Source organism: Nyctereutes procyonoides, unplaced genomic scaffold (assembly GCF_905146905.1).
Source record: "Nyctereutes procyonoides isolate TBG_1078 unplaced genomic scaffold, NYPRO_anot_genome, whole genome shotgun sequence".
NCBI lineage: Eukaryota > Metazoa > Chordata > Mammalia > Carnivora > Canidae > Nyctereutes > Nyctereutes procyonoides.
In genome coordinates, this window is record NW_026575132.1 from 33,819,481 (window position 1) to 33,890,732 (window position 71,252).

Sequence of the window (71,252 nt, forward strand, 5' to 3'; positions counted from 1 at the left end):
AGAGATTCATATTTTCTATAAAGGGACAGATAGTAAATATTTTGGCCTAGTGGGCTAAATGGTCTGTTTTGCAACTACTTAGCCCAGCTGTTGTATTTTGAAAGCATCCATAGACCACATATAAACCAAAGGGCGTGGCTGTGGCTCCAATAAAACTATGTACAAAAACAGGTGTCAGGTTACATGTGACCCTGGGCTATAGTTCGATAACTTTTTTCCTAGACAGTCTTACCACCTTTATTGCCTCTCTGATCTCATCTCCTCTTACTTCCCCTCCTTCTCTCTGCTCTAGTGATACTCTTTTTCCTGCATAGGCCTGCTTGTACCACAGGGCCTTTGCACTTACTGTTGCCTCAGCTGGGAAGGCTCTTCCCCCACATGTCCTCAGGACTCATTCCTTCATCTTCTTCACATCTTTATTCACAACTCACCTTCTCTTTGAAGTATTTACTGGTCTCCTAACTAAAATGCTCCTCACTGGTTCACACATACTACTCTCTGGCAAGCTATATGTTTTACTTCTTTAGCATGAGCTACTTGAGGGAGGAAGACTATTTCTGTTCCCTTAGAGATTGACTCTGTCTGGAATGTGGTAGTGTTTGAGCAATATCTGGTATGCGATTTTTTTTTTTCCCTTTCAGCCAGATTCAGGTAAGAAAACAAACTCAGGGAGGCTCAATACCCCCTCTGAGGGGACCTGATGAGTCAAGTAGTAGAATCTGGGTTTGTACTCCCGTGGCCCTGGGAAGTCATGTTTGTGCCACCAAGGAATGGGGGTAAAACCACATCTACCTCTATTGGAAGATTGGGCTCCTGCAGAGCTGAGGCCATCCAGAAGTTTCTGCAAGACTTCTTGGCATAGCGCACCGCCCCAGTAAAGGGGGCCTCTGGGAGTCCTTTAAGGAGCAGGGCACAATCCTGCTCATCTTGGGCAGTTTCACTCTTTATAGCATTCCCACATCAGAAAGTCTTTAGAAAAGTCATTATTTTGTGAACAATACAGACTGACTTGTAAGATCTATGAAAAGCCAAATGGAAACACTCATGATCCAACCTTTTTAGTCAAGACCCACAAGAATGAATTCGTGTTTGATTTGCAAGGGGCTAAACTTAAAGGAGCCTGAGTCTGATAAAACACAAGTGACTTCTTGCATCAGATAAGGCTATCACTGGGGCAGGGTGCTGGGCTCAGCTTTTGCTTGAGGCTTCTTGGCACCAGTGCACTGTTCCAAGGAGGCTGAGAAATTACCGTCTTTCCTCTGGTGCTTCAAGAGGCAAGTTGTGAAAATGCCTGAGTATAATCACATGTTGTTGAGGTGCAATTTAGATTTTTCTGAGTCTTGAAAAATAGGTTTATATAATTGAACATAAAGGTTATTAATAATGAGAATCATTTTCAAGGCCATTCCCTGAAAACAGTAAAGAGAAGCTTGAATTAAAAATGCTGGGAGACTGGAGGGTATTATGCTGAGTGAAATAAGTCAAACAGAGAAGGACAAACATTATATGGTCTCATTCATTTGGGGAATATAAAAATAGTGAAAGGGCATAAAAGGGAAAGGAGAAAAAATGAGTGGTAAATATCAGAAAGGGAGACAGAACATGAAGACTCCTAACTCTGGGAAACGAACTAGGGGTGGTGGAAGGGGAGGTGGGCGGGGGGTGGGGGTGACTGGGTGACAGGCACTGAGGGGGCACTTGATGGGATGAGCACTGGGTGTTATTCTATATGTTGGCAAATTGAACACCAATAAAAAAATAAATAAATAAAATAAAATAAAATAAAATAAAATAAAATAAAATAAAATAAAATAAAATTCCTGGGAGGGGGTGGGCAACTGGGTGGCTCAATTGGTTAAGCCTCTGCCCTCAGCTGGGGTCATGATCCCAGGGTCCTGGGATGGAGCACAGGGTCAGTCTCCCTTCTCAGTGGGAAGCCTGCTTCTCTCTCTGCTGCTCCCCCTGCTTGTGCTCTCTCACTTTCTCTGTGTCAAATAAATAAAATCTTTAAAATAAAATAAATAAAATTGCTAGTTAACTGCCTGGATGACTTTGCATTATTTTATTCCCTTTGCTGTCTCTGACAGAAGATTCAGAACAAGTGGTTTCTAAAGCAGGTTTTCAAAGTCTTCATGATTTCAAACGTATATTTTTTAGAAAACAATTGGAGGATTGCACTGGATTGAGGTCTGTAAGATCCAGTTTAAACCAAGAAGCTTCTCTTTGCCTTTAATAGGCTCTGTTTTATTATTATTATTATTATTATTGTTGTTGTTGTTGGATCTGTTTTATTAAACCCACCAGCAGGAAGAGACCACTTAGAGAATGCCACTTGTTTTGATGGAATCCTTCGGTGGTGAGGTCATCCCATTGGATGATCTTAACACAAGAAGGATTTGCCATCAATTTTCAGATGATTTCTCAAATAATCTGCCTACCATCTACCCTTCTTTCCTATGTGAAATGGTTTTCATTAACTCCATTTGTTAGCATATAAATAATTACTTCAGGTTAATATATAGAACTCTACAATCCACGCTAGATGCAGGCTAAAAATGAAAATTCTCTAAATGGACATAAATTTGCATAATGTATGCCACATAACCACCTTCTTGTTAAACAGACACATACATACACACACATATACATATCCACACTGTGTGCATGTACACATGAACACGCCCTTTCCATATTACATATTTTTTGTTCTTTATGTTTATACTTTGGAAAGTGTTTGTATTCCACATCGCAGAGCCCGGTGTTTCCTAGGAGGGAGAGAGCTTGCTTTAAAAGGTGAGATAGCTAAAAATTGCTGATGAAACTTCCTTTTGTGGAAAAATATTTGCTTAGCTCAAGCCCTTTCTCTACTTGGTCTTGAGAAAAGGACGTCACTGTCCCTAAGTCTGCTCCAAAGACATGTGAGGGCAAGGATAGGCAGAAACCTATAGGCAGGAACCATAAAGAGGTCTGGTTTGTAATGAGTCAAAGGTCTTTCCCCTCACCTTCTCTTCCCTAGTTTCCTGACATTGGATACATATAGATACAAAAAATGTGTTTAGTTCATCCAATAATACAAATCAGAAAGCTAAAGAAGGGACATATATCCACTTCCTTATACTTTCCCTGCCTTCTCAAGCCTCTGCGATCTCACAATCTATGTCACCTCTCCACCCACCCACCCTTCATACGTCTTGCCACCTTCTACTTGGGCTCTGCTTCTGGAGGATGAAGACAATGTGGGGCTGCCAGAAACTTGATTAGTATGAATGGAGGTCATAATGACCATGAGTTGCTAACATATCAGAAATAAGGTGAAAATAACTATGGCAATGCAAGATGTCTGAATAAATTGCATTTTCAATGTAACTATAATTTTAATAATAGAAAATGACTATGTACTTTGATATTTTGATTCATTTAACAAATGGCAAGGCTGTCGGCTGGACATGGCATGAAATAGTACAAGGGCAGAAAGATTTAGGGAAGGACAGTTTCTCAAAGTTTAACGCTTTAAGAAAGGATTTCCCTCTACAGAGTCTGGTGTTGCTTGGGAGCTAGAATTCCTAAGAATAGCCAGATACTGACTGCGATTCAAAGCCGCAAAATAATAAACGATTAGGACCTTCCCTCCAGCCAGATATTAAACAGCCAAAGGAAATGGAGACTTTGCAGCTGGAAAAGAAAGAAACCTTGAGAGAGAATGAGCACAGAGCGTTTGCACAAACAAGGGCCATTTGTCCAGTTCCTGGGCTTTGTATTTCAAGGCAGATCACTCTCGGGGCACTCTGAGGCGACTCGCCAGCTAGAGAATATGGCTGCTGCTGTGTCCTGGAGGGAGGAACAGCCCCTCTACCTCTTCTTCAAAGCATGCAGTTTCCCAAGGAATGTAAAACATCCTCAGCAGGGAGGTGGCAGGCTGGCCAGACTTGACCCGTTAACCTTGTGTTTAAAAGATGTTTCAGCTGGGTTGACCTCACCTCTGAACCTGCCTTCAGAGCCACCTCTGTTTCATTCTTGGTGTGCTAGGGGCTGGCTTTCCCGAGTTTCCTTCCCAAACCTTTGTGACTATGAACTCTAGATCTGTCTTTAAGGCAGGATTGTGCCCTATAATAATAAATGTCTTCAAATTTGTGTCCATTTGAGAATCATCTCTGGCTTTTCACTTTGGAAACTCCATCTCAGCATAATAAATAAGATGGTGACCTTACAGTGGGGATAGAATATGAATGATCTGTGTATTAGTCACAGTTCTCCAGAGAAATAGACAGATGATAGATATGAGAGATAGAGATAGCGAGATAGAGAAATATATATATATATATATATATATATATATATATATATATATATATAGAGAGAGAGAGAGAGAGAGAGAGAGAGAGGCTGAGATTTATTTTAGGGAAGTGGCTCATTTGATTATGAGAGTTGATAGGTCCAAAATCTTATGGGCAGGCCAGTAAGATGGAGACTCAGGTAAGAGTTGATATTGCAGTCCTAAGTCTAAAATGTGCAGACCAGCACACTGGAACCACTAGGCAGGGGTTCTCTGTCACAGTCTTGAAGCAGAATTGCTTCTTCTTTGGAAAACCTCTGACTTTTCTGTAAGCCCGCCAACTGACTGGGTGAGCTTTCATTATGGAGGAAGATTATGTGTTTTATGCTGATTTACTACTGATTTAAATGTTAATCACATCTAAAAAACATTTAGACTGGTATTTGACCATGTAATGGATGACCATGGCTTAGCCAAATGGACACATAAAAATAACCATCACAACCAGTGAGTTTGGGCAACAGCTATACCTCGTCTTGTCCTTCTCAGAACAGACTCTGTGACCTAGTATCTGTGGCAGATACTCAGCATTCCAAGACTCTTCAGGATGTAACAGTGCTTTCTTCCCCAGGGGTTTCATGCTTTAACATACCTATATAATCTGTGGGAAGTTTTTGAGGAGCTTTTGCTTCTCAATTGGAACATTTTCGGTAAAGGGTCAGATAGTAACTATTTTCATATTTGTAGACGTACCATTTCTCTTGCCACAACTCAAGCCATAGGTAACCTGAAATGAATGGTGTGGCTGTGTTCCAATAAAACTTCATTTACAAAAGCAGGCAGAGGGTCCCCTGATTTGGCCCCTGGGTAAAGATAGAGTCTGGGGTGATATCACACCATTTCCCCCTGCCAAACCTGCCAAACCCAGAAACTATATTCTGGGTTGGGATGCTTTTAGCTGTGAGGAATGAAAGACTCAAAATCAGTTTTATCATCTCATGGAATAAAAAAAGTCCCAGGAATAGGTAGTTTCAGGGTTAAGTCAAGGTCTCAAAGGCATCTTCAAGGACCAAGGTTCTTTCCACTTCTGTACTCTGTCATCTAGTTTCCCCTGGTATTTGCAGGGTGTTCCCGTATTTCCTGGGAGACATGACCACATTCAGTGGAAGAAGAGAAAGGGTGTGCTTTAGTGCAGCTCATTTTAGGAGCAAGGAAGTCTTTCCCAGAAGGTACTGGGCCATCTCCCTTGGTTCTCATTAGCCAGAATGAGGCTGTGAGCATGCTGCAGAGGGTGGACGCTCTGTAACTGGCTGGGAGAAACACATGGCTGGCCAAGGGGATGAAGGTAGATTGATCAACCATGAAAATTCAGGCTCTACCAGCAAGCAAGCAAGCAATCAATGGCTTCCCTGGGAAGAAGCCCAGCAATGCTTGCTCTAACTGCTAAGTCTCAGAAGAAGCCAGCAATGCCTGCTCTAAATCCTAGGCCTATCATAAGAAGAGAGCTGGAGGTGGGCAAAGTGGCTGCCTTGTAATAGTGAGCAGGGTTTGAAAGCAGAGAAGAAGGAAAACAGTCTGGAGAGAAGTTCAGGAGGGTGGTTTCCTCTGTGAAGTGCAATGTAATGGGAGGGTGGGAGATGGGGGACAGTGGAGGTTCTGGTTAACTATGAGGGTACCCTGGCTAGAGAAAGGGAGCCACCCAAGCCCAAAGATGGGGACTGAAAATGTCCCAGGAGAAATGAAGAGTGCCCAGGGTACCTGCAGCCAGAAAGGTCCCCCTCTCCCTCACCCAGTTGCTAGGAGAGCCTTGGCCGGCAACCTCCTGGCTCAGGGGAGCAAGAGGCCTGGGGAGGCTGTGCTGGCTGGTCTCTATCTGTTAATCTCCTTTACAGCCCCCAGGGCCTGGGGTGCAGCAAGCAGGAGCAGCAGGAGACCTGGGCCCCAAGAAAGAAACTGGATGACTAACCTGAGTGTTTAAGCTGTATTCCTAAGGGGCAAAGTGACATTTACTTAGCTATTCCTTCTTGCATGGGGTGGAGGAGATGCTGCTGAGGCTGGGATTTTTGTCCTAGACCGTGAGCAGGCCATGCAGGAGGGCTGGACACAGCTCCCAGGCTCTGCTGGCCCTAGCTCTGCTCTGGCCCATCAGCTACCCAGAGAAATCCAGAAGCATCCTCCCCTCCCCTCTGTGAGCAATCCAAGGCAGATCAGGTTGAGGTGTGTGGGGGGGTGGGAGGCAGAAGAGCCCATCTAGCACTTTCCCTTCCTTTCCTTTCCTTTCCTTTCTTTTTTTTTTTTTTTCAAGAATATGAAATTGATTTTTAGTGACACATGACAATGGATAATACATGATTCATTCTTAACTATAGTCATATTTGGTACCATAATTCGACTTAGATAGATTGTATAGGATGTACCAACAATCATCTTAATAACCAAATTAGCTCCATGACTTTGCTTGGGTGACACTTTTAACAGTGAACTCGAGGTCATAACACAGTAACCGTCACCAAAGTTCTGCAGGTAATGGCTTCTCTGCCCAAGCAGGTTGTAAATAAATTCTGAATAAAACCTGGCATCCCCTGAAGGGATTCTAACTGTCAGAATAGTTTATCAAGACAGCTTCAGAGCAGACTAACTCCAGAAACCCATGCTGTACACAATATCACACACTGAGGGTGCTTAGTGCTCACGAGGGAAACCACACCTGGACATGTGAGAAAGTGTGAAAAACAAGATAAACCCAGCACAACCAAAGCAGGGAGCTGGTTTTCTGCCTTGTTCCACCTGAGCCAGTTCTCCCCATTCTCTGACTTTCTTGATCCCTCCCTGTCCCTTGCCTCCTCTCCTTCAACTCCAGAGAAAAATTGGTTTCAGATGACTTAGTTGGAAGAGATCTTAGCTTAGGGTCATCTGGTTAATACTCTTCTCATTCAGAAGATAAGTGGGGAGAGACCCAGAAGAAGGGATATGATCAAGGCCACAGGCCGTGAGGTCTATGTCCAGTCTCAGACTTTGGTTTCCTGATGTCACTGAGAATTCAGACTCCAGAGTGGATTGGATGCTGACTCTATTGTGTTTTAGCTGTATGGTAGTGTGCGAGATACTAAATTCTTCATGCTGTGGTTTCTAGTCTATAATATATGATCATAACATAAAGGCTGTGAAGGTCAGAGGACATGGAAACCACAAAGCACTGAATGCCTGGCACACACTTGGGTCTCAGTTCATTGTTGTTGATACTATTCTTTACCTTATACTCTTTCTGCTGCACAGAAATCCTCTTTGTTGTGTATGGAAAATACATCTGCAGGCTTCAGATTCTGATGGACTTAGCCACGCTTCTCTTGTCTCAGGATGGATGATTTAAGTCTGATAATATTCTAGCTCTACTTTGGAAGCTCACCACAAATCTACCTTCATAGATTGCCTTCTGAATTCACCTCTCATGGCACATTGTTTGCAATTTCCTTGTTATGCTTATATTTGCCTCATGGCAGCCACACTTACGGTCCATCTATGGGATGGGACAGCATGTCTGACGTACTTTGGCCCTGCACTTTGCATGGTGCTTGGTTCACTAGTAAGTAGGTGTTTAATGAGCATTTGTTGAGTTAAACAGACCTTTGTCTCTAATGACCTATTTCTTAAGTTTCTACTGGTGCTACTGGTTTCAAAGTAAGGAGCTATGTTGCACTCTGGAAAGAGGAACCCAAGACTTCAGGGCTATGAATATCTCAGTTTTCTGGAAACTGGAAACTGAAGTGATAATAAGCTGTTGCACCCTCACCCCACTCAGAGCCATGTGCAACCTCACACAGAAGCAGCTGTTTGGGGACAAATGAATCATCACAGCCATTGCCCACCCACTTTGCTTGTTATCTTCTCTTTAAAGGAAAATTTGATATGAGGCTTGCAGAGGCTTTCAGTATCCATTAAGTGCTAAACATTCCATTGGAGGGGCTCTTGCATCTGCCCCAGTATATTCCCAGGATACTTCTCCAGTTCTAATGCTCTCCTCTTTCCCAGATCACTGTTCTAAGAGATTATGCAAATTTCCAGAAACCCACAGTGTATACAACATCACACAGCCTATCTTTAGACTCAGAATTGGATTTCCCTTGGGCATGCTCTGAAGTCTGGGCAAATGCTCCTTACTAATGTGCACAGCTGGGCGTCTCTCCTTTATGGAGCTGGCTTTGGAGATGACCTAATTCCCTCAGGCCCCAAATCTCAGCAGAGCCCCATGGGAATATACTCTTGGTCTCATGGAAGCTTCTTTCTATGAAGCTCTTTTCACCCATGTCATAATATGAAATTGAAAGTGTAATCTTTCACTTAAATGAAACTTGGCTTCTCCAAATTCCCCTTCTCTTCTGTGCAAAGGTCTTGACTTATCAGTTCTTCCTCAATCTCAGAACAGTGGTAAGATAACCAGCCAGGCAGATCCCATGGGACAATAAGACAGTCCCTCTGTGTCTCCCAAGAGCATTACATTTCCTTCCCTCTCCGGATGGTCAAACAACTGACTCTGTCAGATGGCCCACAGCTGTCTAGACTCTGGCTGAGCCCAGAGCTTTGAGGAGAAGATACAGGAGGCTGGAAGACTGAGCAGTCTACAGAGAAAGCTTGACATTTTGTTCAGACAGGGGATGGGGCAAGAGGTTTTCCCATTTCCCATTTGGATTGACTAACAACTGTTTCCTTTGAGAGATTAATGAGGAGTGGGATTGCATAGAACCCCAGGAAGAGGCTCAAGTTTGTTCCTAGGATAAACATCATTGGCAAGGGATGGCTCCAGGCTGAGCTGAAAGGAGTAGATGGGGCTAGGGAGCCCACAGAGAGAGCTACCTCCTAGCAGAGTTGACTAAGGAGGGAACAGAGGATACCAGAGCCCCTGTAGACAACCCATGTTCCAGGAAAGGAGCATTCAAGGGGGACCAGGGGGGTGATGTTTACTGAGTCATTGCCAGCTGCCAGTCCATTCTTGGAAGTAGGTATTATTATTATCCCCTCTTTACAAATAGGGAAGTGGAGGCTCAGAGGGGTTATATAAACTCTGGCCACATAGCTGGGAAAAGTAGATCTAGGGTTCAAACCTAGGTCCTGTGAACTTGATGGACAATGTTCTCATCAATGCACTCTATTTCTTCAAGATCATGGCAAAGAAAAAAATTAGGAGCTAGGCTTCTGGACTGGCAGTTTGAGGAACTCAGGGGACCCTCTCCCCTATGAAACAGCTATTTAACTGGAGAATATTATAAATATCAATTATTTAAAATCTCTGGGAATTGTCTTAAAGGCATACAGCAAATGGAGAAACATTAATTTAAGAAGATCTACTAAGTCTTGGTGAGAACTGGGAGGGCCTGTGGCATTTAAACCATGACCCTTTCTCTTACCCCACCTCAGCTCTATCTCGTGGAAGCTCTATGCTGGTGCTCTATTCTGGGCAAGTATGGCCAGTAGCACAGGGCCTCCCTCTCACTACAGGTCCCAGTCTACATTATAGCCTCCAAAGGGGCAAGATGCTGGCATTTCTCATCCTCACAGCCCTGTGTTGCAGTTCTATTCTGAGGAGCCGCGGCCAAGATGACTAAGGCCCCTTTCTCCCATAGAGCCCTCACTCCCACAGCAGAAGCAGTCTGGTCCAGGTAGAGTGGTCTGAAAATGCCAAACCTCACCCACCCCAGGATGGGGGCTCTGTGCTGGGAGAGGCAAGTTGAGTATTGGGGCTGTTTCCATCTCAGTACCTACTTATAGAATGGAATGTCACTCTGGGGAAGCAAAAATGTGCCCCCATCTCTGTCTCTTGTGTAGTGCTACAGATGTTCTACCTGGGGAGAAAGCAGACAGTGAGGCTGAAGTACTCACAGCTCTGCCTCAGGTGACTGACTTTATGTAGAACAGAATGTGGAGAAGTCCATGCATGGCGGGTGGGACAGCTATTGAAAACGATGGTGATCTTGGTAGAGAGCAATTAAAACGATGCTCATAACTCCATGGCATTAGCAGCAACAAGCAAAAGAGAGGAATAGCTAGGAGTTCACTAGAGAATTGGGTAAAGAGACAGCCAAGAAGAGCCGTCTTGAGATCTCAGTCAATTCTGGGAATCGGGAAGGCCGGGTGAAATTGTTAGGCTGTACCTGCTCAGACATGATTAGCAGGAGGTAGGGCAGACTTGAAATCATTCCTCAGTTCACAGCACAGATCCATCAATGAATGGTAGATGTCTCACTGGCACAAGAGACTTAAGCACCAAATACTGGGCTAGAAGGAACTCCTAGAAAGCCAGTCTCAAAAATATAGTCACTCATATGCCTGATAGCCTGGCACAGCTAGGCACACAGCTCTGTGTGTCCAAATTTGTTCTCTCTCAGGAGTGATTAGGAAGGAAACATCCAAGCTACTAGTCCCTGGCTAAATGTAGGGAAAAAATGTAAATTTCTGGAACTATGATAGAAGTCTCCAAGTCTCACACACACGCTGGTGAAGGGTAAGTATCTAATTGGTAAAAGGCACATAATCACAGCTTTTGACCAATTAATGGCTTATGCTGGCCTGGGAAGAATCCTGCGGAACAGGCTAAAAAATTAAACACAATGAAAAAAATCTGAACAGGGACATAAAGAGGGGAAAACTGATTGACTTCACAGAATTAGTCCAGCTAAGTTAGTAGCCAAACAATGGCAAGAGGATAAACAAATGAATAAACAACTAGAGACCTAGGCAGGGAAGGGGGAGGATGAGTATCTGAGGTAGTTACTATATATTATCTGAAATGTTTAGCTAACAAAAATTTTGAGATATGCAATGAAAGAACATGTGAAAAAGCAGACAATTGACACAGTGTTTGAGGGGGTCCAGAAGCGGGACTTGGTGACAAAGACTTGCAGGCAACTATCATAAATATGTTCAAAGGAATAAATGGAAAAAATTGAAATCATACCAAATGTGTTTTCCAACCACAATGGAGTTTAACTAGAATAAATAACATATTCCTAAATGGGCCAAAGAGGAAACAAAAGAAAACTAGAAAATACTTTCAGATGAATAAAAACAAAAACTCCATGTATTAAATCATATGGGATGCAGCTTGAGCTGCACTCAGAAAGAAATGGATAGCTGTAAATGTATATATTAAAAAATGAGAAATACCTATCAACAACCTAACTTCTACCTGAACAAAAAGAAGAGCAAACTAAAAGCAAAATAAGTATAAGAGAAAGGTGAAAGATTAGAAGAGAAATACATGAAAGAGAAAATATAAACACCATAAAAAAAAATCAATGAAACCAAACATTGGATTTTTTTTTTTTTTTTAAAAGTTCAACAAAAGGGCAGCCCGGGCGGCTCAGCGGTTTAGCGCCGCCTTCAGTCCAGGGTGTGGTCTGGAGACCCAGGATCGAGTCCCACATCCGGTTCCCTGTATGGAGCCTGCTTTTCCCTCTTCTGTGTCTCTGCCTCTTTCTCTGTGTATATCATAAATAAATAAAATCCTTAAAAAAATAAAGTTCAACAAAATTGACAATCTTTTAGCTAGGATGACCAGGCAGAACAGGGAAAAGACTCAAATTACAGAAATGAAAGGGACTGTAGCATAGTATTATGAACAATATGACACCAACAAATTAGATAACTTGGATGAAATGGACAAATTCCTAAAAAGGTGATAGATGTGCTAATTAACTTGGTTGTGGAAATCATTTTACAATGAATGTGTAAATTAAATTTCACATTGTACACTTAAATATATATAATTTTATTTGTCAATTATACCTCAATAAAGCTGAGAAAAAAGGAAAATGATTCCATTCACAGAAGCATGAAAAAAGAACAAAATACTTAGGAATAATTTTACAAAGAAGGGTAAAGCTTGCACATAACATTGAAAGAGTTTGAAGACAATCTAAATAAATAGAAAGGCACCATACATTGATGGGATGGGAGAATTTACGTTGTGAAGATGGCAATGCTCTCAAAACTGATCTGCAGAGTCCATGAAATAAATCCCTATCAAAATTCCAGCTGGCTTTTTTTTTTTTTTTTGCAAAGATTGACAAGCTGATCCTTTATCATATGGAAATACGAAGGACCTTGAAAACCAAACCATCTTGAAAAAGAATAAAGTTGGGGGCTTATACTTCCTAATTTCAAAATATACTTACTACAAAGGTACAGTTATCTGTGCTAATGCCATAAAGACAGATACACAGATCAATGGAATAGAGCTGCAAGTGCAGAAATTTATGGTCTATACATTTTCAACAAAGGAGGCAAAACAATTTAATTCAATAAATGGTGCTGGGCCAACTGGATATCCACAAGTAAAATAATTAATTTAGACTCCACATTACACCATGCACAAAAATTACCTCCAACTGTTATTTCTAAATTTAAGAACCCAAACTATAAAACTCTTAGAAGAAAATATAGGAATAAACATTCATGACCTTTGGTTAGGCAATGGCCTCTTAGATTTGGCAACAAAACAATAAGCAACAAAAGAAAAGAAATAGATAAGTTGGACTTCACCAAAATGTAATCTTTTGTATTTCAAAGGACAGTACCAAGAAAGTGAAAAGGCAACCCATGGGATGGAAGAAAATATTTGTAAATCAAGTATCTGATAAGGGCCTAGTATATGAATATATAAGAAACTTTAACAACTCAAAAGACAACCCAATTTCAAAAAGGCAAATAATTTGAATAGACATTTCTCAAAGAAGATACACAAATGGTCAACAATGACATGAAAAGATGCTCTACCCTGTGAGTCATTAGAGAAATGAATGTAAAAACCACAATGAATGGATGACAATAATCAAAAGGACATTAACAAATGTTGGTGAGGATGTGGAGAAATCATTGTTAGTGGCAACGTAAAATGATGTAGCACCTTTGGAAAACATTTGGCAGTTTTATAAGAAGTTAGACCTTGAGTTACTATTTGATCCAATGATTCCACCCCTATGCAGATGTCAAAGAGAAATGAAAATATATATCCACCTCAAAATATGAATATTCATAGCAACATTGTTCATCATAGGCACAAAGTCTAAACAACCCAAATGTCCATCAGCAAATGAAGAGATAAACACAATGTGGCATATACCTATAATGGAATATTGTTCAGCCACAAAAAGGAGTAACATAAGGATACATGTTACAACATGGATGAACCTTGAAAATATTATGTTAAGTGAACAAAGCAAATAACAAAAGGCCACATATTATATGATTCCATTTATATGAAATGCAAGAATAGGAGTATCTATAAAGAGAGAAAGTAGATAAATGGTTCTTTTGGATGGCGTTGGGGTTGTGATTGTTAATGGGTACCAGGTTTTTTTTAGGAGTGATGAAAATATTGTGAACTTAGATTGTGATGAACTTGATTATGAGTATACTAAAAATAATTTAATTGTGCACTTTAAATTGGTGAATTTTATGGTTTGTGAATCATATCTCAGTAAGTATGTTTTAAAAACAAAAAAGAGAAGAAAGAAAGCAGAAAGAAAGAAAGAAAGAAAGAAAGAAAGAAAGAAAGAAAGAAAAGGAAGAAAGAAAGATGGGAGACAGAATGGATATACTGGATCGCACCCCCCCGCCCCAGTATATCCTCATGATTGATGATCTGCTGTGGCTCTCTGTCTAAGCTGGATGGTGGTGGCTACACTTTTCCAAGGCTCAAGCCCTGGAATCTGGAGTGGAGAAAGGAATTTTTGGACCTGCACTGGCCTTGCCACTGAGACATCATATCTTGCTTCCTCAGTGCTTCCTTACATTATGTCTTCCTTGCAGGGCACTCACACATGGCATGAGGCCCTTGCAGTGATTGGGACATGCACTCACACTGGCCTGGATGATTTTGTAACCTGAACAGCACTTTCCCCATCCTTTTGGTTGAATCACTGCACCAATCCTGAGAGAAGTGCTATTATTCCCACATAATAGGGGAACCTGAAACCAGAGAAGTTGAAGGTTGGCCAAGGTCTATCAGCAGGTTAGAAGCAGCGCCAGTGATCCCAGCCCAATGTTCTTTCTACTTCCAATTGCTCTGTTCCATGTCTACAAAATGTAGACATGTCTGCTCCACTTTCTGCTGGGAAAGGGAAAAGAACAGGATAGGATCAGCCATTCTGGTCTTCGTTTCTCATCAGGGAAAAGGGTTATTACAACATCTTTACGGGCTAGCTGTGGGTAGGGATGCGCTGGTAGAATGTCTTGGGCTGAGAATCAAATGATGACATGTGGTGTTCATCTGCTCATCAGGAGGTGCCACTTTCTTTTCTGGTCTACTGACAGAGGTGAGGGACTCCAGGCTGTTTAATGATCTCATCCCAGCTGTGCTGTTGTTGTTTTTGTTGGCAGCAACAGCATGTTTGATAGAATTATTTTGCTAAGTTAGGGAAGATCATAATTGTTTGAGTCCCTAAAGCATAGCCAGCAAACTCTCGCTTTACTGATGATGGACACTGGGAAGTCCAGATGTCTCAGGAGGGCAGGAGCATCATATCACCTGGAACTCTTGACATGTGCCTCCCCTCTAAGACCCATTCCAAACAATGCTCTGCTCCTTGGGTTTACAGAAGTGTTTATTAAACAGCTCTGATACTGCACTTCAGGGTTTGCTTCTTGTGAACTGGTCATCCGTCCCCACCCTGCTGGCTGGGGTTCTGAGAACCGAGAACAGAGCAGAAGCGAGGGGTTCTCCAGCAGCCTCCCATGCCTGCTCTGTGAGGGTGCCCGTGTCTATCAAATTCCCCTAACGCATGTGACAGGTGCAGAACCCCTGGCTCCTCCCCACATAGGTTTCTTCTGTGCCAGGGGGCCTGCCTGGGATATCTGGCCCATTAGGAACTGGGTGCCATTCCTGTCTACCAATACCCACATTCTGTTATTACTCTGTGGACTCTCAGATTCTGAAGCTCTTCTTTGGTGGCAGATAAGCAGTTTCGCCACTTCCATTATCAAGGGCTCATCGGAACATTTTTATTTGTTTGTTCTCTCTTGGTTTTACAGGAAGAACTATGTTATTACGGGAAGAAGGCTGCTCATTTGGGACACCTGTTGAATTTAGGCACCAGACTGATCATCTGGCCGTTATTCCCACATGTTTGCAAAGTAACTCCTAGGGGATGTCTAAAAATGTCAGGAATGAACACATGTTTATTACCTAGTCCTTAAATTATGTGCTCTAAGGGTTGCTCTGTGGAACCGGGGTGCTTGCTCTCTCACACACACACTGGGAAACACTATCACTGTTTCTACAGATCACCCATTCACTGAGATTGCCTATGAAGAATAATGTGTCTGCTCTTCTATGCAATAATCCCACGGGCCAAATGACACTTTTTTGAAACAAATACCACTTTGAAAACCTTTGAAGGAATTTCTGATTCAAATTTCTTTGTTTGTTCTAGGTTAATGGTCACTTCTGTAGTCCAGTGGCAGAGAGTTAGCCTGCCTTCCCACTTCCCTCCTATCCCCCCTCTTCCCATCCCCTTCTCTCCCTTACATTTTAAACAAATGTATACTTATCACCTATTCTGCCACCAGGCCAGTAGGCATGGCACAGCCACTTCTCTGGGCTGTGTGTCTCCGGAGCACCGTTTCCCTGCCCACCCCCCACACCAGAGGCTCTGTGTGCTGTGCTGTGCTGTGCTGTGCTGTGCTGGGGCTCTCATTGCTGAATCGTTGTTGCCTTCCAAGATCTTTTAGTTTACATCATCTGCATGGAATCTCGGGGAAAGTTCATGTGGTGGGGATGTGGGGAGTCCTCAGTGATGCTTCTGGAATGAGCTTGCATTTCCCTGCAGTGAGAACAGAGTGGCATTGTTCCCTGAAGGGCTCTGTAACTCCTGCTGCCCAGCGCCAGCCCCAGGCATGCAGAGAATGCGGCCCACTGCTCCTGCTGCTCCCATCCTGCGGGGCTTGCAGCCTTGCTTCCCTCAGGAGCAATCTCACCAGGGGGTTGGGATCTAGGGCCACCTTCCACACCTGCCTTTGAGATGCTTAAGGAGTCAACACGTCCTTTGGCCTTCGGAGCTGGATTGTTGCCTCAGAGATGGGATGGATGATGAGTCCTTGCTGAGTGCTGGGCCCCCGTGTCAGGAGCAAGAGAAGTCCATTGGCTTCTGGGGCTGAAGCGGCCTTATGTAAAGCACAAGGATCTCCCCCACTCTAAGTCTGGGAAGGAGGAACCTCTGTTGGCTTGAGGCAACATTAGCTTCATTTGTGCCTTCCTTGAGGCCTCTGTAGGACCTGCCATGCCACTCGATGGTCCCAGAAGCCTAGCTATCATGGGGATATCTGGTCAACCCTTGAAGCACTAACTTGTGAGAACCCCAATCTCCCTGGAGGGCCCCCAGACACCAGGAAACTCCAGGAAAGGCCATCAATCAATGCAGACCGCTTGCTGAGTTTCCCTGAGGCTGGAGCAAGTCACTCAGAATAGATTGGTGTCTGTGAGAGAAGATAGGAAGATAGGGGCTTGTGGGGGAGGGATGATAGGGGTGGTGTCAGAGGTGGTCTCCTCAGGCTCACTGTCCCCATCATCTGGGTTTTCGGTGAGAGATGGGATGATTCTGACCATACTGTCTTCAAAGTGTACCTGCTTCTTCTTGACCAATGAGTCAGCTGGCTCCAGCGTCAGCTCGGTCAGAGTGTCTGGGTGCTGGAGGGCATTGGGCTTCTTGGTCCCCTTCAGAATGCTCTTCATGTGGATGAGGAGGGAGCCGGTCCCCTCTTTGAGGGCTCCGTGGAAGGTGTAGGTTTGCTCAGTGTCCCCCGAGCCTGTGGTGCTCACAGCACTGCTGGAGGGGTCCGTGTACTGCTCTGGGGGAGCCAGCACCTCTGGGTCAGCTTTTCTTTTCTTCTGTTTGCTCAGCAGGAAGTAGGCCAGGCCAGTGATGATGAGCATGGAACCTGGAAGGGATGTGGGAGGTCAGGATGCTAGATGTATGTCGGAGAAAAGCCAGAGGCTGTCCAAGCCCACCATTCCAAAGGGCCACCGTGGCACACTCAGGCCCTCTGGGCTCCAGCCTGTGCATCTAATCTGTTCTCACATACCCACTTCAGATTCAGGGGGCTGGCCTGATGTCTGGCTAAGGGATGTCAATGGGGCCAGAGTTGTGCTGGGGCCCTCAGCCTGATAGTTAGCTGGGGACCCTGTGCCTGAGGCCCCCTGCCTGTTGACAGCCAACCCTGGTGCTGCCTGCTTGGCCTCTCATCACCATGCTTGGCCACCCTGTTAGGATAATATGTTGGGTTGGGGCTGCAGTGCCTGCAGTGGGCCTGCACTCTATTTTGGATACTGGACATCCACTGCTGAACTGGGCTTCCTTCCATTCCCAGATGTGGGGAGATGCTCTTTCCTCAGCTTCCCTAATAAACATGGAGGAAAGTGTAAATCCTATTGGGTGGGGCTGGCCTAGCCTGGGTGCCCCTCTTATGTGTACTCCCTACAACCTCACCCCCTCGACCCCTGGTCTCCAAGTCAGAGGTCCCTCTGTCTCAGGCTGACATTGTTCTGCTCTGGGTCTCCTGCCAGGAGACCTGTCCTATCCAGGGGAAGCCTCTGGGCATCTCTCCTTCTCTAAGGAGTGGGAAGTTGTGGCTTGCTTTGACCTCAGCAATCTCTGAATTGCTGGAGTCCACTGAGGGCTGGGCAGAGTGGCCTTGATGCTGTGACAGGTACATTAAAAGAAACTGCAGGAAAGAAGAGGAGGCTCTGCCTTTCAACTTTGCCTCTCTGCCCACTGGGCTTCCTGGCATTTTAGGCAGGTCATGGGGAGGGACATGGTTTTCACAGCTAGGGAGTCTGGGAACAGAAGGGTACTAGCTGGAGAGGTTGTGGACAAAACCCAGGGCTGGGAGCACTGAGTCCTGGCTTCTAGCTGACTAGCACGACCTCTGAGGTAGAGCGGGAGATGAGGAGGCTCTGAGGGGATGCCCGGGGTCCCATCATGGCATGACTTCCGAACCAGGCTGAGGAGTTTTAGACCTGAATGGGTAGGCACTGGGGAGCCATGGAGGGGTTTGGACAGAGAGGTGACTAGCTCACACTCTCTGAAGGCTCAGATCACACATAGGCATTGGGTGAAAAGTCTCCGTTTGTGGGTGTGGCCTCAGGACCTACATGAAGGGACATTCCTGCCTCTTGGTCAGCAGGATATCTGATACTTCCTCATCCCCATGACCTAGGCCAGAGAAGTTAGTGGAGCCAGTGGGGCCCTGGAGCCAGTGTCACTGAGGCCTAGAGAGGAGGGATTCAGCCTCTCCTGCTCAGAGCCCCCTGTGGTGGGGGATCCTTGCCTTCACTAATTCCTGGAGCTCCTACCTGGGATGGTCACGTGCCAGACCAGGACAGGGTGGAGAAAGCAGGCCACGGACAGCAGCACGTATGCCAGGAACTTCTGGAAGCAGCCTAACCAGCGGGCTTTCTCCCTTGCTCTGTAGGCCAGGGACTCTGGCCGACACCTGGTGGGAGGGAGTCCAGGATTAGCAGGAAACAGGAAACAACCCAGAAAAGTCCCAACGACATGTGCAGAGATTAGAGGCTGGGATTGGGATCTGCCATGCCCACGTTATCTTTAGTGGCCTCTGGCTGAACACTCCCTAGGGGCTAGGGTCCTCACCATGGGTTCCACAGTTAGGGGTCTTGCCTGAGTCCTTCCAGAGGGCCCACAGTTTTTCTGAAAGCCTGCCTAATCCTGTCTTTCTATCAAGGGTGACGGGATCTAAATGATACCATGATTCAACAAAGTCAGTGAGAAGAATAGGAGACTCAGGGGCCCATTTGGAGGTCCCCAGTGGAGTGGAGAAGGCACACAGTATGGGAAACAGCTGGCTGGGGACAGTTGTGTGGACGGTGCACCACACAAGCTGCCTGGCCACCTGAGTGAACTGGCTGGAATCCAGGTCCACCTTGCTCACAGAGCCTCACCTAGGCATAAGATGGCATCAGCCCAGAGGGGCTTCTTTGCGAACTGGCCTGGAGGGATCACACTTGGGTCTGGCAGAGGACTGATGTTGAGGAGGTTTCCTCAGGAGTTTTGCCTCCAGGTTTCAGAGGAGGAAAGGACCTGCCTTTAGCTTTGTCTCCTTCATCCTCTGAATTGGTCTGGAGCAGGGGTCTGTCCAGGCTGGTTTGGGGGCAGTGGTGGGGGTTGGAGGATGATGGGCTGGTCCAGAGCACAGTCCTTGGTCCAGGCACCATAGCTATGGCTCATTGGTGCCCTCTAGTGGACACTTTTGTGACCAGCCCCTGGCTGAGAGAGGAGGGAGTCCAGAGCTGGATGAAATGCCTCTTTGGACTCAGTGTTCCTCCTTCCTCTGTGCTGGAGTAGTTGCTAAGATTCCTTGGCAGTGACATTAATCAGAAAGGAGGAAGCCTGTTGCCTCAGGGCTGGGAAACTTGGGAGGCAGCTGATCGTCTTGCAAGGTACTAGGACAGCTGGATTTGAGGCCTGGCTCTTTCTCTGACTACTGAGAGACCCAACTGTTTGGGTTCTGAGAGTTGTGGTCCAGGGACAGCCCTTGGCCACCCTGCTGACAGTTTCTATGAACTGAGCACTACTGGACAGCAAGTATGGGCTTCCATGGCCATGTGGCTTCCCAAGATCCTTGTAGCACTTGACTTGTGCCTGGGTCCTAGCAGGAAAAAGAGCCAGTTCTCAAATCTAACTCTGCTTACTCCAAGACCACCCGGCCTTCTGCAGGGCCATCACCTCTCCATGGGTGCCTTGGGTGGCACATGCAGCTGTGGGCTGTTCCTGGAGGTGGGAATGGCCTCTGCAGGGGATGCTAGGTGGGGATAGGCCCTGTGTGAATGCTTCACTCCACTCCCCTGATTGGGAGCAGAGCAAGGGGACTGCTGAGCCCTGCAGAGCTGAGCCCATGTCCAGGCAGGGCTAGCTGTGCTTCAGGAGGGAACCCATATGTAGCTTCTTTGGGAGCAGGACATCACAGGGGGATGTGGCCTCACGGAAGGAGGGCTCTGGGGGTGTCTGGGGCTAGGAGGTGATGTTCTTGAGGCTACTTACTGGAAGCAGATGGCCAGCAGCTGAGACACAAAGTAGGCCCCTTCACACACGGAGATGACAGCTCCTATAAACCTGTGGTGGAGACAGATAAGGGAAGTCTGCTGTCATCTGATCTGCCCTTCACTCTCCCATGGCCTGTTTCCGCATAGCATTTGGGGCTCCTGGCCATCTATGGCCAACAAACTGACCAGGAGTTTCCTGACCTAATGCTGCCGCCCAGCCAGCATCTTCCAGGAGTTGCCTTGATGCCAGGACCTGTGCTGGGTTGGGCCTCAGTGGAGGGGTCAGAGCCAGGGCCCAGAGATGGGTGAGGGAGTACAGACCAGCAGGGGAGGCTGCCTTGATCCCAGTCCCTGTGTTGCTAGAGGCAGGCACGTCTTTCTCCCTTCTGTCATGAGGATAACATTCACTACTCGGTTGTGCCAACCTTAAGTTTGGATCTGTTCCAGACTCCTTCCTTCTCCCCCTTTTCCCACTATCCAAACAGTTTCTGACTTCACCTATATGACCTGAGTTTGGGTACTGCCCCCTTGAGCCCTGCACTCATCTCTCCTTTTCTGCCTCCCTAATGCCCTGCCATCTGCTCTCCTCTCCCGCCCCTCTATCTGTCCCTACTGGCTGCCCTGAGGGCTCCTTCTGACATCTGAATGTGATGATATTCTCCCCAGTCCAGAAAGCCTCAAACTCCTCATGTTCCAAGTGTGGTACAGGGAACTTCCAATCAGAATCTTCTGGAAAATATGTAAAATCATATATTTCTGTGCTAGCCTCAGACATGATACATCAGAATCTTCAGGAATGGAACTTACATGCTTTATTGGAGGATCCCACTGGCCTATAAAATTGAAATTTCTTAACATGCCTTTAAAGCCTTACGTGAACTTCTATAGTTCTCTGAATACTCAGGAAGCTACCAGGTGCCACAGGGCCTTTGCACAAGCTAGTTCCTCTAGGAAGGACTCCTCTTTCCTCCTTTTGTCTGTCTGGTGCCCTCTTGCTTGGTGTGACCTGAGCTACCAGTCTGTGAACTCATTTTGGCAGTTCCCTCTCTAATTCTTCTCTACAGCCCAGGCCCACTCTGGGAATGGCTTATTGTTAAGTGCTCCATGGACATCACTAGAGTGAATGAATGAGTGAATGAATGAATAGATGTTTGTAAAGCCTTTCAAATGTGGCACATAGTGCTCATTAGATAAATGTTAGTTATTATCATTTTTTTCTCTTTCTCCATGAGCATTTAGTACTTAATCCCTATTCTCTCCTACTCTCTCTCTCTCTCAGTATCTCCCTAACCCTTATCCCTCAACTTTTAGATTGAATAACTGACATTACATAATGAGGACTCTGTGCCAAGCATGTTCTAAGGACTTTAGAAGTATCAATTCATTTAGTCCTTCTAACAATTTTATTGTTAAAGCACTGTAATAACCCTCAGCCTACAGCTATGGGCACTGAGGCACAGAAAGGTCAGGCTCCTTGCTGTGGTCACACAGCAGATCACAAGCAGGGGCAATATTTGAACCCAGCACCTAGACTCCTGAGCCTGTATTCCTCACAAGCACACCAGGGCACGTACTTTGTAAAACAAGTGTCATCACCTTTTTGTACATCCTGGGATGGGGGACAAGGAGGAAACTGAGGCTTGGGCAGTAGAGTGACTTGGCAGGTGTCCTGTCTGGTGCTATAGAGGCTGTGCCTTTTGAGGCCCGGAAAGTCTGGTCGCTCAGGCGGGGCAGTGAATCCAAGCCGAGAGCCTTGCTGTTTGTTGTTGCAAGATCCTACGAACCACAGTCTCTGCCCTGGGGCACCACATTAGCCACTCAGACTCTTCAGCCAATGGTGTGTCTGCTGTTTGGGGTGAGTGTGAGGAAGGCGGGTGAGGGGCCCCGCAGGAAGGAGAATGACAGGAGAGGAAGCTGGTGTGTAGAGAAGTAGAGAAGAGCAAAGACAAAACCAGTGATAGCTCAGTTCCTACTGGGGCCTGCTCTTGGCCTCGGCCCTGCTGGGTCCCCGGGATACAGTGCAGGGAGTGACAGCGCTACAGGGGTGTGCTACAATCGAGAGTGTGCTACACTCTGAGTGTGAGGGAACACAGAGGTGGGAGTCTGAGATCTGCAGAGGAGACTGCATGTGTGTAAGGAAGGGCAGGAGATGGTGAGGGAAGAGGGAAGCAGGATGTTGAGATGGCCCTTGAGGAGTGAGTGTGAGTGCAGGAGGGATGCGCAGGCGGGCAGTGGCTGCCCATCCCGTGGGGGGCTGAAGCAGTACATAAACTACTGCACAGTGAGGGCTGGGGGGACCTGAGGCTAGAAATAATGTCTTCCAGGCCTGGGCCACAAGGTGATCAGATGGGCCCTCGGGACAGGGACAGAACAATGAGGAAGGGGCAGGCTTCTGGGCAGGATGCAGTTTGCATTAACTGGCTATGGAGCTGACCTGTTACAGTAAGACAATCACACTTGCCCCTTACCTGAGGTGACATTTGTGGGGAAGCTAGGTAGAAAGAGAGGATGAGAGAAAAGAGGAAGACCAGGCTTGCTTCTGGATTCCAGGGAGACAGTGCACGGCCCCTGTGGACAGGCTCAGTAAGACACGGAAGGAGTTCAGAGCGAAGAGAAGTCACTTTCAGGCAGCAGGGCTCCAGGCTTGGGGCAGGCTTCCCAGGCAGAACGCCAGGAAGGAATATCAGGCTTTGGCAATGTCGAGGTGGGTGGTAAGTCACCCCAGGTGCTCGATGGGATGAGCAACAGCTTGGAGGTGAGGTGATGTAGGTGAGTTTGAAAAAGAGTCAGTTTTTTTTTTTTTTTGCTAGCACATCAAAGCATATTTCTTTTAATAAAAAATCAACAGTATGTACATTATTTACAAAAAAAAGAAAAACCAAGTTAAAATTTGTGTGTGTGTGTGTGTGTGTGTCAGAGAGTAAAGCTGGTGGATGGCACTAGGGTAGCCTAGTAAAGAAGCAGGTACAAAACAGTTCCACGGGAGCTAAAAAGGACGACGGATTTGAAGTTGCTGAGGTTGAGAACCAGAGGAGAGAGTAAAGGGTGGGCAGCGAGGGATTCGTCAGGAAAAACCCACAAGATGATCAATCCCAAAGCCAAACTGCAGGTCCCAGATAAAATCTAATGGGTGATCTAGATGTGCTCGAGTGACCAGGAAAAAAAAAAAAATCCAATCCAGTTTTTTTTTTCCTTTGGGGGGAGGGGAGGAGCAGTGGCCATCAGAGTTACAATCCATCTGAGCGGTGGGCCCTTCCAGGCTGTCAGTGGCGCCCATCCAGTCAAGGTGTGAACAGCATCTGGCTCCTGAGGTGTGTGTAAGTTCAGTGACCAGAAATAAAGTGGAGGCTAGAAAATGGCAGAAAAATATGGCCTGGAGGCCGTGGCAGGGGCTGTCCGGAATAGCCCTGCATTTCTGGGTGGCTAACTTTGTGGTAGTGTGGAAATGGGCTAGAAGGGTGGAAGACTGCTGGGAGGTAGTGGGTGTGATCCACTGAGCAAATCAAAGAGCTGCCCTGAGGCAGGGATGGAGGTGGATGTTGTTGGGAAGGAGGCATCCTGGGGACCCTATAGGCAAACCATGGCCCAGAAGCACAGGAACTCTGTATCTCTCAGAATGGGGCTGCTGGAGAAGCTGGTTGGTCAGAGCTGGCAGGGACCCCAAGCTTTCCTCCCTCTTCAGGCCACCACAGCCCAGTGATCTCCTTCCCACTGGCAGGCATTTGTGGACGCGGCTGGCAGGGAAGAAAGGACAGAGGCTAGGGAACTCGGTGGCCCCAGGCCTGAGTCTGGGCCCTGTTGCTCATAAGTTTGCTGACATGGGCTGAGCTGCTTATTCCCTCTGAAGTTCCTAATCTGAAAAACTAGGTCAGTATGCACTTCCACAGTGCTGTCGGTTAAGGACACAATGTAAATAAAACATTTTTCTGTGCTTGACATGCAGAAGGGCTCAAATACATAGTCTTGAGCTGATTCCTCTCTCTTTAAAATAAGAGCTCAGTTAATATTTGCTGACAAAGAAATGATGGAAAAGATGGATGGGTGGACAGATGGCTGGCTGGATAGATAGTAGTCTATGGCTGGCTGGCTGCGCTGGGTGGATGGATAGGCGGGTAGATGGATGGATAGGCGGTTGAATGGATGGATGGGAGGATGGGTGAGTAGGTGGATGGATGGGAGGATAATTATTTTATTTAGGTAGTGATCTGACCAAAGCCCTGCCCAAACTAAGACAATATCCTTGAAGCCCCCTCTGCTTCCTCCACCTGTGGGACATGATAGAGTTAGCGTGGGAAAGGGGTAGGGGGCTGCTCTGTGTTAGTCTGACAAGACAGACTCAGGGGGAGCCAGAGCACAACACTCAGGCAAGGAGGGGCCCATGCAAACATACTCACAGCAAATAAAAAGCCAGGCTTTTGAACTGCCCCTGGAGGAAGGTCTCAGTGCCCACGCCGATCAACACTAAGAGGGGAAGAGAAGAGAGAGTGGGCTCAGGTGCTCTAGCCACACTGTGGCCCTGCGGAAGGTTCCCCGGCTGTGGAGTGAGCCTTCTGCCTCAGGCCTGAGAATCAGGGTAGGCTCTTCTGCACACGACACTGGGATTGGTGGCTGGGAAAATGTAAGAGAGCAGGAGCCTTCTGGACTGGTCTCTTGAAACCAGAGGGGTTTCAGGAAGAATCCAGAGGTCTTTTAATCCAGCCCCCAGAGCACAGATGCCTTTGCTTCTCTGCCCACATTGGGCGTGCCACCACCCCTGGTGTCCCCAGAGACAACTTGTGCTAACAGGCCACCAGCCCCTCTGTTCCACAGCTGTCCTCCTCATGCCACGGCTTCAAGGGCCCTCACTGTCCTGCAGTCCATACCCATATGTGCTATGTGTCTGGGGTCAGTGGTTGGCCATGGGTGGGACCTTCCCAACCCCCATTCCCTTGCCCAGATCACTGTTCTAGCTGTTTCTGTGGCCATCTTTCCACTTGCTGGTTGGGTGGCTGTGTAACTCGCTCCTGGCTCCTGGCTCTGGACCCAGTGCTGGTTAAGCACCTGAGGGTTTGCTCTGATCAACTTCATCCCTCCCCTTGCCCTTTCTTGGCAGTTGGTGTTTGTGCTCAAGTACCTGACCTTCCATTTGTCTGGGGTGAATTTTGTCCTGGATCTACCTTTCCAGACTTTGCTGGATCTGGGCTGTCCTCTCACAGGGACCCCCTTGCTCTCTTTGTGTCACTCAATGAGCTATGACTCAGACCCCATCCACTCACGGATGGAAACATTCTATAGACAGCATGGAGGTGTCCTGAAACCCTCCTGCAAGGCTGCGTGGCCCACTAACCAGAGTTCTTTCCAGTCCTACCTGATTACACTGCACGCATCCTACATTTCTCTCTGGGCTCAGATGACACACCCTGGTATTGGCTGAATTGTGGCTCCACCATGTGTCCTTCCCAGAAAATCAAGACGGTGGGCCTAGGCTGTGGTATCTGGTGGCCTGTGGGTGGCCCCTTCATCACTGCTGTCTGGGAGACTGCTTCCCTGGGTCTGATGACTCCTCTCCTCCCTGGCAGAGACACAATATAAACTTCTGGCTGGGGTGTCCTGATCCCTTTATCCCCTGTGGAAATTCTGCCTCCTTCCTGAGCAGCAGTGCAGAGCTCCTCACTTAAGCCACCAGCACCCCGCCCCCGCTTTTGAGGGGACTGGGTTGTGGAAGGACTTTAGGAAGAAGGGGACAGAATGCTTCAATCTAGGAAGAGAGGGAGGTGCCTAAGTATGCTTAGTGTCAGAGGGCTCCAGAGGGCTCCAGTGCCCCCCTGGGCTTGGTCTGGAGGAGGTTTGGGTGGAGGACACTTTGCCTCTGCCCTCTCCAGGGGCTAGAGCTTCACTGCCTTGTACCAGGCAAGCGCCGGGAGTGCTGGTCAGCCACACACACTTCCAGAGGGTCAGCATGACCTGTAGAGCACTTCATGCTTCATGCACAGGGGTCATGCTCGTCCTGGCTCCCTGTAGCATCCCTGAGACATGGGGAGATCTATGCTTCCTATTTTATGAGGAGGAAAATGAGTCACCTTGTGTAGTTCTTCCAAGGATACATCAGACAGTAAAGGACCTGTAGACCAAATTCGAGACTCTGGATACAGAGTCTTGAGTTTCCTGATTTCCACTACTAGTGTTTGTATATGTGTGGTGTGTATGTGTGGCATTGTAGTGTGTGATGTGTGTGTGCATGTGTGTGTGTGAAGGGTATATAAGTGCATGTGTGGTGTGTGATGTGTACATGCATGGTATGTGATGTGTGCATATGTGTGTGACGTGTGTGATGGGCATGTGATGTGTGCATGTGTATGTGACATATGCATATATGTGTGGTGTGTGTGATGTGTGCGGGCTGCAGGCAAATGCCCAGCTATTTAGTTTTCACTATATATCCTGTCCTGTTCTCAGCACTTCGCATTTATTAGCTCTTTAAACCATCACAACAATCTTACGTGAAACTACGATGTGATCCTCATTTTACAGAAAGGAAACAGGCGCAGAGAGTGTAGGCAAAACAAACCTAAGTCATTCCAGCATTGTAGTCTTACATCTGACGGTTAGTAGCTGAGTCACCAGGTCTCTCTGAGCCTCAGAATCCTCCTTATCCTTTCTTGCACGTAATGGTTATAAGGATTCAATAAGCTGACTGATGCCAAGTACATAGCAGGTGCTCAGTCCCTTGCTTGCTTGTGGCAGGGGCTTCATTCCCGGGCCTTCTTTGGAGATTTGCAAGGCCTTGTGGTGAGTGGCCAGCAGGTGGCAGGAGAGGGTCTTGGGAACTCAGCCCCTTTCCCGAATTTGTTTGGCATGTGGAGACTTATTTTGATGACTTCTGGTGGAAACAAAAGGCCTGTAGTCAAAGGGGCATTCTAGGAATGCTGTAGCGGCAGCACTGGTTTGCAGTTAAAAAAAAGTCAGTGAAACAGCAGAGAAGAGAGAGCTGAGTTGGAATCTCTATTTTGTGTGTTCTTACCTTGGTACTTAGCACAGAAAGGGGCAATAGGCAGTCCCTGTGGGGTAGTCGGGAGAGTGAGTCTTTAAATAGCAGCCTCTGCAGGATGGGCAGGGAGGAAAAAAAAAAAAAGGTTGGGTAGGGAGGGCCTTGAGTGGAGAGGCTGAGCAACCTGACCCCAGGCTACAGGTTAAGAGGATTTGGCCATATTTGGCTGAGATTAAGCAGCAGACACAAGGTGTGCTCTGGGGTGTTCCTGGCCTCTCCCTGGCCTCCCCATCTCCAGCACATGGGTTTGAAGCAAAGTTCTGGTTGTGGCTCCTGATGCTGTGCCCTGGAGACCTTGTTCATGTGTTTCATGCTAGGCTGCCAGTAAGCACAGGGACTCAGGAGGAGAGGGTGGGTTCTGTCTGGGGGCTCCAACAAGGAGGCTTCCCAGGCACAGAGAAGGGCATGCCTCACCATTGCATCCTGTTTTTTTTTTTTTTTGGGGGGGGGGGTAGTGGAAGGCAGAAGTGTGGGACTAGAAGGTGTTTGGATTTGGAAGCCCCCTGGGCATGCCAGCCCAGCTGCCTTTCAAGGAAGTCCCAGCATGTGCCGTATTCTGCACTAGTCCCCCATGCATCTTGTCTAGTCTGTGCTGCATCCCTCAAGGGGGGAGTCATCAACCCCATATTATTTATAGAAGAATCTCAACAAGCCTCCTGGAAGTGCAGCACCCAGCCCAAAGCATGCTGGCGGTCAAGGGCAGAGGGAAGCCCGGACCAGGACTGATGTCCAGAGGCTCCAAGGCCCGGGGGGTGGGAGGGGCGAGGGGTGTCACACGGATGAGACCCTTGTTGCCATGGGCAGTGGACCACTGTGTCCCCCAAGCCCAGCTATGAATGGGTTTCTGTAATGTCTGCCATAGAATGAGCCAGGAAACTCCCACTTCACTGCCTTGCTGACCTGTCCAGAGGCTAAGCTGCAGGTGAGTGTGGTGACTGCCCACCTGTCCCCTCTCCCAGGGATTCTCACCCAGCCTGAACAGAATTCTCTTTTGAATGTCAGAAGTAGCCACAGGTGAATCTCCTTGCCCAGGGCAGTTCCACCCAGCAACCCAAGACTTGTTCTGGCAAGCCAGGGTCCGAAGTCCCCAGCAGTCAGCCTGCACCCTCATTTATGGCACATCCCATGTGCCAGGCCTGGGTAAAGCACGGGTGGGAGGTTAAAGGAGCTACGTGCTGAAGCTTGGGCAGACTGTTGTGGACGCAGGAAATGAAGAGCTGTGGAGGGAGGGAAGAGGCCACACACCCTGTGAGCAGGTTGAATGCAGGCTCCATTCTGTCTGTAAACTGAAGACAGCCCGCCCCCCTCCCCTAGAAGGAAGGCAAGGTGCTGCCAGGAGCACGGAGTGGCAGGAATAAGAGTCTGCAACCGCTGCTGCAGCCGTGGCTCTGGGCTTCTCTGTGCACTTCCTGAAACCGGGTAAGGTCACTGGTCCTACCCTGGGGCAGTGACAGTGTGGCTTCCAGGGCCCACACCCTCAAGTCTCCTTGCACCTTGCAACTTCCTGCTGTGCCTTCAGGGAGCCAAGTCCATGGAGAAAGCTCTGCCGGTGGTGCCGGGGAAACCCCTAATGCCACAGTCTGGGTACAGACAATCAGCCTGGGGATTGGACCTGCTTCCATGAGAACTCACTCTCCTCCCCAGCACTTTTCAACCTCAAAGGTCTCCTGGGCTTCGGAATGTCACACCAGTTGCCATGACTAAAGTAAGTGAGCCGGGAATGGTCTCCTTGTGAAGATATTCCTGCTGCTCCCTGGGGGTGCCGACACTTCCAGAGACCAGACTTCCAGAGACCTTCAAGCTAATTGGTGGGCTCTGTGGCAGAAAATAAGAATCGACCCCCAGGTACTTTCCACTGTTAGGTAACAGAGATACCCCTAATTATAGCAATACAGTAGGATGCATTAGATGGTAGCTACCCATAAATTCTTTGCAACTCCCCTCATCAAGAGGTAGAGTCTAACTCCCCTCCCCTTGAATGTTGGCTGGCCTTAGTGACTGGCTTGTCCAGTAGAATGATGTAGAATGTCAGGAGTTTACACTGCTAATTCACAAAGTTTCTGCCCAGCCCTCTTAACTTGTTCTGGGGGCAGCCACTCTCCCTTTCACCTAAGAAGTCTGATGCTCGTGAGACCACCATGTGCGAGGAAGCCCAAGTGAACCATGCAGAGAGAATGCTAGAGAAAGAGATGGGGGTGGGGTGGGGTGGGCAGAGATGCACAGCCAGCTCCAGCTGGCTCAGATGTTTGGTCCTAGAGGACCCATTGCAGCCACTCAGCCTGAGATCCCAGCCCTCATCTAGCTGAGATGAGCCATCTCCACTGTTCCCTGACTGAATTCCCGAGCCACATTTCAAGCATCATAAAATTGATGTAGCCGTAAGTCATTCAGGTTCAGAGTGGTTTTATAACACAGCCACAGGTAACTGGGAAAGCAGTTTATCCTATCCTCTTAACTACCTGAGATTTTTGGACTAGAAGCCCCTGTGTCTGGTCTATATTCTGACTCTTAGCAGTGAGCATGCCCTCAAGACCCCTTGGGCTTTTGGCTCTTCTCACTGGTCCCCAGCTTAGTTGTCAGAAAGCCAGCCTGTGGGCTCCTAGGTCCTGCAGCACCTCTCCTCCTGTTCAGATTCAGGCACAGCCTGAGAGATGCAGTCTCCCAGGAGCAGGGTGGCTCCTGGCGACTACTTTTGGGTTGTAGAATCCGACTGGTGGTATAATACGTTAGGATTTCATGCAGGATCTATGAGGCTTTGCCTAATATAGAGCAGCTCCTTTCTACAGATTCATTTTACGAAGATTCCCAGTGGAAAAAGTGAGGAAAGCAAAAATTGAGACCCCCTACTCTAGGAGAATTTTGTGAATTGTATCCACTACTCAGCCAGGACAACCGCAGCGGCCATTGCCATGGAAGCTCTTAGCCTGCTGCTCACTGAACTGTGCTGGGAATGATCTATCTTTGGAAGGCACTACAGTTCCACATGACATAGATATAGGACCCCAAGACTGTTTGACTGGGGGTCTGCAGTTTCCTAAATGTTTTTCCAGGGGACTAGTTTCCAGAACTGGGGTATTTCAGAAGCCACGAAATGAGCATGATGTGTGGCCTTAAATTGGAAGGAAGAGTGTTAGGTGAAAAATGGGACTGGGTTGGGAGAAGACATTTGGTTATCCTGTCTCCTGCGTGTCTGTCTCCCCAGGACTGCACAGGTAGACCACTTGCTCTCTCAGAGGCCTCCTGTCAATCCCATGGATGAGAATGGGTACAGTCTCTGCTTTGTGGAATTGGACCTGGAAATCCTGCCAGGTTTCCAGATTGAGGCAGGGCTGTCTGTAAGACACAGAGAAGTTTTGGCGTCTGGCAGAGCCAGGACTAAGGTGAAGTGAGCAGGGCACCTGGGCAGAAAGTTTAAAGAGGTGCTCACTCTAAATTTAAAAAGGTACTCACTCTAAATTAGAAGGGGCACACCATAAATTTAAAGAGGCGCTCAACCTACATGGAAGGAGGTGTTCACTCCTAGGGCATGCAGTGGCAGCATTGGCCCTTTGGTGACCACCAGAATGGTTGCTTCCAGCCGAGGCCTCTGGAGATGTTCATGGCCCAGAGATCAGGAGCCTCTGGCTGCTCATGGAATTTGGCTTGTACTTCTGGTCCTCCTTCCTCCTTACAAGACAGCCTGGCTGGTATCTCTGAAACTCTGCCTCCTTAGGACTCTAGTTCAGTGTGAGCCATCTGTACCAACAATTCACTTCAACAAATGACTCCAAGGCCTTTTCCCAGAGCTGGGCATGGAGACAGAGGAGTTGAGAGTTTGACAGTGGAAACAAATATTATACATGGCCCCAGAATCAGGGCTTCATTATAATAAATTCTTGGTAAGAAAAAATTGCCCCCAAGGACAGTCATGATTCCTAGATGTGCGTTTTTTTTTTTTAAGATTTTATTTATTTATTCATGAGAGACACAGACTGAGAGAGAGCAGCAGAGACACAGGCAGAGGGAGAAGCAGGCTCCATGCAGGGAGCACGACGTGGGACTTGATCTCAGGTCTCCAGGATCATGCCCTGGGCCGAAGGCAGGCGCTAAACCTTTAGCTGAGCCACCCGGGCTGCCCTGTTTTTTTTTTTTTTTGTTTGTTTGTTTTGTTTTGTTTTGTTTTTTGTTCTTGTTTGTTTGTTTGCACTGCAGGTGGGAGGGGTACTGGGTAGAGTTGCAAGGTAGCTGCTTTTATACCACCATTAAGTGGCCCATTGACTCCTTCCATCTGTCCTTATTATCTGTCTCTTGGGGTCCTGTTATTCCTCATCCCAGAACCACGTTATGAGCCCACTCTGGTGCCATCTGCCCTGCTCTTCTGTCTCACTCCTCCTGCACAGCCCCCTGGTAGGCTTCTTACTTGGTACCAGTCAAAGCCAGCTCTTCCTCCACAAACATTTGTGCATAAGCCTGGCCTCCTCCTCTTGTCCCCTTCCCTCTACTCTCTATCACTCTTGTCTGGGTCGAGGCACAACATTTTCTTCTCCTAGGAGCCAGGGCTTTCTTCTGAATAACCTTCCTGAGTGGCTTGTTCTAGTTCAGGTTAGCAGGGAGCAGAGATTCTGGACCAAGACCCCATGGCGCACCACCTTCCGCGCATCCTCCTGGGCGTCCTGAAGCTCTGGTCTCAGAATGTGGGTGGAAGCTTCAAGGGTGCTGTGCTGTAGCAGAGAGAAATCACAGCTTGATCAGGAAAGCCGAGTCCTGGTTCCTCAAGCAAACCATAACTGTCTCATCTGCTTCCTCTTCCAGAAAATGGGGATAATAAAAGCATGCGTAAATGGCTGTGAACATTCAGTCTTAGTAAATTATAGAGTATTGTGCAAATGTAGATGATGAGAATTATCTATTCTATTATTTCCTGATAATAGAATTATCAGGAAAGGAAGGTTGTTCCTGCTTGAGAGAGGCAAGCATTCTCAAGGGGAGGAGAGGGTTTATTCTCATCCTTTCCTCCATTAATGCACATTTTTATTATGGCTAAAGGGTTCTTCTTTATACACTGATGTTGTTCATTGATTTCCTGTCTTAGGTCCCTTCTGCAGGCCTGATTGGGATGTCAAGAGTCCAAAGCCCCATCTACTTCAACATCTCTTGTGTCATGTCCTCTGTGCAAGCTGCTAGGGATGCCAAGGGCTTAGGCTGGTGTGCTCATGAGGATGGCATGGTGCTGACTGCCAAGAGGCTATCCTGGTGGCCTCTGGTCCTTTGCTGCTTTCGTTCCATGACTGGCCTCATGGTTGGTTCTTACTTCATCACTAGGTTGAGTTTTAATGTCCGTCTTACATTTAGTGCACTGCCCTGCGGGCAGCAGAGGTCACTAGAGGTCACAGTTTCCGCTTTTCATACCAGGCAGTGATGTTGGCTCTGGATGCCTGGGGGAAGGATGAGAATGTCATATTCACTGCTGTTGAGGGCAGCCTCATAACTCATCCTGTTATTATAATCATTGCTCCTCTTCATCCTCAAGTATAGTGTGTCTCCTACAGGTCTTGGGGTCTTTAAGGACATTTCAGGTAAGGATATACCAGCTGATGACAATGGCTGGGGATGGTTTAGGTTCTGAAAGAGTCAAGGCTGCTTATAGAGGTAAAAGCTAGGTTTGCGCCATTTCTAAGAATATGAAGATGTTGGAACCAGTTGCTAAGAACCCATTGAGATAATAAAGTAGTAGTTGTAGGCTTCTTAACTCGGGAGAAGCTGTGACAGAGTCTAAGCATGGCAGAAAGGTTTACCTATGGGTCAAGAGATAATACACCTGATGCATATGAGCCAGGGTTCAGAGGCACTGTGAGAAAATGCCATGATTTTACAGTAGAAAATACTAGGTATTCAAGTAGAAGATATTTTAGAGTATAGTGTGGCACTCAGTACCCCAGCACCTCTCACAAGCTTATGTAGGGGGAATTTCCTGGAGGCAAGAGAGTGCACCAGTTTGGATTCTCTAAACTTGATTCTCCAAACATGAGCTATAGACCAAAGTTGACCAGCCAGGAGATTTATTTTGTTTGGGCTTGAAGGAGGCCTTGTGGTAGATTGCAATAATGCCTCTCTCTATGTCCACACTCTTTGTTATGTTTGCAGTCCCCCTCACTAAAGTGAAGTCTGTTTCCCCATCCCTTGAATCTGAGCTTAGCAATGTGACTTGCTTTGGGAAGAGGATATTATCAGTCATCGTGCAAGCAAAAATGTGAAATGGTTTCATGAACTGGGCCTGCTCTCTCCTGCACCTGCCATTATCATGCACCTCTACCTGAGCCAAACATGAGGGACATCAGAAAGCAGAATGGCCCTTGTATCCTTATAATAATACCTTCCCATGCTTCCATCCACCCCCAGACAACCACCCATCTGCTTTTGGTCACTAGAGATTAGTTTGCATTTTCTAGAAGTTTACAAAAGTGGAGTCATAGAGTATGTACTCTTTTTTTTTTCCTATCTACTTTCAATCGGTATGATTATTTTGAGGTTTATCTATGTGGTAGCATGTATCAGTAGCGATGCCTTTCTATTGTAAGTAGTATGGAATGCCTTGGTTATTTTATAACTCCTCTGTTGGTGGGCATTTGAATTTTCTCTAGCTTCTGGCTATTACAAATAAAGATGCTATGAACATTCATGTACAACTTTTGTTGGACTTTGCTTTCTTTTCTCTTGGGTATAAATAGCTAGGAGCAGAATGATTGGATCATATAAATAGCTGGAGGGGAATGATTGGATTATATGGTAGGTATATGTCTAATTTTTTTTTTAGATTTTATTTATTCATGAGAGACACATGGAGAGAGGCAGAGACATAGGGAGAGAAGCAGACTCTCTGTGGGGAGCCTGATGTGGGACTCAATCCCAGGACCCCGGGATCACAAATTGAGCCAAAGACAGATGCTCAACCACTGAGCCACCCAGGTGCCCTGGTATATGTCTAATTTTTTAAGAAACTGCCAAAATCATTCCCAAAGTGAGTGCACCATTTTACATTACCATCAGTAGTATATGAGAGTTCCACATCCTTGCCAACATTCAGCACTTGGTATGGTAAGTTTCTTTATTTTAAGCCATTCTAATACTATGTAGTCGTAGCTCATTTTACTTTTGATTTGCATTTCCTTGATGACTAATGATGTGGAACATCTTTTCATGGGCTTATTTGCCATCATATCTCTTTGTTAACTTGTTTTTTCATTCTCTTTAACATTGTATTTCAAAACAGGAAGTTTTAAATTTTGATGGCATGCAATTTATCAATTTGTTGTTTTGTGGATTGAACTTTTGATATTGTAAATAGGAAATAGCTGCCTAACTCATTACTTAGGGTTTATTATCTAAAATTTTGTAGTTTTAGGGGCTCCTGGGTGGCTCAGTTGGGTAAATGTGCAACTCTTGATTTACGCTCAAGTCATGCTCTTGGGGCCATGGGACTGAGCCCCAAGTTCGGCTCCAGGCTTATCACAGAGTCTGTTTGTCGCCCTCCCTCTGCTCCTCCCTCTGCCCTCTGTCTCTCTCTCTCTCAAATAAATAGTATAGATAGATAGATAGATAGATAAACTAAAAGCTTTAGAAAAATAAACATTTTCTAGTTTTAGGTTTCAAATTTAGGTCTAGAATCCATTTTAGTCTTTTTTGTGTATGGTACAAGGTATAAATAGACTTTTTTTTGGTAAATGGATATTGTTCAGTACCATTTGTTGAAAAAGTTATCCTTTCTACACTAAATTGTCTCCATATTTTTGTCAAAAGTCTGTTGTTTATATATATATATAGGTTTATTTTTGTACTCTATTCTGTTCCATTAATTTATTCGTCTTTCTTTGTTACAATGCTGTATTGCCTTGATTTTGTAGACTTCTAGTAAGTGATATCAGGGAGTGTTAATGTCTTAACTTTGCTCTTTGATTACAAAATTGTTTTGGTTGTATTAGGAACTTTTCATTTTTATGTGAATTTTATTTTTTTATATTTATTTATTTTTATTTTTATTTATTTATGATAGTCACACAGAGAGAGAGAGAGAGAGAGAGAGAGGCAGAGACATAGGCAGAGGGAGAAGCAGGCTCCATGCACCGGGAGCCTGACGTGGGATTCGATCCCGGGTCTCCAGGATCGCGCCCTGGGCCAAAGGCAGGCGCCAAACCGCTGCGCCACCCAGGGATCCCCATTTTTATGTGAATTTTAGAAACACCTTCAAGTTTTAGAAAATACTCTATTGGGATTTTGATTGGGTTTGCATTTAAACCATACAGCAGTTTTGGGAGGAATTGACCTCTTAACAATGTTGAGTCTTCTGACCCATGAGCAGGGTATATTTCTCCATTTATTTAGGCCTTTTTACTACCTCTCAGCGAGTTTTTTTTAGTTTCCAGTGTACAGGAAACTTTATTTACACATTTGGGGTCATATTTATCCCCAAGTACTTTATATTTTTGATTCTATTGTAAATTGTATTTAAAAGTTTTCATTTTCTAATTTTTTGCTGCTAGTATATAGAAATATGATTGGCTGTTCTGTATTGATTCTGTCTTCTGCAACCTTACTAAACCCTTTATTGGATCTAGTAGCTTTTCTGGTAGATTCCATCAGATTTTCCATAGATGATCATGTTTTCTGTGAATAACAAATTTTGCTTCTTCCTTGCTGATCTGTATGAATTTTATTTCTTTTTCTTGCCTTATTTTGCTGGCTAGAATCTTTAATACAGAGTTTGCTAGAAGTGGCAAGAGTGAACATCCTTGTCTTATTACTAATTCAGGGGAAGAACATTTGGTCTTTTACTTGTAAGTACTTGTAGGGTTTTTTTTTTTTATTTTAAATGCTGTTTCTAAGTTGAGAAAGTTTTCTTCTATTCCCAGTTTGATGATGATTTTTGTCAGGAAACAATGCTGAATTTTGTAAAATACCTTCTCTGTGTCTATTCTGATAATAATATAAATAAATATATAAAGTATAAAAAGCTTTTCTTTTTTAGTTTGTTAACATGGTGAGTTATATTGATTTTCAAATATTAAAGCAACTTTAATGGGATGACTGGGTGGCTCAATGGGTGAGCGTCTGCCTTTGGCTCAGTGCATTATCCCGGGGTCTGGGGATCGAGTCCCACATTGCATGGAGCCTACTTCTCCCTCTGCCTATGTCTCTGCCTGCATGGAGCCTATTTCTCCCTCTGCCCATGTCTCTGCCTTTCTCTCTGTGTCTCTCATGAATAAATAAATAAATAATATTTTTAAAAAATAAAGCAACTTTAATATTTCTAGGATAAATGTCACTTGTTTATGATATACTATCCACTTAACATATATATTTTTTTGATTTGCTAAAACATTGTTTGGATTTTTACCACTGTGTTTTGGGGGATATATGTCTGTAGTTTCTTTATGATGCTTTTGTCTGGTTTTGGTATTAGAGTAATGTTAGTCCTATAGAATGAGTTGAAAAGTATTCTTTCCTTTTCAGACTTCAGGAAAGTTTGTGTAGAATAAATAGTATGCTGATATGCTACTTTTTGATGATGATATCTTTACAGCCCTGCAGGGTTCACTGATACTATTAAGGATATTGCCTGTAACACAGAATAGCATCTTTCTTGCAAGGACCTACGGGGAAAATTTCTTCTAGGTCTTAATTTCAGGTCAGAGTATTAGCCCAAGGTATTTGCTTCTTATTCTTTCTTATTCAAAAATAATGCATCTGATCACTCTTCCACATGACAGATTTCCCGGTGCCAGAAACAATGACTATGCCTCCAGTTACTCTCCTTCTATGCCACATGAGCCATGTGTCTTCATCAGATCTTCACCTGGTATCTGCAATCTAGGAAGGTTCAGGTGGAGCCCACAGAAGGCTCTCTCACTTCAGCATCTGCCACTTATATCTAAGGACATTCCTTTTGGATAATAGCCCTCTTTGGTTGTTCAGAACTATGGACAATTTTAAGAGAATTGTCTGGCCATAAAAAAAAAAATGAAGCTACCATCTTCCTTCTGATTTGGTTACTGTATGTAGTATAGAAGTAATCAATTTCCTGAGGGCTGATAATGACCCAACCTTGAAATGTGAAGAAAAATGTTACTCAGTAAAAGACTTCACATTCTAACTCCTTCCTCACTTTGCAGCTTCAAGGGTCATAGCCTGCTTTGTTCCTTTCCTCTGGTCTTTCTTCTGGAAGAGCTCATCACTCATGCTACATAGTCCCTGTGTTCTACATATTTCCTCTAAAAATTAACCAGCACTGACTGAGAATCTATGTGCCAGGCAGTTTGCTGTTTTAGTCATTGTTTCGTTGAATTCTCACAACCCCAGAAGGTAGATACACTCATTATCCCCATTTCATAGGTGAAAAAACTGATGTTTAAACTGGTTAGGTCACACATCTCACAATTAGTAGGACACAAATTCACTCCTCCAAACTCTGAACTGCAGTGCTTTGTGCTGGGATGTATTTTTGGAGCTTGTCTTCTTGGTCATATCATGTGCTTCTCAAGGGTAGGGGTCACACTATCCTAATCTATGTGTCTACATTACACAAAATGGGAACTCAGCAAATGTTTGTTGAATAAATGAGTCCTAAATGTAGTTTCCTTGTTCTAAATCTAGGAAAGACATAGGCACAAGGAAGTAAAGGAAAAAAAAATGTTTGAACAAAACCAGTGGTAAGACAGGGGAAGAGAGGTAGAGATATTTCATTTACTCATTGAGACAATCAGACTGGAAAAGAAAAACAGTCAACATCCATTTGGAGGATCTGAAAACAATGTGGTCTTGCTTGGGTAATAAATCCACTGATGGACACATTGAAGTACATGAAGTTTCCTTAGATGGCAGGAGATCATCACGGGGATACATTTAAGAAGGATGGAAGTTAGCATAGAAGGCCGAAAGTGGTTGCCTCAGAAGCATTAGGGTTTTTTTTTGTTTGTTTAAGGCTTTGATAGGGCTAAGGTCAAACTATGCATTTGCTGTACTCTTTAAAAAATAATGAGAACATCTGGTTTTAAATGTTTCTTTTGTCTTAGGCTATATTAATAAGGCAAATCTCCATTTCAAACTGAGTGTTGGCAAGGAGTGGGGCTGTTGGGAATGTGGTTCGGTCCTTTATGTAGAGAAGAAGTTAATGGGTCAAAAACCTGGAACAAAACAAAACCCCTAAGTGATTCCAGGTTGCTCTAAAATAGTTGATTTGTGAGAAAGAGCACGTTAGCCTGGCAAATGGGGCTCGTTCAAAATGACTTTGTCTCCACAGCCCATTTCCCTGTTGGCTGTGTAGTGCCCTTCTCTAGGAGCAGTATGCTGACAGTCCCCAGATGTGCCCCTGTATCACTGCCCTGTGAGTGGGCAGACTGGACCTCCAACACCAGATCTGCTGTCTACTGGCTGAGTGACCTGTGTCAAGCTACTTGAACATTCTGATCTTTAGTTTTCTCACTTGTAAAATAGTACCAAGATCAGCATTTGGCCTTCATAGACACTGGTAGGGTTTTAGCCAGATCATTACTTATCTTACTGTTGTTCTCAGTTATGCATCTCTGGACCCACAAATAGAAGATCCTGATGTGATAGTTCCCTCTGGAAATGTGAACAGATTTGTCTGTCCTCTGATGAGGTCCAGGAGAGGATTTGGCTGGATGGTTATGGTAGTGCCAGTCAAAGTATGCACAGCAATTATTCAGAGAGAGAAAATGAGCATCTGGATCAAATATCAGTGTCTTTAGATTTAGGAAGTATTTGATCATGCTTACTATCCTTCAGTGTAACTGTGCCCAACCTCACCATGACCCTGCCTGCTTGAGCCTGTGTTTGGTATGGTCTCAGACAAGCCTCCTTGGTACCCTTTGTGTGTTTTGTATCTTGTATCTTGGGGTTGCCAAGACATAGAAAGACATATCCTTTAGCCTGATTTAGGTGGAGGACACATTGATTAAGAGTAAGATCTCAGGAATAGATCCTTATCAGTTAGTCTTGCCTCTTTGTTCCTGGTTGTTGTGAGACCCCGAGCAAGATGTTTCACCTTACCAAGCCTCAGTTTCCCCTCACATACAGTGGGGGTGACAATGAGCATGATGATGCTTCAAAGGGTAGTTATGAGGGTAAAGGAAATAATACATTTGAAACATGTAGTCAGAGCTTGACTCACAGTGAATACTCAAATAATAGTCATTATCAGTTATTACCCCAGAGTAGAGTTGGAAGAGTGAAGAAATCCCTCAAGTGCTGGCAGTAAGAACCTCAGTCTTGAGTACCCTGGCTCTGAGAAAGTTGCAAGAGTCTCAACAAAGGGCTGACACAGTGGGCTCTTTCCATTCTCTTCCACACAGACTTGGGGTTGGGGCTGAGGAGTGGCGAGGAACTTCATGGAGATTGTCCCTCAGGGATTAAGAGGATTGTGGAAGTTCAAAGGGAAGCCAATTCTGCTTTCTAAGAACAGGGATGGGGACTAGTCCTGTGGGACAGAGAAAGGGTACCCCATACCTCTGTGCTCCCATCTCAGTTAAAACCCACTTCCCAGGTTCCCTTCTCTGATGGTTGATTTGTAGTGAAAATACATCACAGGGCTGAGCATCCTTTGAGGCCCGAATCTTTAACTCAGGATGTCATGGCCTTGCCTTTATGTGGACACAGTGAGAACCTGCTTTGAAGGTTGGACAAGTGGGAGTCTGACACAGGGAGGTGTGGAGCACTCACAATCTGTTTGCAGTTCCCCAGTTGTGTTTGTCTGTTTGGGTGATTCCTGGAGCCACATCTCAGCTGGAGAGACACTAGTGGTCACACATGTGTGCATTAACACACACACACACACACACACACACACACACACACAGAGTCTTCCATACCAGAGAGGTAATACAAATGAGTGAAGCTAGCCAAGTGTAAGACAAATGTTGGGGAGAAGCTCTGTCATGACCTGGAAATCTTATAACTGGCTCAAAGTCATAAAGAAATTCTAATGGGAGACAATTTTCTAATTTTAGAAACACTTTCAGTGCTTCAGTGGGTGCTATCTGCTTGTGGCCTGTCTTCCTCTGTTTAGCAGTGGCAATGCTCTGTCGGTGCCCACTGTTGGTATGGGGCTGGGCATGGGGCTGGGGCAGCAATGGCCCATGCGACAACTGGACATCCTGATGAAGCTTCATCCAGAGTGGCTGGGAGGAGAAGAAGAGATGAACTCATCCAGCCAGGCCATCACCACTGGGCCTTGCCATTCTGGTGGAGTCTTCTAGGGTCTAGTACCCTTGGGATCTGTAACAGTCCTAGATTCCATCAACAGAGGGGAAAGGGATCCAGAGAAGAGGCTGCTGGATTGGCAGCTGCTTGGTCCCTGCAGGTGACACTCTGGGTAACCTTGGGCCACATACTTTTCCTAGCTTCTGGAGAATCTAATACTTCTTCTCATAGAAGGACCAGGGGCTACCTTAGGTCTCCTGGGGTTTCTGCAAAATGACAGTCTCTCTCAAGTCTTACTTCCTTTCTAGTAGCAATGCCACTATAAATGAGGCCCAGATTTTCAACAGAGATTTCAACAACAAGAGGCTTAAGGGAATAAGGAATTTGCAAATCTTACCCGCTGGAAACAGTCCAGGAATTTAGTGATGCTGGAAGAAACTTGAGATTTGCCCATGAGTATCAAAGCCCCTCTCTCTAGCTTCCCACTTGCTCCCAGCACTCTAGAAAGCTCAAACAAGATTATTGGAAAGCCTGGCCATTAAAAGGCAACTGATGCCCTATTTTTAGCCTGGATCCTATATCAAAACCAAGCAGAAGGCCCATCTTCAGCATTAATGGCAGCCCTCTGCACAGAGATAAGAGTTGTGGTTAAGAGGAATTGTGTGTGTGTGTGTGTGTGTGTGTGTGTGTGAAGATAAATCAAACTTTTAAACTGTCTTTTGCTAGGCTATTAGAAAAACACATGTATCTTAAAAACAGCTTTCTGATAGGGGGCAGGCCTCAGCTCTGAGCAGAATGTAGCAAGGGAAATTATTACCAAGATATCTGATAGCTGAAAAGGGTGCATTTTACCTCTCTGGAAGCCAAGGCCTATAGGAGAGCTGGGTGTGCTCAGATCAACAGGGGTACAATAGGACTTGAACCCCAGACACAGAAACCCTATTTAGGTTTACCTTCTTATCCTCAGATGAGAAGTTGTGGGTCTTGGCAGGCATTCCCTTACATGTAGGTGATAAGGTGGTTCTGGCAGAGGCTGAAATGGGCTCCCCCACCAGCCCATTTACTCAGAGCCCTCAGCAGAGCAATTCCTGACCCTTCCTGGTGTCCACTGGGTGGGGTTTCCTACTCTGGGAAGCAGGGCGTTCTTTGGCCAGAGTCCTGGCCTTTTAAAAAATTGAGGCACCTGGGCTCAAGATCAGCTGTTCCTCTGATCTGCAGTGTGACCTTGGACAAGGTTATTGACTGTATTTGGGCCCAAGTGTTCCATCTTGTAACAGGAGAGGTGGCATTAGATCTTCTCCAACAGCTAAGTTTTTGTGCTGAGGACCTAGGCACTAGAAGAGCCCACTGGCCAGCCTCCCCACCAAGCTCTGAACCAGGTCACACAGGCTTCTCCTAATTCCATTGAGCTCTGCTCAGTTTGTGCATCCTTGATCCTCCAAAACACCTGGTCAGCAGGTCCAGATCAGAGAGTGGCATCACAGAGGTCTGGGTGGCTCAGCTGTCCCAAAGTCACACATCAGCAAATGACAGGGTAGGGGCAGGAACCAGCCTGATTGGAGTCTGAGCTGGGGGACATTTCCCATTTGCCAAGACTGATACTAGATTTTGTCCAGTGGTGAGGATGGACTTGGTGAACAATGTGTGTCTCTTCCATGTTCCCAAGGGACATGGGGCCCAGAGCTAAGAGCTCAGAATGCTGTCTTCTCACTTCCTGCATGCAGACCCTGGCCATGTGGGGTCCTGGGGGGCTAAAGGTAAGGGTCTGGGCTGGGGAAGTAAGCAGGCATAACTCAGGATTGTGGTTGCTCTGGTTCATCTCTGGGAGTTGAGCAGCCTCAGGCTGGATGAGGGAGAGAAGCCCAGCAGAGGGAACCGTTTCTACTCCAAACCCAGTGTGTTCTTGCAGTCAGGCCACAGAGAGGGGGTCTGGGTTTCTACAGGACTTTCTGTTAAGGAGGTGGACGTGGGTCAAGGGAAGCTCAGGATCTCCATGGCCAGTGCTAGAGCTTGGCCTGTCCTAAGTACTGAGAATTCTCTTTCCATAAAATGGAGCTGTGGTCTGAGTAAAACATGATGATCTCTGTTGACCATCTTCAAAACTATACAGTGAGGTGACTGATTCTCACATTTGTCTTGGCCTTTTATATCTCCACCTTCAGCTCCTATATCCACCTCATAAGAGCCCTCAAGGAGGTAGTGCAGATCTTCTCAACTCATTTTCCAGATTAGGACACTGAGGCTCCCAAGGTCACATGGGTGCTGGCTTGCCGAGTGGAGAGTGCTTCCATCACCCAGGCTCACCCCACTGCACCTGCTGCTGCCCTGCAGAGTAGTGTTTCTGGGAACAAAAGTGAGGGCAGATGTGGCCAGGGGTGTCCATCTGTCCCAGCTGGCTGGCTCCCACCCCTCAAGCAGCCTGGGTGACAGTGGCCAGGCATAGGGGATGGCAGCTGGGAGGCGGGTCTTACCTGCAGCAGTGGTGATGCCCAGGAGCCGGCAGGTGTATTCCAGACCAGTCCAGAACATCTGCAGCTTCATGGTGCCAGGGTTGAGGGCAGGGTCCCAGTGGGGCAGGCAGTGGAGGCTTCAGCCTGAGATACTCCTGGATGCCCGTGTGCAGAGGGAGGCTGTGGCTGTCGGCTCTGGGCCCCCGTGCCCTGGGGCCCTGCCTTCCAAACCAGTCCTGGCCACCGCAGCCTGGCTGAGGTGTGAATAGGGCTCACCTTCCCGGCTTTGCTGCCTGTGCCCTTGCCAGACACTTGGCTTAATCATTACCTTGGAAGAATGCCCCTGCTGCTCTGTGCAGCTCCAGCCTGGCTTGGAGCTGCTGCAGCTCCAGCACGGCCAGCCGCTTGAGATCAGGCCAATTAGGGCTGGGCTGGAGGAAGCCTGGAGCTGGCAATTAACCATTTCTGGGTGGGAGGAGAGTCGAGGAGCCAGATCCGGCCCTTTCTTACAGGTCAGCTTTGAGAAAGTCACACCTGGGCTTCAGGCCCACAGGGTCTAGGACGGTTGGCGTCTAGAGGTGACAGGTCTGTGGTGGTCTGTGTGTGGGAGAAAAAGATGTGTCTTTAAATTACTAGCAGAAACAGCTTTTGAAATAAGTTCTAAGCTTCTATTCTTCTGCATATAGGAGGATTAGAAAGCTCTGCAGTCTTGGATTTGGACTCGACCAGACATACCTAGTGAAATAAGTCAGTCAGAGAAAGAGGAGTACTATGTGATCTTGCTCATATGTGGAATTTAAGAAACAAAACCAATGAGCAAAAGAAAAAAAAGGGAGACACAAGCCAAAAAACAGACTCTTAACAATAGAGAACAAACTGATGGTTACCAGAGGGAGGTGGATGGAGGGATAGGGGAAATGGAAGATGGGAATTAAATACTTAGGATGATAAAAAAAAGTTATCCCAATGTGATTCATTTGATCAAGATTTATTAATATTCCATAAAAACTATCATTTTTTTCATCTCCCCCCTTGAATGAGTTTAAGAATCTCTTTATTCATGTGATCAAGTTAAAAAATGTGTGTTTTGACCTGTTTATTTCTTGGGTCAGCTGACTGTATTTAACAGCCGACTGTGTTTATCAACTCCAAACTTCCCTGTTTTTTACAGGTCTTGGCACCTGTGCATCTATGCATTGTTTCTCCCGCGTGCTGGTACCTGGGTCTCTGTGGCAGACACTGAACCAGACAGATGTTGTTCCTGGAGGCCAGGGTCAGTAGCCCTGTGGCTCCATGCCCTGTGGGATCCCGTTCTCTTTGAACTCTTTGGGAAGCTCTGGTCAGCCCCCACAGCACGCCTTGCTTCCTCCCTGATCACAGCAGCTAGTTTTCTTGAGTATCTGACATCTCCTTGCTCAAAAGATGTAGAGTCCTTTCAGGCCTTGTTTTACAAGGTCTGTTTAGTTCAGTCCCGATTATAGCCTCCCCTGCTTCATGCCTTTGTTTTAGGAATGAGCATTGGTCTCAGTTCTGGTCAAACAGCCTGGAAGGAGCATGTGCTGATGCACTTTTGGGGAAGTGTCCCTCACTTTTAACAAGGGGCCTGAGGACGGGGTGGGCTCCCTCTCTTTGGGTGCACCTGTATCAGGACAGGCAGCTCTCTCGAGATGAGAGGGTCAAGGCTAAGGGCACAATCAGCATCTGGAGTCTGGCCAGTGATATGGCAGCAACACTGGGCACCCGTTGTCCTTAGTGAGTTGCTAAACTTACCTGTTCCTTGTTGTTAAGCCAGTTGACCTAGGTTTGGGTTATAGCCCAAAGCATTTTGCCTAACATGGTGGGTCATGCCTGAACTGAGTTCTTGCCAAAACTTTTCTGCAGGAAGCTCTTTCTTGCATACCAGACTTAGGTTGGAAATACTTAGAACCAAAGAGCTCCACCCCTGAGGGTACTTCTGCTTCTCAAGGGCTGCCCGCTAAGATGGACAGAAGCAGAGTATTGGACTAATGGTGAGAGCAGGGTACAGCTTGTTGCAGAAGCACAGTGTAGAGGAACCCCAGTGTGTGTCATCTTGAAGAAACTTTTAAGAGGACTCTGGCAGAGCTTCTTGCCCCTTTTACTACCATCAAGCCATTTGTGGAGCTTCATAGGGAAAGGAGAAATCTGGTTGGCAGACAAGATCCTCAGACATCTCAGAATTCAGAGAAAAGAGTTCCAGGAACCAAGGGCCAGAGGCTCTGAAATAGAAGCTGACAGTGAAGGTGGTGAAGTTCCCAGACATCAAGGCTGACTTTGTAGTCACCAATGGGCCCAGAGGAAAAAGAAAGGGGCATCTTCCTGAGAAACTGGGGGACTGCCTGGGGAACTCTGCTTCTAAGAGGCTTGAGAAGGAATGGAGGGAAGGATCCAGATGGCAGATGGCCATGAGGGACCTGCATAGAGTGTAGGAAGTACTCCGAAGAGCAAGAAGGGAGCCTCAGATTACAGTAGTACATGAAGCAGAGTGCTAGAGACCCTGCTGCTCTATTCAACAGTGTGATGTGGGTATCACACAGTCTTCAGCTCACAGGGAGGCAGAGCTGCCCAGGCTCCACCAGGTGCTGATCTGTATAGGGCAGGGTGAAACACCTGCTTTGGATGGGTGGGAGCACTACTGAGCCCAATGGGTCTTCCCTGCTACAGCTCAGGGAAGGGCTTTATGTTATGTTATTTTAGCACCCTGGTTCTGGCAGAGAGGATGGTTCAGTGGTCTTCAGGCCAGGTTACCTGGGGGTGAACTTGCTTCTAACGGTCAGTGTGAACTAGGACAGGTCATACTTCTTGGGGATTGGTTTTTCTGTGCTTCTAATGAAGCAGTTGAACCCTTCAGATCTTTCCAAGTCACTAAGGCTGTGGTCTTTATAACTCTGAACTCTATTTCAATTAAGCTGTCTTGAAAGAGTAGAATGACAGGTGAGGGATTGCCGTACCTGATGGGGGCCTGACACGGGGACCACCTGCTCTGCAGAGCAAGCCTCACTGGATGTGGTCAGAGGGTCCTGCTAGTGCAGCTGGCTCTCCTGGGATCATCTGTCGAGACACAGATTTACAGTGTGGGGCCATAGGAGATTGTAAACATTTCATGGGCTTTGCCCTCTTGATGACCACAGATTTTGGGAAATTGGTCTCTGACATCAGTCCTCTCAGGGGACACAGTGAGACTAAATACCTATCCAGGTTTGTAGCATTTAGAAGGTTAAATCCCCAATGCTCCCAGGAGTGAACTCCAACATGTGGAGGAAATAATATTTTAGTCAAAGGCGCCGAGTTGCTGCAGACAAGATCCCCCTCTGTTGTTGCTGTGAGGAAGGGGTTTCCTCATCAATCAGAGCCCCAGGGGGAGCTCAGGAGAAAGAACACAGGCTCCTTCGTGAGGGTCCTGGCTGTGCTCTCCCAGAAAACCACACCCGCTGTGAAATGTAAGGGCAGGGGTGAAATTAGGAGGGGAAGCTACAATTTTTCTTTCCATGTCAGCGCTTTTCATGATACTGTTTCTGAACATTTTGACCTTTTGGTTTAAATTAATTGGCAAAAGAGTCTATGGCTCTGTCAGGGAAAATGAAAATCCTGTTGGTGAATTTTGTTTAGAAGTCAAACAAGGTCATTTTAATTATCGCTAAGTGCTAAAATCATATTTTACTCATTTGATTCCTTTCATTCATCCACCATCACCCAATTGCTAGTTCACATACCAAAAACATTTTTTTTTCTGATATAACTAAACAAACAAGCACCCAGGTTTAGTTTTGAAAACACAGGGGCTTCCAGGTGAATGTTGCATTTTTAAGAATGGTAAGCATTTGGCTCCTCCCCACTAAGATAGAGCGTGAGAATTTAAAAGCTGTTTACTCCAAGAGAAGAGCAGACAGGGGACATTCAAGTGAAGGAAGATGGAAGAGTGGCACCTGCTTTTGCAGAACATAGTGAGGTTTGAACTACTTGCCCACAGTAGGTATTTCCTGAAAGGCTCAGTACCCAGGAACAGCAAGGAGCAAGGAGCTAGGGTCAGGCTTGGGGCTAAAAATGAGGGAATAGTTAAAAGTCTGGACACTGAAGCAGTTGGACTCTCAGGTCCTTTCCCTACCCCACTCCCATCCTCTTTTCTACCCTGCTTGTCTCCAGCTTCTCCCTTCAATGGAGATCACAGGTTTATTGTCCAGATGAACTGAATGGTGATGTGTCAGGCTCTGGGAGGCTAGGTGAAGCAGGGGACAGAGGACAGGCATTAACATCAGACTTGTGCTGAATGTGGGTTCCTTAGCTCTTTCCCTGATTTGACTCTAGAACAGCAGAGACTGACCTGTGTCCCCAAAGAGGCAGCTGGAGGACTTTTCCTGGAGAGTGTGAGTAGCCCAGGGAAGACCTAAATATTAACTTGTCAGGGACCAGAAAGTCTCACAATGTTGTTTGAGGTATTTTATTTAGCTTGGCAGAGAATCCTATGAGAGGAAAAGTTGCAACAGTGGTAAAGGTGGAAACCAGCAAGCCTTTGGATCAGCTGTTTGCAGAGGATGCTCTCTGGACCAGCAGAATTAGTATCACCAGAGAATTTATTAGAGATGCACATTTAGGGGTCCCACCTAGACCTACTGAATCAGAAACTCTTGGGGTGGGGCCCAGCAATCTGGGGTTTGGAACCCTGTTCCAAAATAATTATCTTTCCCTGCCTCATTGTGGTTTCTGAGCTGGCCCATCACATGGCCTTATGCTGAATCTCCCTCTCTGCACTGTGCTTGGCTACTAAGGGCTTCTTCTTAGGCTTCCAGTGCTCCCCAGCCACCCTGGAGCCTCCTTGGAGAAATGGGAACTCCATTTCCTCAGAAGTCAGGCTGCTAATTCCCTGCAAAGGTAACATGACCCAGAAAATTGACCAGGAAGAACTGAAAGCCTCTGCAGGGTCTTCTGGGAAAGCAGCCGGGCTCACAGCTCAGACAGGGGTGCGGGAAGTCAGGACTGCAGGGGAAGAGCCTCCGAGATAGCTCTGGTGCATGACACAGGACAGCCTGAGCTCTGGAGTGCTGCTGGAGGGGTTCTCTGTGTGCGGGATGTTTGAGGAGTGAGTGAAACCAGAGATTATGACCCCAGAGAATGGTGTGGGTGAGTCCCTGTGTGGCGAAACACCCAGGTCTTTTGACCTTTCTGAGAAATCCAGGCTCACTCTTTCCCTAAGTTCAGTTCCTAAGACAGTGGATCTTAACTTGACAGTTCATAGGAATCACCTGGGGAGGCTCAAAAGGTCCTGATGCCCAGGTCACAACTCCAACTAATTTAATCAGAATGTCTGTGGGTGGGACCCAGGCTCCATTCCTTTTTTAAAGCTCCCTAACCATAACATGCAGGCAATGTTGAGAACACATCTAACACAGTGGCTCTTAATCCTGACCACACATTAAAATCAACTGGGAAACAAACGAATGAAAAGCAGGACACTCCGTGCCCTAGACCAGTCTCTGGGGAGGTCAGCTGGAGCACTGTTTGTGTTAGAATTCCCCAGGGGGTTCCAGTAGGGTTCAGCCAGAATGAAAGCCCAGGTCTAATGAGAGCAGTGCTATCTCTTGGTGGTGTGTGTGCCTCTCACCAATCACCCATTTGTTGGGTGGGGTCCTCACCATTTACTTTCAAGATCTGCAGCACCTGGCCCAGCTTTGGCACATGGCAGCACTCAGCCAAGGTCTGTTTGTCCTTTATTAGATTGGCTCTTCCTCATGTCTAGCAAGGAAATCTGTATTAGAAGAAAGGGGTGGGCCCCACACAAGACCTGAGAGGTGTCCCAAGGTGACCCATATAATCTGAGATTGGTTTTAGTCAAAACTTTTTTTTTTTTAGGTGAAGATCTAGTACTTCTATTTTGATGGATTGCAAAAATTATTTCTCATTTTCTCTTCTCTGCTTTTCTGTTCTGGCAGTTCTATATAACATACAGAGAAACCTGACAGTAGAACAGAAAAACTGGCTACTCCTCAGGGATTGCAGATAAGACAACACAGAAGCCACACATATTTTCCAAGTCTCTGTCTGGGGAAGGAGGTGAGGTGGCAGGGGCTAGACACCCAGTTCCCAGTGCTCCTTTCTTCCTGACGGGTTGCTGGGAGTCTCCCAGAGAATTCCTCTCTGGAGCGGTTCATTCTATAGCTTTCCCAGTCAGTGGACCATTTTCCTACAGCTACAGGCACTGAGGTTATCATGTAGTATGCTTGATAAGCAAGGCTGACAGGCAGTTCAGGGTTTAGCTACTTAATAGCTGTGTGACCCTAGGCAAATTGCTTAGTCTCTCTGGGCCTTTGTCACTTGCAGCTGTTTTTGGTAAGATGTCGGTCCATAACACTCAAGATTTGTCACATTTCTCCAAAGTAGATAACCTGTACCAGCTTCTAATGACTAAGCCAGTAGATGATGCATTCTGTCCAGTTGGAGGACCATTGTCTCCAGAGAATTCAGTAAGGGGGTGGGGGATTTAAATAGCCCAAACACTCAGAAGAAGCCCTTTGGTGTTCATTCCACACTAATCCCCACTGAAATTCTCTTTGTTCAAACTCTCAGGTTTCTCAAAGACAAGTGGTTCTGAATCATCTGTACCAAGTCATGGGGCTGGTGGCAGAGTATAAGAATGGCCACAGTCCTGGACTCCTTCCTTATATCCAGGCTCTTTGCAATGTGCCTTTGCAGTAGCTTCTCTTCTTCCCAGATCTGGGCTGCCCTGTGTCTTGCTATGGCCAACGGAACATGGTGGAAATGAAGGTGGGCCAGCTCTGGACCTCGGGGTCTCACATTCTTCCATGTTCTCTCTTTCTCTGAATTCATCCAGGGCTAGAGCACCCATCTGCTGTTGAAACATGCCCCGGCCAGTCTGCTGGAGGGCAGGAGCTAAGATGAGTTGTTCTAGTTGAGGCCATCTCAGACTAGCCAGCCCCCAGCTGCCCCAACAACAGAAGAGAAAATCATGTCTTTGAGCCCAGCTCAAGCTGCAACCCACAGAGTTATAAGATAATAAGTGGTTGTGTTTTAAGTCACTTAGTTGTGGGGTGTTAGTCACAGCTGGCGGAGTGGCCTTCCCCACTCTGAGACTGCATAGTGAAATAGAACTGCTGCTACTTTCTGAAAAGAATCCGACTCATGCCCAGAGTCAAGAGTTATTTGCCCCCCTACACTCTCTCTGCGGGTTCTCAGCCTAGGACAGCATGGCAGATACTGCTCTTAATAGAGCTCAGGGGACATGCCAGGCCTGAGGGCTGGTTGGGAGTGACAGGCTTGGGGCCTGCTTACCTCGCACCAACCCTGGCCATGATGATCTCATCTGTGTGATGAGGTGACAGGGTCTGAAGGTCACAAACATTCTTCCAACTCCGACACCCTCAGAGTATAAAACGAGGTGAAAACTTGTTAAGGAGGGGGGATGATCTCTAGCCAAGAACACAGACATCTTTCCTCCAATCTCTGCCTGACCCTTGCTGGAGACCCTAAAAGTGCTCCAGTTCAAGACCTGACTATTTGGAATTCTGAGGAAAGCACCTTCCTGCCCATTGTTCTTTTTCAGACCATGGAGAGTCAGCATATGAACAAAGCAATATTTATAATCGACCGCAGTTTGGCACTTATTTGGATTTGGAGATATAAATTACTCCCATGTCTTCCATTCTAGGACACGAGTTATTTACCTTTAGAGGTTAAGAAACGTGGAGGATCAGATATGGGCAACCAGGTCAGTCTGGCTAGGGACACTTTACAGACCTTGTATTATTATTTCCTTGTATTTATCCACTCATTGGTTCTGGTCATTTTGAAACTGAGCATAAACTGGCCCATAAATCTGAGTGTGAAAGCTGTTCATGTTGCCCTTGGTCCTGCCATCCTCCCAGACACTGGTTCACGGCTGGTGCAGTGGGGAGGAAAGGAGGAAAAAGGGCTGGAACTGACTCCTAGACTCCCTAGATCTGATTGGGACCCATCCCAAGCTTTCTAGACAGGCTTCCAGTCCCCATCACCATTCTTGCTATGGGAAGAAACATAGACACGGTTATAAATTTGTTATGATTACCTTTGATGATGCCTTAAATTGGCCATCGGGCACAAAGTACATAGATTGGGATAAACAACCCTATACAAAAATGTGTCCTATAAATAAATAATGTAGAGAGCCATGGAGATGTGTAATGGGCATACATGCAGGATGCAATCAGATGATATCTCATTGTGGTTATGTAAAAGAGAGCACATCCGTTAGGATGACTATTACTAGAAAAATGGAAAATATCTGGTGTTGACGAAGGTGTGGAGAAATGAGAACCCTCATGCATTGCTGGCAGGGATGGAGAATAGTGCACTTTGGAAAACAGTCCGGCAGGTTGTCAAAAAGCTAAACATAGATTATCACATGATCCAGTAATTCCACTTCTAGGTGAAGCTAATTGAAATGAGTCCAACATGAAAGGACACATACTGTGTGTTTCCATTTATGTGAGGTACCTAGAAAAGGCACATTCATAGAGAAGGAAAGTAAATCAAGGGTTATCAGGCACATTCATAGAGAAGGAAAGTAAATTAAGGGTTATCAGGGGCTGGAGGCAGGAGTAATGGGGAGTTGAGGTTTCATGGGTGCAGAGGCTCTGTTCAGGATGATGAAAAAGTCCCGGGAGGGCAGATGGTGGTGATAGTTTCATCACATTGTGAATGTAGTTAATGCCTCTTAAAAATGGTTAAACTAGTAAATTCATGTGTATTTTCTCACAATTAACAAAAAAAAGAAAAAAAGAAAAAGAAAAGAAGAAGAAGAAGAAGAAGAAGAAGAAGAAGAAGAAGAAGAAGAAAAAGAAAAAAGGAGGACAAAAGCACCTGTGGTTGAATTCGGCTTGTTCACCCTGCCCTGCCGCAGACACCAGCAGGTCCCATCTGCGCTTCACCAGATGGGGAAGTCAGCGGCCGCCTCAGTCTCATTTTAGAAATGAGTATATAGGGCCCAGGTCCCAGGGCCCAGGGAATTTGCTCAGGGTCTATTATTCTCTGTAGTTTCTTCATAGCTCACACACATGAATTCTCATTTGTGTGTCTGCTTCCTGTTCGTTCCCCCTCCACTGGGATGTGCATCCCCCGGACAGGGACTATGTGGGACTGCTCACCCAGTACTGAACAGTACTTGGTACACAAAAGGCCTTGATGCTGAATGTGAAGCTGGCAGGGAGCAGACACAGAAGATGCGCCTAGTTCTCTGGCTCTGGCTCCCTGTGTTTTCTGTCATCTCAGGCTGCCTGGATGGGCGAGTGGGGACCCCATAATCGTGACGGCCTCTCCTGCTCCAAGGTGGCATAAGTGGCCTGCACAGAGCTGCATTCTGAGCGCAAACACTCTCTTGATGGCTGCGGGGCTTCCCCCTGGGGTCGCCCCATTTTCTCGGCTGGAATTCCTCCCGGTCTGCTGCCCTAGCCCACCCTCTCTGCTCCAGCATGCTCACAGCAGGGTCAGCTTTCACCTCCTCTGCAGTGTGCCCTCAGCTCCTCGCAGCAGCCTTCTCCCCATTCATTCACTCTAGTGCTTTCTTCCTGCCCAGAGCAACCTGGGGCCACGGTCGCTACTTGGTTCTCACCCCATCTCCAGCACAGTGAGCCGTCCTGTCAAGGTTGACTGTAAATCAGGTTTCCCCCCACTGAATGGCAGGTAGAGTCCCTAATAGACCCCAGTCCCTCCTCTGGGTTTGGGGCATGTCAGGGCTGCAGGGGCTATCTGGGAATGACAGGTTTGGGGCCTGCTTACTTTCCTCAAACCCCTGGCCATGATGATCTCATATGTATGATGAGGTGACAGGGTCTGAGGGTCACAAACATCCTTCCAGCTCTGACACCCTCAGATTGTAAAATGAAGCGAAAACTTGCTGAGCAAGGGAGGCAGCACTAATCTCTAGCCAAGGACGCAGACGTCTTTCCTCCAATCTCTGCCTAGCCAACACCCTCAGGTCAGGGTCATAGGGCAGCACCTATTGTTTCCGCTTCAAAACAGCTCAGAGGGACTCATCGTTTCTCAGTCCTGATCCTTGGTTGAAGCCTCCTTCTGAGACTTCTAACTTGGCCAATGACATCAGTATCTATGGATCACTCAGGCTTAGACCCCTAGAGTTGGGGCGCCTGGGTGGCTTAGTCGGTTAAGCATCAGACTCTTGGTGTTGGCTCAGGTCATGATTGCAGAGGGTCATGAGATGGAGGTCCCTGTCAGGCTCCACCCTGGGTGTGAAGTCAGTTTAGGATTCTCTCTCTCTCTCCCTTTTGAGAGAGAGGTAGGAGACCCTACCTCCCCTCTCTAATTAAACAAACAAGCCAAATCCAATATGAACCCTGACTTATCTGACTCCAAAGCCAGGGCCTTTGGACTATACACACACCTCCCCTTGAGTGAGGGGTTTTGAGGGGTATGAGATCTGTTCAATAGTAATTTAAAGCACAAACAAAAAGCAAAAAATCCAGTGCCAACTTTTGCTCCCAGCTCCCCTTCAGTCCTTCCCAGTGCAGTGTAAGCCTTGTGGTTCCCAGTTAGCTTCTTAACATCCCTGCAGCTGTGCCAGCCCTGGGGGCCCGCCTGTTTACCCTCTGGTGTTGGCCATCAGCTGCTAGTGTCTCTGGTCCCTCTGGCACCTCCTCTGGCCATTCCAGATGCAACACCACAGCCAGAGGGGGTCATTCAGAGACACAGAATGAATCACATCATTCCCCAGAGTAAAATCTCAACAATTGCTGCATGACACATACGCAGGTCTCACCAGGATTAGGGACTATAACGAGCTGGCTGGTTAATGTTCAACAACAGTTATTGGTGGTGGGGTGGAGGTGGGGTGGCGTGCAGAGAAGGCTCTCTTATTTGTAGCATTTGCCAATTTCTGTGGTGCAAATACTCTCACCATGGCTGGTTTCAAGCTACTAATGTGATGCCATTGAATGCAGAGCTGGGAAGAGATACCTGGTAGGACACCATTATGCAGTGTCTCCTGGGTGCAGCTCCAGTGGCTGCTAATGACTTCAAGAACAGAGATGAGAGTAAAACGTAATAAATTAATTAGAATGTGATGAGTTTTGAATATTTTTACATATCACTATATATTTACTTGAACAAAGTTTAATTTTAAATGGTGGCTTTAACAGTGAGCTCTTTAAATACCTGGAAATTTAACCATTAGCTCCCACAAGACTACATAAGTCAACTCGAGCACATAACTGCCTGTGAGTCAGCTGGTTTCTGCCTTGACTGGGGCTGTAATGAAGAACTATTGGCTTGGGAGTTGAGCCTTATCAGCTTGTACATGGATTCTTCCCTGGTTTCTGATGACCGAGTTCTACCTGGTTGGTCTTATCCTCCTCTGGGCTTGTCCACACTTGGTAAGCTATACTCTGATTTGGATTCAGACAGAAGTAAGTGCTAGAGGCATACTTCAGAGTCTGAGAGCCAGAAGGGACAGATCATCCCAGAATGTCCGGATCGAGAAAGCTATCTGTGGAATTGAAATATAAGGCATCACATATTCAATATTCAAACTTTAATCCATGCATCCTTTTCACTTATGGAAAACAAAGTGCAGATGGCATCGGAAAGCTCCTGATAGAAAGTCTGATAGAATGCCATTTGAAATCAGTCTGTGGTTTTTCATTATGTGGAGTCCAAGGGGTTGGTGAGATTTAGAGTTGGCATCGCACAGATCACCGTAGAAGAGTTTTTCCTTGTTGTCAGTCATCCTTCATTTCTGATCGTCATTTCAAAGATCTGGAGCTGAAATGGGAAGGATTCCCTTTCAAGGAGGGAAAAAATAACCACATAGTGTTCCCTAAAGGCTGCTCACAGCAGTGGTGCAGCCGCAAGCTCATTTGTGAACTGGCTTAATCCTTGGGTCAGGATTCTGGGTTCTTGGACGATCCCTTCAGTTCTCCATAAGAGACTCTGAGCTCCTAGAAGTCTTCACAGGGCCTTTGCAGTTGGCTGGGACATTTTTCTGGTCCCCTGTATCTTGTCCTCAGTTCACCACCTTGAACACCCCTTCCCCGACCATCCTGACAGACTTTGGTCATTCATTTTCTATGCAGCCAGAAAACCTCATCCATACCTCTATGGGTGCCCTTACCACACTGTAATGTCATCATTGTCATCATCATCATGGCTACTAGTATTTGTGAGTCCTTGCAAGGTGAAAAGCATGGAGCTGGGCAATTTGAGTTGCTTTTATGTCTGTGTCCCTCTACCCTTTGTACTCGGAGCTCCTGGGAGGCAGAGATCATATTTAATATACCCTAGTCCCCTTGATCCAGTGGCTGATATAATGTTGGATTTGTAGTAAATACCCTATAATGATCATTCAGTGCAGTTCTTTTTGTAGACATGGGTTTTTATTTCTTGTGGTAAATACCTATAAGTGGTATTGCTGCTTCATAGTGTAGACGAGTGTAACTTTATAGAAACTAACGAACATGTCTCCTTAGTGGGTGTGCCAACCTATACTTTTATGTGAAGGCCAGCTCTGGCTGATTCTGATTCTAGAAACACTAGTGCTTGTGAAATAGTATCTCATTGTGGAGAGTTTTAACTTGTTTGCTGCACTGGTTTGGCTCCTTTTACACAGTCCTAGATGCACACAGCCTACTTGTTAGGTAGGTTTGAGGATTTCATGGGATATTTACAGCTCAGGAAGCTGATGGTTGGCCAGTAATCTAGGTGATACAAGGCAGAGTTAGCATTCCCCTCCAGCTATGGCTGTGTGGTTTACAATAAAAACTAGATATTTGATCTTTGTCCCTGGTTCCTGGCACAGAACTCCTAGAATACTTGGAATTTCCTGAGTGGTAGGAGTGTCTTTTATTGTTCATAAGGAGTCCCTACTTTTGAACTTTCCTGAGTTTAGCTAAAGGAGATGAATCTTGGCAGTACTCTAGAAAGCCTCAGGATGGGGGCTGGTTGCCAGAGCAACCAACAGGGTGGGGAGGGATTAGAGGATTAGAATTTTCAGCCCCACCCCCTGACCTCCAGAGAAGAGAGGGGCTGGAGATTGACTTTAATCACCAATGGCCATAATGTAATCCATCATAAATTTAAAAATAAAGAAATAATTGATTAAAAAATACTCGGATTAAAAACTCTGGAACAATGAGACTAACAGAGCTTCTGCAGGGGAAGTAGCACATCCAAAGAAGGGGTGGAGGTTCTGCACACCCCATCGACATTCCTTACCCTACCTATGCACCTCTTTCATTTGGCTGTTTCTTTGTATCCTTTATAATAAAACTGTAACTGTAATTAGAGTTGCTTTTCTGAGTTATGTGAATCATTCTAGCAAATTATCAAGCCTGAGGGGCATTGTGGGAACCCTGTATTTATAGTTGGCTGGGCAGAAGTGCAGGTTGCCTGGGGACTCCATTTGTAGCTGGGATCTCTGTGGTGGGACTGAGCTCTTAACTTGTGGGGTCTACACTAGCTCTGGGTAGTGTCAGAATTGAATTGAAATGTTGGATCTCCAGCTGATGTTGGTGAATCTGAGAATCAGTTTTGAAATGTTGTATGCTACGTGAGTAAAAACCCCACAGGTTGGCCCTTAGTTACTCCTCTGACTGTTCCTCTGTTTTTTGTGGGCACATAATACTAAGATGTCCTTTAAAAGGTGGGACCTGCCAGTGTTAGGACTGAAGAGTGGTGAGAGAGCCCTTGTGGAGCTGTGTGAAAAGCACCGATGCTTGTGTTAAAAACATTCTCATGATAAAAGCGGACATCTCCATGAATTAGCCAGATGCTATTTATTAGGTTTCTCAGGACTGGCTCTTAGGAGGGCTGAATTCCAGAATCTGTCACGGAGCCAAGGAGGAGAAATAGACAATATAAGCTGCCAACCGTGAATTGAAGAAGATGATATGGAGAAGCCTTGTACGAATATTCTCATAGGAATGGAAATGTCATCAACCAGCAAGACTAGATGGCAATGAGGTGACACCGTGATTTTTAAAAATATGTTGTGCATTTTAAAGTACCAATAACAGGAACGGAGGGACACTCTTGATTTCTTTCATCAAAAATATCCATTAATGTTATTTAGACTATTTTCTAGCTTTAGTTTTTCCAGAAGTGATGTTTTCCCAGAAGGCCTAGGACTTCGTCTCTCAAACTGAGTTGTTGAGCCCAGAGTCTGTTGCAGTTTAGGCTCTGAAGCTGACTTTATCACCAGGATATCTAGGTAATCAGGCCAAGCTGCTAAGACAGCACTTTCAGTTATGTGCCCAGGAAAGTACCAGGGGAACTCCTGGCACATTGAGACTCCACAGGTACATACATAAGCATGTATTGCAGAGAACCACACAGTGTTGGACTCATAGTTCTGTAAATTTTTGCAGAGAGGAGCCCTATACATCATCTGTTTTCACCACTCATTGGTAGACAAGAAGCTAAACCTGAAGAGGTAAAGTACTAGTTAAGTCTAGCTGGTCACCAGCAAAGAAGAGGAGAACCCCATCTCCTTGGGCTTTTGCTGCTAGAGAGAAGGACAAAGATAGAATAGTAATGTCAGGAAATGAAAGCTACCATCTACTGAGCACTTACCACGTGTCAGCACTCTGCCAATGCTTTCTGAATACCCAGCCAGAAGGAGAGAAGTAAACTGAGCCCCAGAAAAGTGAGGTGAGTTCTCTAAGGTCAAAGGTCAAGTGTGTGGGTCTCTGGCATGTGGACAGGCTCTGTAAATGCTGCCTTCCCTCCACTTTGGACAGTCTCACTTATCGTTGACCAAGCAATGATATGATTTGGGGTCTTTCCAGCCTCAGTATTCTAGAACGTGTTGGCTGCTCTAAGACTGGTCCCTGATCAACCAAGGACCTTTCCCTCTTGTCCTTGCGGGGAATGCTCAGGCTGGTCCTGAATTATGTGCCTCCATTTCCTCTAGGCTTTACTATAGCTCTGAAAAGTGGATGCCACACAAGGAACACCGCTGTTTCAGGGTGACAGCAGTCCATCACGCCTTCCTTTCACCTACAGCATCTGCAGCTTCACCTTGGTCTATTCAAGGGCTCCATTTTCCAGTGACTGGAGAACAGGTGCCTTCTGTTTCATCACATGTTGCAGTATCTTCCACAGAGTCTCCTGTGCCACATGTGGGCTGGGGAACTGCATGGTCCTCCAGACACAGAGAAGTCTTTCAGCCTCAGGCAGCCAGTCTCAGAAGGGAACATCCCTGGCTGTCAATGAGACTTTGCTACTGTCCGGGGCTCTTCCAGTTCCCAATCCCAGAGATCAGAGCAAACCTGTCTTTAACCAGACTTTCTTTGGCTTACATTTGAATCTGAAAACTAGAGAGAAAAACAGAGGTTCCATAAGAACTTGGAGGCTAGAGCAAATATCTGATGAGCTTTTGCATTTAGTTGAGAAGAGAAGAAGTAGTCTGTGCTATGTTACTCAAGGCAGGCCATGCTCAATGAAATGATACGATAGCACTGTGTATGTTAAGGGCCCTCAGCTTCCTCCTCTTCCTCCCTGCAGCCTGAGCCCTGATCTAAAGTTGCTGGTCCTCGCCCATGACCTGACTTAACCTGCAGGACCATCTCTATTCCCACAGAGCTCTCCCACTTTTCTCATTCCCCCTGAGAGAGGATGGGAGGGCTTTTTTCTCCCCATTCTACAGATGGGCAGACTGATGTTCAGAGGCAGTAATTAGTTTGCCTTTGAGACCACAGGGTGGTGGAGATCCTGACTCAAAGCCAGGCCTTCAGGCTTTTCCTCCGGGATTTCTGCCATCTCACTCTGGCTCCTTGTCCAGCCTCAGCACCAAAGTTCCCCACCAACTAACTACCTGCTCTGCACTGGAAGCCCAGGCATCTGGGCTCAACATCTGCTCAACATCCTTGGCAAATAATCTGTTATTGGGGTGGTTTTCAGAACCATACAAGCCCCTGCTCCTGGAATTTCTTGCCTCCGTGTTCTACAGGTAGATCAGTCCTTCTGTGCCTGAAACAGATCATATTACCTCCCTCCCATCCCTTACCTGCTAGCTTTGTAAGTGCTTCACCTTCCACCTAACTCCCTGAGCTAGAGCTTGGTGGTGGGCTCCTCCTCTACATCTAATTCCAGTACCCTTGCCTTCTTAATAGCTCTGTGATCCATCTCCTTCTCTGTGCACACACTGCTCTTGCCTCTGGTTGGGCAGTAAACATTCTCACTGCTGCAACTGGATAGGCTCAGACAAGGTTCCCCTGCAGCTGATGTTCTGAGTGCCTCTTCCTCTGCTGGCTCATGCAGTAAGAGTTCTCTGATTGGAAGCAACAGGGATCTGTCCTAAACAGAAGGGAATGCATTTGCCCACAGGATTGAAGGGACGGCTGGCAAGATGTGAGGGTCTCACTGGAGAGAATATACCCGCATCCCTCCACTTTACTTTTGAAATTTAATGTCCACTACAGTTGCCAACTGTGTGACAGTGTCTAGGAGGTAAGGGAGCAGAACTTGCTGAAGGCATGACTTCCCAGGGCCCTCAGTGAAGAGTTTGGGAGTAAGGGGATGAGACAATGCGCAGTGTCTTTAGGGGGCAAATGAAATCAAAGCTTGGAAGGCCATGCAAACAGTCCTCAATGGAGAAGCAAGGCAAGGGGCAATGGGGAGGGAGGAAGGAAGAGGGACAGGGAGACAGGGAGTGGAGAAGTGACAAAGGAGGAAGAAAGGAAGATACATACACAAGGAGGAAAGAGGGGAAGGTGGGCAGGAGGCCACATGAGATTTCACACGTGGTTAGAATCCAGAATGATGTCAGATTTGAAGCAGAGGGTGAGAGGTGGTTCCTGGGGAACAATCTTGAGTTGCCTGGGCTCTGGAGTTTTGTGTGGGGGATTTAAAGTCTCAGTGTAGGCAGGAAGAAATTCTCCAAGAACGCTTAACCTCAGCCACACTGGGGACTAGAGGAGCCAGAGGAATGAGCCCCAGACCTGTCCTCAGTGTTCTCAGGCTGGCAGGGGCCCTGAGATAGGCTGGGAGATAGGCAACCCACAGGAGAAGATGCAAGTAGGTGAGCCTATTGAGTGCTAGGTTGTTCTGGGTCCTCTGTGAGGTAGATGTCACTGTCCCCCTCACCGATGAGGACATCAGACTTGGAAAGATTGAGACCTTGGTCAATGTCATAGCTAGAAAATGGGACCCTGGGATCTGAGCACAGAGTTCTGTGCTTCAAGGTCATGTGTGCTGTTCTCCATGCAGCCTCTCTGCATATGGATTCAGGACCTGAGGCTCAGAGAGCCTGGGGGAGGTCAAGGACTTGACTTTCTTGGCCAAGGGGTCATTTGCCCTGGACAGAGGTGTTGCTGCATCAAGGTGACTTTCCCATCCAGCCCAGGTGTGCCCAGGCTCCACCTTGGACATCCCATATCTGCAGCTGGTTGGGCAGCATGGGCAGGGTTAGGGGAGCCTTCCCCACCTCCTCTGCACTGGCCTTTCAATGGCACCAGACTGCTCCCTCCCAGGTTTCTAGCACATTCCCAGCTGTTGATTGCTCTAGGGCCTACAGGAATGGGTCCTGTGACCTGGCTGTTTTCTCAACCCAGCACAGTCACAAGGGGTTGTTTTGTTTCTGGCACAGCTATTAAGTCAAACCTTGCTGTGTGGCATCTAATTTTGGCCTTCAAGCACCCTTGTTTTATCTCATTTCCAGGCCTGCCTCCATTTGTCGTGCCTTCCAGTATGCTATCTGGAAATTCTATAACCACTCTGAAAGACAAGAGACCTTGTTACATGGAATTCTCTGCTTGTCTCCTAAAGAGGAATCAATCAGTGGATCAAATGCAGACCAGCCATTCAATCAGTGGAAAATGTCAAGTTCAGATGGATTTGTTTTCATTGAGATAGTTTCTAGATCTTGGTCCAGCCCCACACATACACACTTGAAAATTACCAGTTGCTTGATGTGCTGTGGTCAGATGGAATACTGGTCTCTCCCCAATGATAATTCAGGCTTCACTTTGGCTTTAGTGAATTCTCTGATTTGCCTAGTACTATGGTTAATAAGATAATTGCTAGTTTTTCCTTCCTCTTGGGAGGATCCTGGGAAATGCCAACTTTCTATGTGTCTTTCAATGTAAAAGTGAAACAACCTGTGACCCAGATCATTGTCACTCCCACTGCTGGGATGGGACACTCCTCCGGCAGTCCCCCTCGGCCACACGGGAGTGCTAGAGATCCTCCAGAGTGAGGAGCAGTGACCCCCTCACAGTCACAAGCTTACTGCTGGTGGCAATGCAGAACAGAAGCCTTTCCACTCTGTACATGACTGTGAGCTGCAGTGCACGGAGCTGGACATAAGCCCTTGAACCCTGTGCCACCCTGGTGTGGTGGAGCACATGGTGGGGAGCAGAGGAAATAGTACCCTGCTGGCGTGGGGAGGTGGAAGTTGCCTGACCCAGTAGTACCGTCTCATACTGGGCAGCATCTCCACAGACACAGTGGTGGTTGTTTATATTTTATACTCACATTTTGTACATGGTTTGGCCCAGTGTGTGCAGGAAGATCCACCCAGTTGATTCTCTTGCTTTTGCTTCGCAATCCTCGTACTTTCAGGGAGCGACAAGGACTGGTCACAAATAATGGGTGTTTTTCAGGCATCGTCCTGGTGGGGAGGATAGGTCACCTTTCCCAGAGGGGCAATCTGAGGTTTCATTTCCAGGTCAGGGCCTTGGCCAGTCACCCACTGAATCCATCCTCCCCTTCCTGGCCCCTTCTTGGGACCACGATGTTCCTCTACATTCTAGAGGCTTGCACCCTGCAGTGGTGCTGCTGGTTTCCATCCTCCCACACTGTAAGTCTTTCCCTCTCTCTCCTTACTGTAACCAACCACCAGCTGCTGCTGTTGTTTTCTCAAGTCATATGAAGAGACCAGAGGGCAGTTTCTAGACAAATTGGGCTGATGTGGGGCTGGAATGGGGGTAAACCATAAGTATGTGCGTATTGGAAGAGAAAACAGTGCCTTCAGGTAATGACAGGAACATCATTCCTTGGAGAGAGGGGAGGAGATTTAGCCAGAGCCCAGTTATGAAGGCCCAGGCATGGCTGAGGACCAGGCTGGGGCCAGGCCTTATCTTAAAGCTGGATAAAAGCTCTCGTTTTCTGCAATGAGACAATGCTGGTCGCCTTCCCTCCCTCAAGCCATTCATGTCATTGTGAAGACACGGCTCCTCTGACAATGGCTTTTGGTGTCATCTAACAGTCTAGGAACACAGGAGAAGCCCACCATTCTTCTCAGCACCATTATCCTCATTGATTCACCTTTGCTGATCCTCACTGCATGCTCGAAGAGCAGAACTCATGAGAGACAAAACCACTCTCTCTAGCAAGATGAGGCTGTGTTTACTTAACTGAGCAGTATGTGTATGTACGTATCTATGTATGAAGATGAAACACACATTGATGTCTATGTGGGAGCAGGTCACCATACAAACATGACCACAATGCAAGCTCTGATATCAGAGTTTATTCTTTTCTCACATAGGCAGGAGGATTTAGCATTTTCCCGTCACCTGACAACTCAGTCTCCCTTATCAGCTCTCATCAGACATGAGGTTCTTAGACTCACTCTGCTTAGGAAAAGTGACCTGTGTGTTCAACATTCAGCTCTTACATGGGAATAAAGTCTCTACTTTGCCTAATACATGGAATGAAAATGTATGGAATATGTGAAAACATTTTGGACATGATAGAATATATAGGAATGTCAGCATCGTTATGATCGTTGTACTTACATGTGTGTATCTAGGAACCATGTCCTTCACCCAAAATGACTCTGGCACTGACTCTTCATTTAAGTCCACACAACCAAAAACTATCTGAGTCTGCCTGCCTGGCCTTAGGGTGCAGTTTCAGCACTGTGATGAATCAAAAGAAATGCAGTTTTAATTCCAAAACTCTGCAGAGTAGCATAAGACTTGAATTTAGTCTTTTGGAAACTTGTGGGGAACATGCCACTCAGCAGAAGATCTCACAGCTGTCTTTAGGAATAATGCTTCATTATAGTCCTTGTCACCAGCGCTTGCTCTCTCATCCCTGTCATGGGCCACTGTCCCTCTTCTGGTCTCCAAGCTCTGGCCAGCTCCCGTTTCACTACCACTTCCCACCTTTTTACAGTTATCCTCTTGGTTTCCTGGCGGAAGGTCACAAAAGATTCAGGATCCCACCTTTACTCATGCTTCCACTGAAGGTGACAGAGAGGAAAAGTTACGAATAATTTATGCTATATTTCCATCTTTTGGACATATGCTATAAAACCCATTCAAGCTGGACCTGAAGCTTTCTTTGGACGAGAAGTTGCAACTTGATAACCCCTGGTTAACTGATGAGGAAATGAAGGTTCAGGAGGGTGATTGGACTTGCCTAAATCACAGGTGTTTGAAGGGTGGAGCCTGGTCTTCATCCCAGGTCCTCTGGCTCTGAGTTTGAGGCTATATCCACTATTTCTTAGAACACAGGGACTGAGCCTTAGCCCTGTGTATGGTACAGTGGGAATCACAGCTTCTGGTTGGAATAAATGTAGTTTTGTTTTGCTGCACAAGCTGGTAACATTTCTGAGGGAAATGTTTATGTTTATGGATACCCATTATCCAGAGGGATGAGCAGGGCCAGGGTGAGGCCAGGGGTAGGGAACCGCCTTTGGGATTCTGACTGGCTGACCCTCATCTCACTTGTTACATGAGCCCACTTCGAGAAACATCAAACACAGTGGTCTGGCCACCCTGGTGGGGCCCCACTGAGACTATTGGTTCTTCAGCACCCAAGCTGCTTTTCTAGATGGAATGCAAAGCATTCCTTGCCTGGGGCCAAGCCTTGGCAGGATTAAATGTTACATTCAGTTCCAGATTAATCCAAGTTGAAACAGTTTTCCTGCAGGTGTAGAGATATTACTTTACTTACTTACTTTATTTACTTACTTTACTTATTTACTTACTTTATTTATTTACTTTATTTATTTTCGGAAACCCCTTTAACATCATGGTTTTGGGTTTCTGCACATAAGGTGCATGAGTATGATTAATATTTTATAATGGGTATCCATAATAATTCTAGTAACAATGGCACCTTCTTGTATTTCTTTAAGGTGGGTTTCTCTTAAACTCCATCCCAGGAATTTGGGCTGGAATTCAGGGATTCATAGAACTTTACAGTGTGAGAGGGGAGGATGTGTCCAGTCTTCTCTGTGAATTCTCTCCATGAAGTTCCCACCAAGCGTCCTCCTGTTTGTATTTCCCATTCATGGGGAACCTCCTATCTTACAGAGCAGCCCATTTCCCCTCCGACAGCAGTAACTGTCTGAGTGTCTGTACTGAACTGAATGAAGATGTGTAAGACCCGAGTGGAAGGATAATTAGGTCTGGAGAGACCTGCAAGGACCAACAGCTCTGGGATGGATCAGTTTTACAAACTGATCCATGACCTTAACCAACCCAATGTTCTGAGTCTTGGTGTCCTTCCACTGCACTTCAGCCATGACCAGGTTGACCAGCACAGATGTGTCTCCACTGCTTTGGAATAAATTAAATAAATTTAAGTAAATTAAATTGGTGATTAACTGATTAGAGATATGTGAGTAGTCATGTAATTTTTAAAAATATAATTGGGGGATCCCTGGGTGGCGCAGCGGTTTGGCGCCTGCCTTTGGCCCGGAGCGTGATCCTGGAGACCCGGGATCGGGTCCCACGTCGGGCTCCCGGTGCGTGGAGTCTGCCTCTCTCTCTCTCTCTCTCTCTCTGTGACTATCATAAATAAATAATAAAAAAAATTAAAAAAAATAAAAATAAAAATATAATTGTATGGGGGGCTCAGGGCTGGGTGGACATTTTTCTGGGGGTTAAGAAAGTCCTTCTTGCTGAAAACTTAAATGTTAGGAAAACTTCAAATAATTGTTATTTATACAGAGAATACAGATCAGAAATATACATTTCTGTGATGATGGTTCATGATACTTCAATGTCATCACTTCAAACAAAGTAGCAACATTATGCAATGGGGATTCTCAGCATGGTCCCTGGGCCAGCATCAGCGGCATCAAGGCAACTTGCTATAAAGACAGCCCCACACTATTGAATCAGAAGCTCAGAGGATGGGACTCCAAGACCTGGGTTTTCACAAGCCCTCCAAGGGATTCCCATACATGCTAAAGCTTGAGATCCACTGTTGTGCAGAAGATTTTCTTCCTGGTCTATGACTGTGATGGTTAATTTTATGTGTCAACTTGGCTAGGCCAAGGCATCGAGTTGGTTGGTTAAATACCTGTTTAGATGTTGTTGTGAAGGTATTTTTTAGATTTAAATCTGTAGACCTTGGGTAAAGAGATTAGCTTTCATAACATGGGTGGGCCTCTTTCAATCAGTTGAAGGGCATAAGAGAAAAGACTGAGTTCCACTGGGGAGGAAGAAATTCTGCCTCTAAATCGCCCTGTAACTCAAGACCCCAGCATCACCTCCTGCTGGAATTTCCAGTCTTCCAGGCAGCCCTTTCTCTGCCTCTCCTTCTTTCTCTCTCTCTTAATCTATCCATCCCACTGGCTCTGTTTCTCCAGAGAATTTTGACTAATACAAACAGCATTAGAATCCACTCTCTGCAATCTTTCTCTCTTAGCCCAAAATCAGCTGCACAGTTTTCCTCAGTACAAGACTGTGGATAGCTACTTCTATTAGGCAAAAGTTACAATAAGCATGAAACTTAATAGCTATCCTGCAATTAAATTATTAACTAGGGGCTCAGAATTTTATAGGTTTACCTGATTTGGCAGAAACCATTTGATTTGGGTCATTCCTTGGAAGCTTCTTTATTGAAAAAAATTCCTGTTCTCAGTGAGCAGTTTAGAACCAAATGGATCTGAATTTGAGTCCCTACTGTTACTTATTCACTAGATGGCCTCAGGCAAGTCACACGTGAGCCACATTTTCTTTCCAACATTTAGTTTCTTAGTAAGATTTTTTTCCTTCTATGGCTTTAATAAAGCTTCTAGCATATCCAGACCACCAATTTATGTCAAGCAGATAGTAGGCATCTGGTGAATGATAGCTATTATTATTTAGCTGGTTACTTCTAAAAGTGAGGGTATCCTGGAGAGATACTACTGTCACTGGGAGTTCTAGGCAACTGCTCTCTGGTTAATCCTGTAATGTAGCAGAGATAACACTTCCAACTGTTAACAGTTATTAGGGCAATGCACTAGGCACTGAAGGGGTAGGGATAAATCTTAAGAACATGGAAGACATAGTAACAGTCTTTGGTGGCATGAAATGCCAAGGCAAGGAAGAAGGGTGTGAAGGGTCCATCCATATTTTATTGTAGAAAGAACCCAGGCAAGCCATATGTTCTTGAAATTGCTATTAAAATAATATAGACTTTCAAAGGAGGACATAGGCTGCACAATCTGTTGGAGATATTATAAGTTGTACATAATTCTAGAAATATGTATGAACATTATCAAAGAAAATGATGTTTACAACTGGGAAGAAAACTGGCCTCTGCAAGGGTTGGCAAGTGAACTTAGCATAGCCTGAAAAGGCTAAACCTTTTTGTTCCTTGAAACATGCACTATATATCTAATTTTGTTAATAACTTTTTATTCTATTTTTTAAAAGATTTTATTTATTTACTCATGAGAGACACACAGAGAGAGGCAGAGACATAGGCAGATCATGACCTGATCTTAAGGCAGACACTCAACCACTGAGCCCCCAGGTGCTCCTTGTGCTAATAACTTTATAAAACCAAATTCAGTGAATGAAGTTTTAGAGAAATAAGGTCCAAAATTAGTTCATAAAGAAATGAGAAAAGTTATGGAAAACAATAATTATTAAGGAAATTGAAGTGGTATTTAAAGACTTTCGGGATCCCTGGATGGCTCAGCGGTTTAGTGCCTGCCTTCGGCCTAGGCTGTGATCCTGGAGTCCTGGGATCAAGTCCCACATCAGGCTCCCTGCACGGAGCCTGCTTCTCCCTCTGCCTGTGTCTCTGCCTCTCTCTCTCTCACTCTCTCAATCTGTCTCTCATGAATAAATAAATAAAATCTTAAAAAAAAAAAAAGACTTCCTATCTTTAAAGCCTCAAGTCCAGGTGGGTTTTGGTGAGTTTTACAAAACTTTCAAGGGATAGTTAATTCCTAATTTTTATAAGTGATTCTATCAATAGCAAAAGAGAAAGTTTTCTGGTCTGTTTCATAAGTCTAATGTAATCTTTAATTCAAAATTCATATAAAAACAATAAATGTAAAGAAAACAGTACTCCAATTTTATCTATTACTGTAGAAGCAAAACCTCAAATCTTAGCTAACTGAATGAAATAATACTTTAAAAAATATATCATGATCAAGTAGAGTGTAACCTACAAGAGTGGTTCATCATCCAGAAAGTTATCATAAAACCTCTTGGTAAAACAATGTCCACGACATTAAAAGACTTCTTTTTATGATTATTTATTTATTTGAGAGAGAGCGCATAAGTAGGAAGGGCAGGGATAGGGAGAGACAATCCCAAGCACACTCCTGCTACAGTATACTCCTACTTACAGTAGATTTTTTGTAGAGGTCCTTTATCAGATTGAGGAAGTTCCTTCTATACCTAGTTTTCTGACAGTTTTGTGCGGTGCTGTTCATGGGGCTCCATCTCTTGACCCTGAGATAACAACCTGAGTTGAAACCAAGAGCTGGTCGCTTAACCAACTGCACCACCCAGGCACCCCCACATTAAAATACTTCTAAAGAAAATCACATGGCAATTTAAATTAATATAGAAAAGTATCTAACAAAGTTTAACTTTTATGATTAAGAAACAGAAAACTAGGAATGGGAGAAAATTTTCTCAACTTGGCAACAGTTATATATTCAAAATCCTATAAAAATCTAATATTTAATGGAGAAACATTAGATTCATATTCTTCAAAATTAGGAATAAGCTCAGGATGCCCATTGCACTGTTTGATGTGGTGTTTGGAGTTCCGGTCAGTGCTGTGAGCAAAGAAAAGAGAGATGTCAGAGTTGACATGACAGAGATATTCTGGTTTCCAAACAGTTCTGCGAAGGTGAGGATGGAAGCTAGGAAATCAGAAAAGGGCCTGAATTATCCAGATGAGAGGTAATGGTGGCTGGGATGTAGTTAAGCTACCTAGAAACAGTTTGACCCGCTCAGGTCATGGCTTTACATTTCCTAGGGGTGGTTGAAGCTGTGTTAATCTAGGGGTAACCATTCCCTACTCCCGAGGCAAGACTCCACCTAATACCTCATGGTTCGCTAAGTATTCAATCTGGCTTGAGGGAGGATGCGCCATCCGGGCCTGCGAACGCTGGGCCCCCTTCCCACCTGGTGGCCGCAGCCAGGGTTCTGTCCACACACGCGTGCTGACCAGTACTCTGCTACTCACTCAGGGGACCCTTCCTCTGGAGTTCTCTGGAGTTCCACGGGTTTGCGTGCCAAATATTTACGCAGGGGCCACGCTAATTTTCTCTGTATCGTCCCCATTTTATTTTATTATTTTATTTTTTTAAAATTTTTATTTATTTATGATAGTCACACACACAGAGAGAGAGGGGCAGAGACACAGGCAGAGGGAGGAGGCGGCTCCATGCACCGGGAGCCCGACGTGGGATTCGATCCCGGGTCTCCAGGATCGCGCCCTGGGCCAAAGGCAGGCGCCGAACCGCTGCGCCACCCAGGGATCCCTCGTCCCCATTTTAGCACATGCGCTGGCGCAGTGAGCGCTGGGCTTTGCGGGGTTGTCTCTTCGCGGCTCTGTCTTGCTCCAGATCTTCGGCATTTGCCTTGGTCTCTTTGTCTCCACTCAGGCAAGCTAAGCCCGGGCGGGTCCCCTCCCTGTCGGGTCGCTGTCAGGGGCTATCCTGGGGATCCCTGTACTCTCAGATGTCGGCCAGCCGCCGCCCCCGCGCGCACCCCGCGCCCCCCCCGCGCGCACCCCGCGCCCCCCCGCGCCCCCCCGCGCCCACCGCCAGCGCTTCCTCCAGGGGCGGGTGGAGGAGCAATCTAGCCCCGGTTACTCTATCCTGGCCGTTTAAGCCTCCTGAACATCTTCTAGGAGGTAAGGACTAGTGTCACCTCCACTTGACAAATGAGAAAGCTGCCGCAGGACCCTTGTCACGAACTTCCCGTGGTCCGTCTGCGGAGGGACCCAGCGCGGAGCGGGTGGTGCGGCGAGGTCCGCTAGGGGGCGGCAGAGGTCCAGCAGTGTTCCCCTCAGCCGGGTGGCTTTTCTACCCCTTGGCGCCTTACGCTGGATCCTTGTTCTTGGCTCCTATCCTGTCGCCGCATTCGTGTCCACTCCTGTGATTTCTCAGCTTTCAGCTTCGTGGCCCCCAGCTGTGCTTCCTGCATGGTGGGCCGAGAAGCAGCCCTAGAGACACCGCCGGCGGGTAGCAGGTAAAGAGCCCTGGACAAAGGGGCCAACCAGCCACAGATGATGCCTGCCTTGTGTGGAAAAGCTTGTTTTCCCGCCGCCCTGCACTCTCATTTATACAAAATCGTGTAGGGTTTTAAAGCATGTTTGCAGATCTTCGCAGGCTATAACCTGGTCATGGCTTCAATAGGGCTTGGTGCTCCAGTGGAACTCTAGCTTCCCAACTCCGCACACACAGCCACGACCAAGTGGGACTGTTACTCCACGTATTAAGAAAGAAAAGAAAAGAAAAGAAAAGAAAAGAAAAGAAAAGAAAAGAAAAGAAAGAAAAGAAAAGAAAAGAAAAGAAAAGAAAAGAAAAGAAAAGAAAAGAAAAGAAAAAAAGGTTGCTTTCCAAGACCTTGATGGAATACATAAAAATATTAATGCTGTCAACTCAGTCTTTAAGCACACTGTTCAAGGAACTGATACCAATTGGTTGCTCTTGCTGAAAGTTTTGGAACTAAAATAAGCCATCCGCTGAGCCCTGACATCTGGGAGTGGTCTCCTTCCTGGCACTGCCCTTTCTCCAAGCCCGAATACGGATCCTAGAGGGACAAAGGAGGCAGAGTCACCAGAAACTTTAACAAATGTAGCTGCAGAGACCACCAGACTCCTCTACATGTTCATACCTCCTGGATGTGGGCTCCTGGTGGGCTCACCTTCGTACCCCATGGAGCCCACCCAGCTCAAAGTCCATGCCAATATGCATTCGTTAGCAGATTTCAGGGGCTTTAAGCTGCATATATTCTCTTTCCCTATATGGGGGATCACGATCTCAAAGTCTTTTCAACATTTTTCATTTATTGATTCATTAATGCATAATATACATCTAGGCCCTGTGGTGGGACAATGGTGTGCAAAACAGACATAATTGCTTATTCATAGAGCTTGACATCAAGCAGGATGTTCAATGCTCAGGATGCAGCAACCCTGAAGCGAGGAGACCTAACTGGACCCTAGGGTCAAGAAAAACTTCCTGGAGAAATGAGCTCTCAGCCTGCAGGTGGAAAGGGCTGGGCATCAGGGAGTAACTGGTATGAGCAAGATATCTCCTGCAGAGGGCATGTGGGGAGGAGTATGGATGGTCTCTCCAGCTGGTACTGCCTTGGACTCTGTGAGCTATAACTGAGGGGCTTTGCTCGGGGTTTTGTAGGGAAGCAGAACTGTGCTAGGTCATCTGAGTATAGAGAGATTTAACATGGGCAACTGGGGGCTTTTTCCCTCATGGGAGAGACTGGGGAGTGGTGGTCAGGAAGACTTCCTCAGGACTTCCAGAACAGAAATCAAAGGGAAGTCATTACCAATGACAACAGGGCCTGTAGTACCAAAGCACATGTTGCCAGGAGGACTCCTGGATACTTGAGAGCTGCCTATCCACAGATGCCACCTCCCTGCAGCACCCAGAGGCCAGTGACTGCACCCCGCAGGACAAAGAAACATACTATTTCTCCACTTCTGAAGTCCAGATCCCTGCGTCTGTGCTCACAGACTGACCTAGCCTGGACCTGGGGGATGGGGAGCAGTGATTCTGGGACTCCAGAAGCAGGGGACAATGCAGTAGGGACAAGGAGATGCTGATGACAACAGGCAATCCAGAAAAATCAGTTATGGAGAAGGAATTGGGTTTGTATCTTGCCTCCACCACTTATTGGCCATGTGCCTATGTCCCCAGGTCTCAGTTCCCTCCTCTGTAAAGTGGAGTGAAAATACCACCTTGCTTAATGTATATCATATAACATTAGCCAAGGCCGCATAAATAAAGTTCTTAGCACAGGACTGGGCATGCAGGTTTCAATAATTTCAAGCCATTGAAATTATTACATTTTATTGCTAGTG

The 71,252-nt window shown here is 46.3% G+C and overlaps 1 protein-coding gene across 4 annotated transcripts; it reads right to left on the minus strand.

The window, feature by feature from the left end:
* Nucleotides 1–14,901: 14,901 nt before the first annotated feature.
* TMEM72 (transmembrane protein 72) lies at nucleotides 14,902–43,290 on the minus strand. Of its 4 annotated transcripts, XM_055345056.1 has the most exons (5): nucleotides 43,014–43,290; nucleotides 24,719–24,785; nucleotides 20,323–20,394; nucleotides 18,618–18,757; nucleotides 14,902–17,203 (listed from the first exon to the last, which is right to left on the minus strand). In XM_055345056.1, the coding sequence occupies exons 1-5, from the start codon at nucleotides 43,081–43,083 to the stop codon at nucleotides 16,725–16,727; spliced, it is 828 nt and encodes a 275-aa protein (XP_055201031.1). In that variant the 5' UTR covers nucleotides 43,084–43,290; the 3' UTR covers nucleotides 14,902–16,724. The 4 variants fall into 4 exon arrangements, 2 of the variants coding, with proteins under 2 accessions (XP_055201031.1, XP_055201032.1); XM_055345057.1 differs by lacking the exons at nucleotides 24,719–24,785; nucleotides 43,014–43,290 and adding an exon at nucleotides 21,921–21,993; XR_008666970.1 differs by lacking the exons at nucleotides 14,902–17,203; nucleotides 18,618–18,757; nucleotides 20,323–20,394; nucleotides 24,719–24,785 and adding an exon at nucleotides 31,284–32,051.
* Nucleotides 43,291–71,252: the final 27,962 nt, after the last annotated feature.

What these genes read in the sequence shown, in the direction of transcription:
- TMEM72 (XM_055345056.1), bottom strand. Translation starts at nt 43,083, where the DNA reads ATGAAGCTGCAGATGTTCTGGACTGGTCTGGAATACACCTGCCGGCTC. An exon ending in GGGCATCACCACTGCTGCAG is followed by an intron (nt 24,786 to 43,013) that starts GTAAGACCCGCC and finishes TTCCCCTCTTAG; the next exon opens with TGTTGATCGGCGTGGGCACT. An exon ending in AGCCTGGCTTTTTATTTGCT is followed by an intron (nt 20,395 to 24,718) that starts GTGAGTATGTTT and finishes TCTCCACCACAG; the next exon opens with GTTTATAGGAGCTGTCATCT.